Source organism: Macrosteles quadrilineatus, unplaced genomic scaffold (assembly GCF_028750875.1).
Source record: "Macrosteles quadrilineatus isolate MER2022 unplaced genomic scaffold, UCM_ALF_1.0 Scaffold_9__3_contigs__length_116548681, whole genome shotgun sequence".
NCBI classification, from domain to species: domain Eukaryota; kingdom Metazoa; phylum Arthropoda; class Insecta; order Hemiptera; family Cicadellidae; genus Macrosteles; species Macrosteles quadrilineatus.
In genome coordinates, this window is record NW_026542602.1 from 60,052,656 (window position 1) to 60,124,744 (window position 72,089).

The 72,089-nt window shown below is 34.3% G+C and overlaps 2 protein-coding genes across 2 annotated transcripts; both read left to right on the forward strand.

Moving 5' to 3' along the window:
• Window positions 1-19,325: 19,325 nt before the first annotated feature.
• LOC129003490 (uncharacterized) lies at window positions 19,326-20,462 on the forward strand. The gene has a single exon (XM_054431785.1). The coding sequence runs from the start codon at window positions 19,326-19,328 to the stop codon at window positions 20,460-20,462; it is 1,137 nt and encodes a 378-aa protein (XP_054287760.1).
• Window positions 20,463-22,243: 1,781 nt separating this feature from the next.
• LOC129003491 (uncharacterized protein F54H12.2-like) lies at window positions 22,244-23,566 on the forward strand. Its single transcript, XM_054431786.1, has one exon. The coding sequence runs from the start codon at window positions 22,244-22,246 to the stop codon at window positions 23,564-23,566; it is 1,323 nt and encodes a 440-aa protein (XP_054287761.1).
• Window positions 23,567-72,089: the final 48,523 nt, after the last annotated feature.

The following is a 72,089-nucleotide window of genomic DNA, read 5'->3' on the forward strand; positions in this document are numbered from 1 at the left end:
TGGAATGTTCAAATTAAATAAACGTACAATAATAATAATTATTAAGGCCTGAAGTTTAGGAAAAACAAAAATTGATCTCGGGAGCTATTTGCAATGGTTGTAATAAATGGTATAAAATTAAACATATTATCCTTCTTGTATTTAAGAATTTTTTTTAGGAAATGTATTTTGATACTTCTAACAAAACAATATTTCTAAGCTTACAATACTTACAACCAAACATAATTTAAATAAATAAATAAAAATGCCTTTATTTATCAAGCGTTTCGCAGTTGTTTCTTGTTGTGATGTTTGCCGACCAAATGACAATAAAAGGTTAAAATACCTGGTTGTTGCCTTGTGGTCCAAGTTGATCCACATGGATTACAAGGCAACAACCAGGTATTTTAACCTTTTATGTAATTTACAACCAAAGATTTTCACAATTGGAAAATTAAATAACCAGAATAGTTAAATTTTATATCGTGATAATATGTTATATTAATGAATGCTTCTGAATTGGAAAATACAGCAGTAAGACTGAAGCAGGAAGTTATATTGATGATACAAAGAGGATGTATAATCTGAAATAACAATAGTTAATCCACAAAGGGAAGCGGCAAGGCTTCTCAAATCCCTTCCCAGACGCTCAGCAATGCAAATGTCTTAGGACAAAGACATTTCTAACGGTCTAGGATCCCTTTATTATTTTATGTGACAAAAAGCTTTTGAAAAGTCAAATGCTTTATTAGTGGGAGATAATATTTGGTAAAGTTTCAAACACTGTTTTATTTTTATTAATTAACATAGTAAAAATACTATTAGTAATGGAAAATATTATTTAGTTAAAAATAACAACCCATAGCCAAATTTGTGCAACTAAAGTGATATGTACACATTAATAGAATAAGGCTCAACATTATTTAACATTTATCATAAAATGTATTATTTTTTATAGTAAAAATAAGACAAAAGGTAAATTTAATAACGTCTTCTAACTCTTGGATCATATGTTTGAAACGTACAACATGTACAAACAATCTCCTCTATTCATTGACAGTAGAAACAACCGACAAAGAGAAAAACAATGTCTATTAAGTAAACAAAGCAGGGTATAACTAACTAAACCGTTGTCTACCAACAAAAATGAACTTGTTAACAATGGGTCTTAATTAAGATGTAAGATAGACATTGTCTGTACAATAGTTATAAAAAAAGTTACTGTAGCAATGTTAAATAAAAAATATTTTACATATTATAATTAAAGTGAGTTGGTATATTTTGGTGAGTCGGTGGCTCAGTCGGTAGCTTCGTGGACTTCGGGCCCAAGGCAGCGATGTCGTGGGTTCGGATCCTGGTTACTGCCATTTTATCAGTACAGTTCACCTTTGTACTGTACTGGCTCACTCCTTGCTTTGCTGGATACGTTCCACGTACAGATCTGTAGTCTACGTGGACGGGCAAATGCAAGGTTAAAAGAGGCCGCCAACCTTAAAAAAAGTCGATTTAATTTATTAAATATTTTATTAAACCGACCTCGTCGATCCTTTTAAAGGTAGTATCACGAAATTTAAGTTTTAATTTGTATTGATTTACTGTAAAATTTATAATGTGTTACACTAATAAAGTAGTGAGGGGTTTTATAGGAACTAGGGCGGGGTTTGAGAAGTTCATTCAATTTAAACATTAAGGCAACACTACCAGAAATGTAACTTGGCTATCTGATACAAGTGCTTGAACTGGAAATGTTGTTAGCTTATAGCGACACTTACCTGGATGACAAACACAACTTAGAATACAAGTACAACTTGGCACTTACCCAGGCATGTGCAACTTGAGGTACAGTTTAACATGGAATTGCTGTTGAATATAGTTATTGTATTGAACTTATGTACGATAAACTTTGTAAAATGCGTACCAATACTTGTTTACCAATTTACATCTTCAACAGTTAGTTTCAAGTACAGCTAACACAGACATAGAGTTTCTTTCATCCAAAAGCCTTTTTTCTAGATTAGTAGACCAACAATTTGGGTTGAAATTTCAACAACCAACCCAAGGCAAAATGCAACGGGAAATATTTATTTTGCAGTCTGAATATTGCAATGAATAAAAAAATTGCTTTGAAACCTTAAGCAAAGCCTCCTTATTCTAGTGTTGAAGGGCTGCTGAAATAGTTTATTACTGTTACTCCTTGTAGGCTCTTGATGAATTGTTAAGTTTTGGTAATGATAACGATTAATTATTTATTTATAATATGTTTGATCAAAAATAGTCTACGCATGTTTTGCGCAATTTTGTGACATTAAATGCTGGAAGCGAAATGTTAAGGGTGACAAGTATGCCTGTCTACAGGATTCATTTATCACAAGTTTGCATTTGCTGGGCCTCTTTTGACACTTGTCACATAAGTTTGGCTTTAACTGGAATTTGTCGTGGTAGGAGCGCAAGATTTTAAAGGTCAACTGGTTTATCAAAGTAAGTGAACCACAATAATTTTGAATATTAAAATAAAGTTAGCCTAATTTTAATATCTTTTACTTAACCAGCATAACCTTTTATGGTATTTATTTTGTAATAGTTATAGGCCTACTACACTTCAAATGTATGGTTTCTTACTCCAATCCACATTTTGGTTGTTTAAAATTGTTATAAACACACAATGAATTATTATTAATGGATGTAGATTATAAAATATAAACAACTGTACCTTTTTGGGAGTGTTAAAGTCTAGAGAGACAGAGCCGTGTGATGATTGTGGTTTAAATGTTGTGTCGGTGAGTAAGAAGATTAAGTAAGTGCTCTTAACTTGACTTACAGAGAGTAGTGTTACTTTACACTTTAGTTCCGAAGTATTTTTTTGAGCTGTGAAAATGTCCACACTCTCGTGGTCATTCTAATAAGCTATGTGTACATAGTGAGATTTATGAAGTTATACCTAATTTTCATATGACCCAAATGAAATATAATACGAAAATTGATTCTAAAACCAAAGCATTTGAAATTTAAAAGATTGATTTTCGTAAAAATACTTTAAGTATGTCTACGAACCCATCATCGAAAGCTTAAAACACTGTCTCCTTAAAGACATTTTTAGTTCAGCAGAACAAAAACATACTATAACACTTACTTCTGCTGTTAGGAGTGTCGAATAAAATTGTGGTTTTCGTAATAATTAAAAATAATTTTTCGCCCAAACATACCGAAACATAATGATTTTATTTAACCCGGGGTTATTGATATATTTATTTTATCTACACTGTTGTTTTATGATTTATATCAAACGTGTTTAAAAACTTTTCTTTGAATTAAAATCACAAAAAAATTATACATTTGTTTATTAAAGCAAATGTTGCGTAGCGAGTAACAAATGTTTATTTAAATATTTAATATTCTCCACATATATAGTACTTTTTGCATGAAACTTGTCGAATCTTTATGATATGCGTTTTTTATATCATATCAGATATTAGTTGGATTAATAAGACCAGCTTTGTCATGTTTTTTGTCTTGAATATATACATTCAATGCACTTCTGCATTCTGAAACTTGTATTTCTATTAATAATTTCTAACTAAAACATATTCATCGATGATGTTGATAAAAAATATAGATCTAACCTAAAACAAATGAGGCCATAAGACTCATGAGTAAATAATACTGCATAAAATCATTAATATTCTGTTAGTTTATTTAAACTAATATTTACACTTTCAATTACACTGAATGTATGCAATGCAATATTGTTCAGTGTGAATATAATACAGTAAACACTATAGTTTGAGTATGATAATAACTAAGATAAAAATGATAAAATGACCGATTATGCATCATTATGTTTCAAAATGTTTATACGTTAAATAAAACATTTTGATATATTTGCAAAACTATTTTATATCTTAATGGTATTTGTCCTCAAAAGTTTTAAAGATGTAAAGCCAAAGTAAACGCAAATGATCCATTTACAAGATATAAATGAATTTGTTCAAATGAGACATATCAGCAGGGCTTACACTTTCTCTACATTTATAATAACATACAAAACCAGATTAAATGCTTAAAATTAATATCGCACAAGTACTCTGGTTTATACGTATTGTTTGAAGAATAGGTAGTAATTTTTCGCTGGTGTCAAACTAGAGCGGAAAAGCTATAACTAATTTACATTTCAATCAACTCTAGTCGCAAATTGGTGATACATTTTACAACAAACGGACAAGGGACTTAACTAAACTGCTGAGTTGAACATCAACCACAATTCTGTCATCAAATGTCAGTGACGTCACCAGCTGTCAGTTTGATACAGTTAGCGCAATTTGTAAATGACAAATGTATCTCGTGTCAGAAGGGCAGCAGATCCCTTCTGAAACTCATCGGTCATCATATTACAGTATATGTTACACTAGCAATACGTGGCTAGTTCAACTCAGCATACAGTAGTTTATGAAACATAGTGCCTTGTGCAAAGGTAAATAATATTTTGAAATCATAAAATCAAAAGTGAACGAGGATCTACAATAATTAGTCTATTTATTGTGGCTTGAGATGCGGCTTACTAAACTTAACCTGATTAAACTTGAGTATAATATAAAGTTTGGATAATATTTTACTAACCCTTACATTGAGAATAACTAGAGGTAGATAGAAAGAGTGAAAATGCATAAAAATTCAACCGTGTAGCACAGATCTTAGCCAAGAAAACTCCTATTTGCCGTATTAGTGGTCTCCGGAAACATCCCTTGGCAAAATTTAACTATAGACCTACTCCGTAATCGGTAATATATTTTAGCTCACAGTCCTTGCTCCCAGGCTAATAAATATATCTGAGACAATTACGAATACGTATAAATTATTTTAAACTTTTCAATTGCTTAATTTATTCCTACAAGTAAGAGAAGAAATACGAGATAAACCAAACACTACCTGTATAACATTTCAATTACCTTTTCATTTAAATTGCAAAACTGTAATACCAACCTGGGAAATGAAGCGAGAGATTTAAGTTCATAATGAAATTCAAGAGTTTGATACAGCTCAGTAAATACTTTCAGTAACTTTTAATTTGATTATATCAAATCACGTTATTAGAGATGAGATATCCTTTTCATCTATACGTTTCAAGAAAAACGACTCTAATAAAATATAATAATTTACGAAGTTTTATTAAACATTTTCACATTTTTTTTACGACACTTTAAAAGTTTTTCAAAATGAATATGAAGAAAAGTCAATCAATTGATGTCATTAGACACTACCATTTGTCATTACTATACATTTTCTGAATATATTTTAAATTATGTTTATGTTTGGGTACTTTTAAGTGCCTAATGTATTGGTTTTTATAAAGTACCTTGCATTTTAAAAATTGTAACATACTTTTTGCTAAAAACTGTAGATATATGTTAATTTAATTAAAAATGTAAATATAAACTAAAAATTCATAAAAAGTGGATTATGTAATTTCTGAGAGTGCAGAAAACGTTTTAAACATTACAAAAATAAATGAGACAGCAACGTACAATATCCCAAGTCAATGCAATAACTTTTTAAGGAGATTAAATTAACTTAACATGAGTGACCTTGATAAAATTTGGAACATGCTTGAATTATGCTAATAATTGGTTAGCACTGAAAGACATAAACCAAGTTAAATTTTGCAAGCTATTGCCTTTAAAACAAATAAATCATCAATTCCACTGTTATTCAGGAATAACTATTTAAAATATTTACTCATTTATGTTTGTATATTATATACTTTGACTTTGTATCTTCCCTTAGATTCAATTTCATAAAGTTCATTACCAAACAATGTATCTCAAAGGTTGTTGCTGTCCGGTGGCTACAGCCAATTAGTTGGCCGTTTGTGGCTTAACCATGTGCTAAACTAAGGGTTAACTTGTGTATTGTAGGCAAAGTAAAGCTTTCAGCTTATTTGAAGTAAAAATTTAACATTACATTACGTAAGCTTAATGGCAAGAAAGCGTTGCCCGTTATTGTTTATAACGAGATTTATAAACGAGGTAAATAGGTTCACTCATTCTAACAAAAACTTAAATACCAATAAAACTACATAAATTATCATATTATTATTCCTATTATACGTGGGCCTTTCTTAAAGCTATATTTTTTGGTAAATATATTTTCGTACTATAACAGTGTATAAGGATTGACAATGAAATATGACTATATTATTCATAGGTATATTGTTTATATTGTTTGTATCTAAAAAGAATATTTTCAAAGAAAGAATAAAACAATAATAACATTTTGATAACAATTTTAAAATCTAAGTATACATACTATTCTCTTAATTCTTGTTGTATTATTATAGAGTCTAAGAAATAAAATAAATCTCTGAGGAGAGATGGGTTTTGAATTTTTTACTGATAAGAATCTACACTCTTTATATATAAGCCAGCTGTGTATTCAATAGACAAATTAATAACTGATGTTGTTAAACACCTGCAATAAATCGACGGTTACACTACGTTTGATTACATAAAAATCAAATACTACATAAATATTCATTATGTATCAATCTTTTTTTACAATAAACTCTCATTACGCTCATTTCAAATCTGAAAAAAATATGTTTAAATACAAAAATTAAATATAAAAACTTAATGAAGAGGAATAGGCAAGTTTTAATTGGACAGAAAGTTGAATCAAAGCTTTGAAAAGTTACAGTGAAATATTTTGATTACGTCCAATTTAAACTTATTGAGACTGAGTGAATTTGGATGAATTTACGTTAGAATCGTGTCAAAGTAATCAAACTTATCTAATTCATAAAGTTTTATATTTTATACGTTTTTCAGAGAGGTAGAGTGATTATTTTTGTAATAATAGCTGTGTTGAACTTAGTGCATCTTTTGATTATCACGAATGTAAAGGGAAGGAAGGGGTTCTGCTTGACACTATCTTGTGCAGACGGGTCCATTGCGTTTATCCAATCTGAAATAGAATTATAATTAAGCTTTTTAAATGAATTTTCCGGTTTAGTTTATTTTGTTCATAATAAGGTCTCGTTACGTACGAATTTCGTTATGTCTTAGGTACTTAGTCAATTGGGACTGATACATACTCCGGATGAAAAACAAAACTTTGTGAAAACTAGTTTTGTTACTAGTTGTGGTGAAACATTATGTTTCTTGAAATAACAAAAGCCTGCTATGAAAAAATTAAATCTAAAGAGAGAAATTGTAATTGTTGAACTAAACTCAAAACTAAACTTATCTGTTAATAATTATTTTCAGATGTTCTTGTCTGTTGTGATAAATTATATTCCATTATAAATTATATCCCAAATTATATTTTAGTTTGTATTTATCTACAGATGGAGCAGGGGGTTTTGAACAAAGTAAAGAGATAATTAATTAACATACAGAATAACTTATAACAGGTTACGTACCTTGACGTCCACAATTCCTTAGTCGGTATTCGTTGACTATAGTTTCGACTACTGCGTAGTCATTATCAAAACGGAACGTTAAAATATTACATTCGTTGAATGTCGTCAAATCTTAATACATTGAACACACAGACAAACATAACACGAACACGGTAGACATTTAACATAATTGGCCGGCCGGCACACGTCACTGAACTGGTCGACGACGACTGACTATTTTTTGAAAATAAGAACATCAACATAAATAGTCAGTCGTCGTCGACCAGTTCAGTGACGTGTGCCGGCCGGCCAATTATGTTAAATGTCTACCGTGTTCGTGTTATGTTTGTCTGTGTGTTCAATGTATTAAGATTTGACGACATTCAACGAATGTAATATTTTAACGTTCCGTTTTGATAATGACTACGCAGTAGTCGAAACTATAGTCAACGAATACCGACTAAGGAATTGTGGACGTCAAGGTACGTAACCTGTTATAATTGATTACCAATTCCGGAAGGCTTCAACATGAATAAAAATACAGAATAACGTTTATAATACGGCTTAATGGTGCAGCTTAGCTTGGAAAGACTTTACTATCGCGTCAAGCCTTTTCCACTGATCCCAGTTGAAAGTGTCTGGATTAATATTTTTACACAAGATACCTGTTCATGAGAAGAACTGTGGGTTACAAATTCATCCCTTCCTTAATATAATTTTAAATATCCATATTAAAATGAACCAATGTTTAAATATACATATTAATTTATTGCTTTATATTATGAGTTTATCATAGAAAACACTAGGGATACAAATTATGCAAAATTACGATTATTAGAACAAAAATAAGATATAATTAAGTTTGTAGTAAGGTTTCACGACGATAACATTTATAATCATCATATACGAGCACTATCAATTATACCATTGACTATCTATAATTGGATACTTGGTAAAGGTTTGTGTATTCGACAGAACTTAGTGATTTAGATCAGCGCAATCTGTCGGTGGCTCACATCAACTACGACAATTTTGATAAAAATAAGCTACAAACTTAACATGGGGATGGAATGTTGCATTAATAGCCAAAGGTTATACTGAGTTATGTGATTACATTGACTCAATTGTAATCACATGAATAGTTTATTTGTATGATACTGCCTGACTTAAGTTAAAAGACTGTACAATCTTTACCCTTTAGCTACATAGAAATATTGGATCGTTGTCCTTTAAAGTGTTATTAAGCTCACTGACCAATAATAATAAAATAAAACATGCACCATGTATTTACTGCGACAAGAATTCAGTTTTCATGACAAATTTCAATAGTTTTAGATTTTTAAATTGTTAGGGAAATGAACCTATCCTAATAAAAGTAGTATAGATTTGTGCTTAATAAACATAAGTTTTTTTTAAAGCTGTTTTTTTCAGGTTTAATACGATAGATTTTAATAATTACTACTAATTGTGTATTTTATAAAATACAAAAAACATCTACTTTGTTATAATTAAAATTTAATTAGGTTAGACAGATAATTGCATTCCATTGAAAATTTGCATTCAAATGAACATTGTTATGGACATTAAAAACTCATTACGTTAGATATAGTCCCTATAATATTAATTTAAAAGCTGTCAATAACATAACTCTGTGATTCAGTAGACATCCAATACCAACTTATATCAACTTACATGTAATTTATGTGATCTAAAAAAATTCTCCTCTTAAAACTTTCTATGACCCACTATTTGATTTGTTGCTGAAGATTTTAAATTTGAATATCTTATATTAGTTTGAAATGGTGACACTACCATCTTGCAGTAAAATGCATTTGACTTATTAGTAAATGAAAAAAAAAGATTGTTTATAATGTTAAAAACCATTGATATTAAAATAAATGTACCTAGTAATTGTATAAAACCCTGATTTATCACAGACAAATACACGTTTCAAATGTGTTTTCCTTTGTTATCTGCAATAAGACCAGGACGATGCCGAGTAATTGGTAGAAAAGAACTTTGAAAAGAAAACTTTGAATCAAATTTCATATAAAAAAATATTTTAGTCACTTTTAGAATTGATTACTGTCGATTAGATAAGATTTTCAACCATAATTGAAAAATTGCACTAAACTATGGGTATATAAAATATTGTATCTATATAAAAATTAAGTCTTACACGACTAAATGCACACTTTGCAGATATACATTTTTAAGTTTACATTAAATCCAGTAGATAGGGCAGAGAGAATATAAATTATATAAAATAATGCAAGGCAGCTCTTTAATTAAATAATGAAATACTGGTCCACCAACAAAACGAAGCTTCAAGGAGGCTTGGAGACAATGGTTTAATTAGTCTTTTCTTCTACAGAAAATAATAATTTAACTCTTGATGTGTATTTATAATCTGGTAACCAAGCGTTTGTAGTAAATTGACACACTCCACAGATTACCATTTATCACTATTTATATATATTTATAGGGTAAGTAATAATGTATTTGACTCATACATTAGCGATTCTCATGTTACCCATATGAACTGGAACCGTAAGTTATTTTTCTTTTGAAACACTTTGATAAAACCAACTAAACCAAGTTTTAAACTTGTCTTCAACAAGCAGCTTAACTGTCAAGATACAACAGAGTATGTCTGTTATATATTGTATGTGGCATTTTCTTATACACCGGGATGCATTCATAGTAAAGAGCTTGTACATATCTGTGACTGGTGACGTATTATTTTAATAATGTAAAATTGCCTACAAGTATCGGTTAATCTGATTGTCTGTACCAAAATTCACGTAAAGAGTTGATAGAAAATCGTACAGAATTATTAAAGTTTTGTCAAACATAAACAAAACAAGTTAAACAAATATAGTGTAGTCGAATTTTTTAAGTAGAATTTATCGATAGACCATAATCGTACAGATATCTCACACCAAAAGTCAGTAAATTAATTTAGCAAAGGACTAAACCTTATACTAAATAGCCTTGTATACACTCAATAGGAAAATACCTAATATACCATTTAGTTATTCTCGTGGAATTAATAAACACAGTTTATAATATTTATTATTAAAATAAATATTTTTAGGAAACAAACCCTGGATTGGAAATGTTCACACTATGTACATGTTACAAAAAATAAATTAGCCTTGGTTATTAAATTATGATAGTAAATAGTAAAAAGGAAATAGTAAATGTTAACAAATGTTCAGTGAATGGGCCCCTTTAGACAGTGTTTGAAAAGTATCCTGTTCGAGTAAAAATAATTACACAAGTTAATGAAATAAATTAGGCTTAAAAGAAAAATTACTCTCGATAAGTATGGCTGGCATATTGTAACTAACTGTTACTTATATTATTAAAAAAAAAGTTTAAAACAAGATTATGTTTTGATTTAATCAACCAAATCAATTTTAAAACATATTTCAAATGATTTCAATTTGTTTTTGTTTTAAGGTAGTAAATTCACGTTGGAGAGATCCTTAGCTACGAAGAATCATATTGAGGTTTACATCTCAATCCGAGAGTTATCAAGCACCATCTTGACTTCATCTTATCCCGCATTCAAACCAGGAAATACATTACATTTCTATGAATAGGATATTACACAGTAATGTATCTTATCACGAGCTGAAACCAGCAAAACCAGTCTTGTGCCAAAGAGAGGAGCAACACTCTCAAACAAATTGCGAAACTCTATTTTACAATGAATTTATTAGTTACTGAAACCCAAATAAATAAATACGTTAAAATAATTTTTAACAGAACATTACTTAAAAAAAAACAAAGAAAAAATTGTTTCCAAGTTTTTTAAGTGGAAAGCACTATTTGATATCTATCTCTCCTCGTTCTCTCGAAATAATCGTTTTATTGTTTTATAATGAAACGAATTTATAAGTATCACGATGGATTTGGGATTTTGAAACAGGATTGATGGTTAAAAATGTGTCTATTTAATAAATATTTATAATATACATAGTAAATATATTTTTGTCATACTGCAGCAAAACATGCCGATTTAATACATGCGTTGTGGGCATGCGTTAACATGCCTTTTTTAGTCTAGGGAGTAAATGTCAGCTGTTGTAAATCTCAATTGCAAGCAATTGCATGAATCGATATTATTTATCGATTGCTTTCTGCGGTTAGGTTTTAGCATATTGTTGAATTATTGCCAATAGCTCGACAAAATATGGTATAATGTACAGTTACACAATCGTTATTAGACAAAATGATTGAATCACTTTAAAAGCTGCTAATTTACATTAGCAGAATTGAAAAAAATGCTGGAAGTAGCTTTGAAAGGTTATCTTTTCATAAAAAGTATCATCGTTTTCATGTTAGTTTGTTAATTAATGATGCAATATGACGAAAAATATGGTTCATCACACGGTTAAAAGTGTCTTTTTGCCCTATCGATGAAATAATACTATTCTAAGTGAAAATGAGGATTTTACTGAATCGCAAGTTTTCAAAGTTATAAAAAGTGGATAATTTACAAAAGCTATTAATCTTTTGCGAATGTCTTATTAAATGGTTTACACTAGAACCTTTAAAGTAAAAAGGTTTCAGGTACACAACAAATGCACTAAAATCGTTATTATGTATTCTAAAATGAAAACAGTAAAACTAGTTTTTCTGTTCTTAGAGCTAATTTGGTTTCTTATTTCCCTCTTGGAGCTTTTAGAGCTATTAGGAGCACTTACAGAACATCCTTTTACCGCTTCACTAAACAAAAACATTACGACCAAACCAACCTGACTGAATCTGTAGGTCATTTACTTTGATTGTATTCTTACTTTCTTCTAAAAACATTCTTCCACAACCTTTATTGAGATTTTTTTTAGCTGTTTAAAAACTTAAATTAAAATATGTCTTCTCATAAACTATTAATATGTTTATGAGAATACATGTTTATAGAATACATGTTGTATTCTACTCGTCTACGGAATATTTGAGTAGACAAAATGTTTCTAGCCATGTTTACTGTCAAACATGTAAGGAAGGATACTCTAGAAAGTAATAATTTATTAGTTTTTATTAAAATAAAGGGTTTTGATCCAAGAAAACAGTTGATACATAGTTGAACTTAGTTTTACACGCATTTAGACTTAAGTGCATGTATTTGCCATGGAAATTAAATCTGTTAAAAAATAAGTCAAATTCCTGAGGGATTCTTTTTTCTGAGGGAGGGAGTGCAATATATTGCTTCTTGATAAAGCTGCATCAAACCACACGTTTTACTTCTTATATAATTACTTTAGAATCGCTAATGACGTTTCTTAAAGTAATGAAGTTGGAGTAACATTTAACTTGTAGTCAAATAAAAATCATAGTAGGCCAACTAGCCTTACAGTAATTACAAAATTAAACATTTTGCATTGAATTTATTACGTAAGTAAGCAGTTAAATGTTTATTTAATCATATTAAACATAAACAAATTGTGACCGATTGGAATTTAATTTTGTAACGCAGCAATTGTATTTTTGCACAGATGTATTTCGTATAAGAAATAAACTTACTGAAAAATCTTATATTTATTACAATTAAAGAATGTATCATTAATGCATAACTATTTATTCCTTTAAATGGAAGTTTTGTCTTCAGAAAAGAATCCCGTGCACTCAAACAATTTTAAACTGAAATTGGTATTTATAAAATGATTTATAAATCTCCTAGGCATCATGTAAGTGAAATACTCATACCTCAGATATTTATATTTTGTGTTAAATAGACTTAAGTACAAACAACAGTGCCTGGAGGAATGGAGCTTGTTATATTTGTGTTGAATATGTTTAAGTAGCTTACGTAAACATGGGTTGCTTTCTAAGTTTATTGTTTATGTTCATATGTAGACTTATCATTTATGTGTAAAGGATGGTGTTTTTGTAGTATGTAGCAAATAGAGGGGTTTTTATTCCTAAAAAATGGTCTCTCTGCAGGCTCATTAAAACAAAATATTTGATATTAGTAACGTTAAATTTATATTGGAATCAGGTTTTATTGGAAAATCTTGTAGTTTGATAAAAAAACTTTAGATAATTTTAACTGATTTCCAAATAAGAGATGAGAGTTAAATAAAAGCTGCACTATAAAATTATTTTCGAGATGTATTGCAATTCTAAAAAATATCTTGTTAACTGTGTTATTATATTTATCTTTCAACTACTGGTTTCAATTCCACGAGTTGTATCTGTCTCAGTTTGTAAATAGGGTTTTCTGAAAAATTTACGATAAAAGAAGATACTTAAACTTTTCTCTAATAAAAAAAATCTGTAGTAAAACAAATACTGGCATTATTCCTAGTTTAAGGACAGTGTTATTTTGTAGTGTTACAATGTCGTTGTTTATATTATTTTATTTATAAATTTAGTCCACTTTTACCCATTACTATAACTCAAATAAAATAAAATACACTTAAAGAATAAATAAGTTGTTACTTATAAATAGTGATTTTTGTTATAAGTTTATACAAACACTTATGATTCATGCTTTCAACATTTTACATGTGTGGGAAGGAAGTAGAATTTGTGGTGATGAATAAGAGATAGCTAACCTGTGTAGTAGGTAAATAAACAAACTCGCTCTCATATTAAACTTCGAGCTTCAAACATATTTGCAGTCAGCGACCATATTGTCCTTGATAAACAAAGGTCTACATTGAATGGTATTTGCTGCCATGCTACTGCCAGGAAAACTCTGTTTGTTTGTTTGGAAATACTGAGTAAACAAAGGATACAAAACAAAGTGCACTTGATGTTAAGCTTTTAATATTAAATTACTTAAATGGTTTCCAAAATGTTTTACATTCTACACAGACCTTTTCTGCATCGACAGCAAAATGTTATCTTTCTTTTAAAATGCTTGCCTTTATTATTTAATCGTCCTGCTTCATCGAAATGGAAGAGTCATCAGTTCTGGAAATATACAGTATGAGTGTTTCCTTATCTATTATGAAAGTTTATTCAGTACATTTTAACTGTGTCTAGTATGAAATGGCTATGTTGGTTTTTAATAGCTATTCATACAATATATGTTGTGGGTTTTAATTTGAATGTCATATATGAAATTTAAAGAAGAAATTCTCTGGTAAAAACGTTGGCCAAGCACATAGTTATAAATTAATTAATGCGCTTAAGCAATTATGAACTAATAAAACTGGACTCTTGATCAATATACATTCTCATAAATGGCACTAAAGGAATGCTTTTGACTCTATGTAATGTCTTTATGGTAGGAATAAAGAGAATTTGGATGCTGTTGTAGTTAGCAAATTAATTATTTAAACAGTTGTGAGTAGTAGTCTTTGGGGGACTTAAAGAGGGGAGTAAGGGGAGCAACACCACCGCCTCCACCTCCACCACCCGCCTCCTGCGGCCACACCCCCCCCCCCTGCACCTCAACCCCCCCCCCTGCACCCCCCCCCTTCACCCCCCCCCCTTGCACATCCCCCCCCCCTTGCACCTCCCCCCCTCCACCTCCCCCCCCTGCACCTCCCCCTCCCCCCTGCACCTCCGACCCCCCCCCCCCGCCAGTGGTCATCCTGCACCTCCGGATGTGTGAGACCTCCCACGGAGAGAGGTGTAGTCAGCTGTCCCTTTGATGTTTCAATACAATGGAAAGCAATTATCAGCGGCGCTCCCTTTGATCCTAGAATACAAAGAAATCCACTTAACGGATGATTGACGGATCCATTATTTGAGTTTCTAAAAGCTTTTTCGAGACGTGGTCTCTTTCTTTAAGGTTTATTAGGCTAGGCGTCGGGGCGGCGGCGGCAAAGTCTGGCTCGGATTCTCAGAACTGTCAATTACGGATGATAAATAGTTCCATTAGTTGTTTACTAACAGCTTTTACAAGGCGCAATCTCTTTGTTAGAGCTTTATTAGACTTTATTAGGGGCTTTATTTATGCTCCTTTGTTAGAGCATTATGTGGTGGTGGCAACGTGTTTGTTGACAAAGCAACAGCTTTATTATCGACTTCCTAGAACCATCCAGGTCTCTATGGTGGATGCCTGACAGCACTTATAAGTCTGTTACTAGCCTGCAAACCGTCTACATCAGTATCTACTTCGCGATGGAGATCAGTGCTAGAGATATGATTAATCTATCACTGAATAAAGCTTGTATTGGCCGTAAACGTAAAGACATGCGACGTTTGCTATTGATTAACAGTGTGTTACAGAAAGCGAGAAAAGTGTTTTTAAATGAGGCATTCTTCGGTGGTCATAGTTCTAATAGCGAAGAAACATCATCCACGTAGCTAGGTGGTAATGTCAGCTTGTAATTACATCATCTTGTGATTACTAACATCAGAGTAGTTGTTGATTTATCCGCAGCAACACGCTACTGGTGGGGTCAATATCACAATACATCCGAAAATTCAGTTAGTTCTGCGAGTGCAGTGAGTACAGTCGTTACGTGAGCGGTTTGTGTTTATTAATATTATGTCTACGAGTATTGCCGATGCAGAAGAAACTATTCGTTTGATTATGGAAGAGATACATGCGATGGAAAATAACACAATTAGTACTTTTCCTATGAATCATGCAGAGGAGGAGCAGCAGCTGCAACAAAATGAGAAAAAGAAAATTATCAAGAAACCTGTGAAGACGACTAGTGATGTGAAATATGTACAAACCGATAGTGGCAGCGAAATTAAAAAAAGAGAACCTGAACAAGACGCACAACATACAGGATGGATAGTTAAATCGACAAATGATTCGCCGGTTATAATGTGGATAGACGAAGATTTTCAATACACCGTACAGAATCCCGCTAATCGAGGTCGAGTTTTATTGAAATTGCAATTATTTGACGAAGGAGTGCAAACACACAGTTCCGGCATATATTTGAATGAAAAGAAAGGAGATAAAATATACAACAGTGTGAATAATTTACTGACACAGTTAGAAAATTTATGGGTTGATCGTTTGACGGGAGTTCCAAAAATACACGGTGTGATACAGTCGATGATGCCACTACCCGCATGGCGTAGACCAATCGATTGCGCAATCGAAAACGGTGGAAGAATTAAACAAAGGAAGAAACGTTCTGTGGCGCCAGTGACTATGATGCAATCGAATGAGACAAAAAATAATGTTAACAATAGCGATGATTCCAAGAAGCCACGTGTTGACGCGCAGCTGCAGCCGAGGGGACGAAACAAAAAGAAACAACTACAAAAAACCGGTCTGTGCTAGAAACTTCTACAGGGGTGGATTCTGAGAAATATTGCGAAACACCTGCATTCTTCTCTCCACCACTGCGCTGTCGCTGCTGCAACAATTCATTCCTCGACCAACCACTGTGTGGATCGAACGTGTGTACAGTTTCGCTTGACTTTAACTTTTTTTAATAACACATTTATTATGTCGAAATGCGAGTCAGTCAGTGTCAATGGTAGTGGAAGTAGCAGCAGTGGTGTGATGAACTTGAAAAATGAACTCAACACCGTGCAAGTAAACACGCCGTACACGAAGATCGTCGATCTCCGTGAAGAGTGTTCTTATCGTATTGTGAAATTCGAACGAGTGACCACGCCGTACGGAGAGACTGTCATGGCCGTGCTGGAGGGACTAGCCGGCGATGAACACTACATGCGTGTCTACCTACCACGACGCTACAACGAGGCGATCACAGATCAACGCATTGACCAGTACAACAGGGGATTCGAAGATAGACTTAACCTCGTCAGAAGAAGCGCTCCACCTGGCAGTAAATATACTCCATTGGAGTTTGTTTGAAACAAATTTAAATTTTAATTTTTACAAAAACTACATTCGTGTACATAAAATATTTTTTATTTTATTAACCTCAAAACTAATGAAAATTGTAATTTTCTTAAAATGATATTGTAACTTTGATAGGTTTTGTAAGTCAATACGTATAGTCACGTTGAGAGCATAATCAATTCGTCTTTTATTTACACTCCTTATTCCCTATTGTTATAAATTAGTTTGTAGTGTTGTCAGTGTAGTCAGTCAATCAGTAGGTGAGATGGACTTGAGGTGGAAGCATCCATTTTCGGCCTTAGTAGCCGGCCCTTCAGGGTCTGGAAAATCACAATTTGTCATGCGTTTTATAGACCATGCTAATGAAATATGTGATACAGATTTTGCTAACATATATTGGCATCATCCTCATTCAAATGATAATGTGCAGCAGAACAGCAGTAACAGTGGCAGAGGCAGTATTGTCCAGTATAAAAACTCTCTGCCAGACATGAACGATTTCGATGGTAGTGTACCTAATTTGATCATAGTGGACGACATGATGCGTGAAACAAACGACAGTGTAGTGGATTTATTTACAAAAGGCTCACACCATAGGAACTTGAGTGTTTTCTTTATAACGCAGAATCTATTTCATCAGGGCCGAGGTCAGAGAGACATCTCATTGAATGCTCATTACATAGTGTGTTTTAAAAACCCCAGAGATCGGGCTCAGATAAAACATTTAGCCCGTCAAATTTATCCGGATAGTACAAAATTTATAGAGGAAGCATATGCGGATGCTACACGTGATCCGCATGCGTATCTATTAATAGACTTGAAACAGTCCACACCGGATGAGATGCGCATTCGTTCGACTATCTTTCCGGACGATCCGATTAATTATGTGTACCTGCCGAAAACAAGCAATGTCAGCGGTCACAATAAATAGAAAACGTCTATAGCGGATCAGTATCAGTCGTCATGTCGCAGTGTGTGAGGAAAGACGCAGCTCTACTGACGGCACTGGTGCACGCTACACCGAAGGAACGTAAAGCGCTGTTAAAAGTGTGTGACCTCAGTCGTATACGATCAGTGTGCGAGTGTGCATACAACCTGTTGCGTGGTAACGTATCGGTGTCCGATAAACGCAAAAGACAATTGAAAAAGTATAAATCAACTCTCAGGCGATTGGTGAAACGAGGTGAGAGTTGGGCCAAGAAACGCAAGTATCTAGTACAAAAAGGAGGTGGATTCCTACTACCAATACTGTTGAGCACCGTACTACAAGCCGTACTTCATAAATCCATTACGTAATAATACGGTAATAACACAATGATGGAGTACGCAAAGAAAATGGTTGTTGTACCGCAAGAGTTAATCGAACGGTTAAAAAACAGCGATATCAATACCACAAACAACAAAAGCAACGTGGATAATAGGAAAGCGTCATCATCGTCACGTCGATTCGGTGGTGACAGCAGTGATAGTATCGATAACGAAATGCATCGTATATTGATGGATAAAACTTTGAGCGATTATGAAAAATGGAAACAGTATCAACAGGTGCTGCAGAGATTTTTACATTTTGCCTCCGTCAATAGACAACCGATCAGTATACCGATCATGGAGACAGCATCGTCATCATCATCATCATCATTACTGCAAGCAGCAACAGCGTCGCCACCACCCGGTACAATGGAGGAGATTGTGGACACGTTTTCCAAATCGTACAAGCCGGACGTGCGTAATCTGTTACGATTTATCGTCCGCGAAGGTAGTGTGATAAATTGGGATAAGAACTTTGCGGTGTATGTGCGAAATGAAAAAATTCCCGATTCAAATATCGTGGACATATTACACTGCATAGTGAGAGTACGTATGGTGGATTACATGCCCGCCGGGTGGTACGAAGTCATGAACGCGTTACGCGACATGAATGTGCCCAAGGAGTATATCAACAATTCTACAGCATTACAGTATCTGGGTGCGGGATACAGATCGTTACGTGGTGACGCAACGTCAGCTGTAGCGAGTAGTTCGATCACATCATCGACTCCGAGAACACCTATGCGTGATCGTTTACGTTCGGCTTACAATCAGCAGCGTACGTTATCCCCTACGTCACCATTACCCTCGTTGGCGGCTCATCGAAGACAACGACTGCTTGATAGAGATCAATTACAATCGCCGTTGGACAGGTGGGAACCGTTTTCGCCGTAGTGCGGATAAATCATGAAACGAGTGTACTACAATCCCGAAGATCCTGCATCATACGGTGGTGTCACACGTCTATTACATGCGATACGCGAGAAGGAGGGGAAAGTTAAGAAGAAGAATAGGACAAAACGCCAAACAGTGCTGGACTGGTTACGGACACAAGACACTTACACGTTGCACAGACCGGTGCGTCAACGATTCGCCCGCAACCGTTACGTGGTATTCGGTCCTGACGAACTGTGGCAAGCGGATTTGAATGATATGCGCGGTCTGAGCTCGTTCAACGATGGAATCAACTATCTGCTGACAGTGATAGATGTGTTCAGTAAACGACTTTACGTGATAGCGTTGAAAACAAAAAGCGGCAAAGAAGTGGCCGACGCATTCGAGAAAATATTAAAAAACCCCTCTGTCACGGTACCGCGCTGTCTACAGACGGACAAGGGAACTGAGTTCACCGGCGTCAAGGTAAAACAGTTGTTCAGAAAATACGACGTTAGATATGTTACAACACAGAACCCTGACGTGAAAGCGGCGGTCGTGGAACGTGTGAACCGCACTTTGAAATCACGCATGTGGCGTTATCTTACGTATAAAAACACGTACCGTTACATCGATGTGCTACAACAACTGGTGAACGCCTACAATCACAGTGCGCACAGCAGTCTGGGTACTACTGCTGACGGCAGAGCCGTACGTCCGATTGATGTGAAAAAAGAAGATAAGAAACTCGTATATCGAGTGTGGCGACACATGTACAGTAGTGGCAGCGGCATCAAGACTAAATTACCTAAGCGTAGAAAGGCAAAATTTGTGGCGGGCGATACGGTACGTATTGCAAAAGAAAAAAATATTTTTGCCAAAGGATACGAGACGAATTGGAGTAAAGAAGTGTTCGTGGTGGACCGCGAGTACGGTCATCATCCGTTACCGTTGTACGTGTTGCACGATTTGAACGGGTCACCGTTGATTGGTCGTTTCTACGAAGAAGAATTGCAAAAAGTCACCGTGCCGCCAGACCGACTGTACGATATCGATAAAATATTGGACACTAAAGGCAGTGGCCGCAGTAAGCGTTATCTCGTCAAGTGGAAAGGTTACGGCGACGAGTTCAACTCTTGGATACCGGCGTCAGAAGTGAAACAATTATAAAGGACAACAACCGCGTATCAGTGACAATGAGTAAACATAATCAGTTCTATTTGACCTTGCCCAGTAACAGTTCAATGAATTACTATCCGAACAACACAGTGGCTGATTATATAACTCAACTACCTACGTCTATCCATCTGACGGATGGTGAATGGGAAGTGGCTCTAGTTGAAGCGCATTACCCCTGTTCATTTCTGACGGTGAGCGATGATGCGAAGATATTTATCTACCATGAAGATCGCAGCGCTATAGCCACTGGCGGTGCTGACAAAACCAATAAAGTCAAAGTGGACATTCTCAAAGTGGAGCCTGGCAACTATAGCGATATCACCGAGTTGATACAAGTGTTGAACGCCATGGAACGCTTGAGGTTTTACGCCACTTTCATGTACGATGAAAACACCAAAGTGGTGGAAATAGCGATTCGCAGTCACGTAGTACAAATGGAATTGAGCACCGGTCTCGCGCTGCAGTTGGGGTTCGATCCTGTCGAGACGGACATGAAGACCAACAAGAAAGCCAAACTGCCGGCCAACATACAAGCCGGACTGCCGGGTGACATGTATGTGTATTGTGATTTGGTGGAGCCTCAGTTGGTGGGTGACACGGTGGCACCGTTATTAAAGATCGTCAACATCGATACGACAAACTACATGTACGGCGCGCACAAGACCGTGCATTTCACCGATCCGCATTACGTGCCCGTCATCAAGAGCACATTTGAGAACGTGGAAATTGACTTAAGGGGCAGCACAGGCGATCATCTGCCATTCCACTTTGGGACTACGTGCATGAAACTACACCTGCGCAGATCGCTCACGCTGGCATAAATATACTAGCAGCAGCAACGTAAACGGCGTCGACTGCGAAAACGACGACGACAACTAAAACGACGACAACAGCGAATACGACGGCGAATTCGACGGCGAATACGACGGCGATTACGACGGCGAATACGACGGCAAATACGACGGCGAATACGACGGCGAATACGACGGCGACAACATCAACGAAGACGACAGCAACAGCATAAACATCAGTGGCAGCAACAGTAGGAGCAACAGCAGCAGCAGCAGCAGCAACAACCACGATGAATACGAACGATCCGTATTTGGCCTACTATCGGCGACAGTTACAACAGTCGGGTAACGGTGTATCGTCCGTGTACAGAGGTGCACCGTACCAGCGCGGTCATGGCATCGGCAGTTTCCTCAGTGGACTCATGCGGTCTGTAGTGCCGTTACTAAAGTCTGGTGCAACCGCCATGGGCAAAGAGGCTTTGCGTTCAGGTGTTGGTTTCCTCGGCGACATAGTGTCCGCTGGTGGTACACAACATCCGAGGTACGCGGCCGCCACACGCCTCAAAGAATTCACCGGCTCGTTGAAACGCAGAGCCGATGACAAATTGGAACGCGTATTGAGTGGAGGTGGTCGTGCCGTCACATATAAGAAAAGACGTGTCCATCGCGTCACACCGCAGTCGTTAGCGACACTTCTCAGAGTAAGGACGTCCACCGCTGCCACAACAAAACAGAGAAGGAGTAGGAAGAGTATGAAAAGACCTGTTATCAATAAGGGACAGAAAAAGCGTAAACCTACAACAAAAAGACTACCTCGACGTTCCGGCGCCAGCAGCAGCAAAGTTAAAAGCGTCAATAAGAAGAGTAGAAACAGGAGGAATAGATCTACTAAAAGAAGAGTAGCAAGAGGAATACCGTCGATAGACGATATATTCAATTAGACTATATTTTCCTACAACAAGAAGAAGAAAAGAAAAGAAAATGTCATTCATTCATCAGAAATCGTGTGAATGCGTTAAAACCGAATTGGATTTATTCTCTTTACCACCTACTCAGACTAGTATAGAGAACGGCAAATGGATTCAGTACAAGCCGATCTCGTCTTTGACAGACGATTCGCCGATAGAGTTTGTCATACCGGCTAACGGAGAAGAATACACGGACTTGACGCAATCTCTGTTGCACATCGAAGCGACAATAGTGAAAGATGACGGCACAAAAGTGGAAGAGGCGTTAGTCGAAGAGATGGGTCCTGTTAACAATTGGCTCCATTCGCTGTTCAGTCAAGTGGATCTGTACATCAATCACAAACTGGTGTCACCACAAAACAACACTTACGCTTATCGCGCCTATTTGGAAAATCTACTGAACTATGGCGGTAGCGCAAAAAAGTCACATCTCACCAGCACAATGTTCTACGAAGACATAGCCGACAAAATGGACGATTGCGAGGCAAACAACGCAGGACTAGTGAAACGACGCGACTTCGTTAAGAAGAGCACGTACATCGATATGGTGGGAAATTTACATCTAGATTTGTGCAATCAAGCCAAGTTTATGTTGAATGGTGTGGAAATGCGATTGCGTCTCGTCAGATCGAGAAACTCATTTGCCATAATGTCGAAAACAGCAACGAACTACAAGGTGCACATTCGAGAGGCCAATCTGTTTGTGCGTCGTTGTAACATCAATCCCGGCGTGTTGGTGGCGCACAGCAAGACGCTGGAAAGTGGTACGGCCAAGTATCCAATCACACGTGTGGACGTGAAATCCATCACGCTACCGAGTGGTATTCTGGGCAAGACATTGGACAGTGTGTTTCTCGGTCAGTTGCCGAAACGCATAATCGTGGGACTGGTGGATAATGTGGCGTTCAACGGTGATTTCAAGAAAAACCCGTTTAATTTTCAACACTTCAATTTGAACTATTTCGCTCTGTACATCGACGGTGAACAAGTGCCATGCAAGGCGTTGACACCGGCCTTCACGGGAGACTCGAAACTCTACGCACTCGCCTATCACACGCTGTTCACCGGCACCGGTATACAGTTCGCCGACAAGGGCAACGAGATTGGCAGATCGGCTTATCCGAACGGCTACTGTCTGATGGCGTTCGACCTGACGCCGGACATGTCGGCCGGCGAATCGAGTCACTGGAATCTGGTACGAAACGGCAATTTGCGCATCGAACTGCAATTCAAAGAAGCATTGGCCTCGTCCATCAACTGTATAGTGTACGCCGAAATGGACAATGTAATCGAAGTGGACCGACATCGCAACGTGTCCGTGGATTTCAGCGGCTAAATACAAGAACCAACCCCCACCGCATAGCTCAGTATCGCACTGACCTTTGATCGTGATGGATCGTTGTTACCTTCAAGCTCCGTCGCACCGACAGAAACAGCAGCAGCAGCAGCAGCAATGTAGGCACAGTGATTGCACAGCTGTGGTTTTGGACCTACAGTGTTTCAAGGACAACAACAACGATTTCATAGTGAAAGAAGCCAGTGTAGTTGACGTGTCGACTGGCACATTGTTATTACATCACATCGCACGTGCGCCGTTCGATCGTGACGCGTTGACTGCGGATAAACTCAGAGAGTCCTATTGGTTGACCAAACATTGTCACGGACTCGACTGGAATCGCGGTGACGTGTCATACTCCGTGTTGATCGATAAATTGCGCACTTGCCTCTCGCGTCGCAGCATCGTATATGTTAAGGGAGTGGAAAAGAAAGAATACATTATCAAGAATCTAATCACAGACGTGAACAACAAGTACAATAGATGGAGTGACAATATTACAACTGTGGTGGATTTGTGCGATATTGGCTGTGGTTCACTTGCTTCGATTGGCAATCTACTGTCCGCCAACGTGTTGCGATGTGGTCGACACAAAACCGTACAACACCGTTGCTCGCTCTCAAACTGTACTCTGTTACGTGGCTGGCTACTACTCACCGTCGAAGAGGCGAAAACGACACACTGCTGCCCATTGTACGATGATATATCGTCAACGACAGGAGGGCCGTCACCGTCACCATCACCACCACTGTCACTTATAACACAAGCATCGATGACAGTGACGACTACATCGATCAGTAGCAACGCCAGTCTCAATACTATTCCCGAAGAAGACGAAGAAGAAGAAGAAGACGTGACACAATGAACAGTACTGACATCAAAAGATATTTGTACCAATTACCAAGAGACAGAATCACGCACATCGGAGTGTACGCATCAGACCGTCTACCGACACGTATCGAGCCTTCGACGGCCATAGTGGTGAACACCATGCCACACACGGAGAGTGGTGAACATTGGGTAACCTTCTACATGGACAGTGACGCTACGCATATAGAATATTTCGACAGTTTCGGCCGTCAACCGTATCTGGCTGAATACCAACAGTTTTTAAGACGCAATTCACGTCGTTACATATCCAATAAATACCAACTCCAACGCTACGACACTTCCGTGTGCGGTCACTACTGTCTGACTTACCTGTACTGTCGCATAATGTACGACATGACGATGAATGATTTCATACAGCTGTTTGACGGTGATGCCACTTCCTTCGTCACACCCAGCAACGCTGTCAACAACGATGTTCTGGTTCGAAGACTCTTCGACATGTTTTACCACTGATTTTACTTACCTGTCTTTTATTTCTATTTGGATTGTATAAAAAGCTAATTTAAATTTGAATAAAAATAATAATATAGTTATCTAATGTACATTAGAATAAGTAAAGATTGGGAAAAAATAAAAACACAAGTGTATTTTGAAAACAATGTTGGTCTTTTTATTTTCCATCATGACTCTATATAAATCAAAACAAGAACAAGTGAGTGAATATATTTTCAAAATAGTTTCTGTACAATTCACAATTATGACCATAATATAAATAAGTATATATTGATTAATTTGTTTTTTTTTCAGTTTTACAATTACAGTAATGTTACAGTTGAAATAATTTGATTCTAAATTAAATATCACAGTTTAAAAAAGTTATCAAATATCACAGTTGAAAAACATTGACTTATTAAAAATTTGATTCCCTAAATAAATTACTATTTATTATTAATAAATATTTGGTATTTTGTTATACATTTTACTAGTATTTGTCCGTCAATTGTCTTTGCCATCACCACTACGACGACGATCCGAGGCTTATGCACCGCAAACACGCGCACTATGTTGATGTTATTGTTGAACTGCTTCAATCTACTTCTTCGATGTCAACGTCGTTATCGCCCGCATCCATTGTCGCTGACGGTGACGATACAATGTTGCGCCGACGGTGGCATCTACTGGCGTTCCCGTTGCAGTCTTCTGGAGCCGATAGCATTGCCCGGTGCGCTGGAATTCTATAGTGGCCCCACGGTAACGTATTGACACCGTCCTCTTCGATATAACGTTTGTCATCGTACGGCGCCATCGATCGTTTTGACACCACAACGGAGTATATTATGTGGTGCCGTGTCTGAAATCGATCGTTATCCGTGTATAAGACCCGCTGTTCTTGTAGACATCGTCTGTAATCGTCTACAGTCAGGCCTTTGGCCACTACGGCGCGATTCACCCCCTTGGCTCGTTTCACAGGTGGTGTATCGTCGCCGACACTGTCTTCGCTGCTACCGGTCCGCAGGAACATGAAGCAGTACAGTTTCGCCATCAGGCCGATGAATTCACTAATGATCACCCCGTTGGCTTCGTCCTTGAATTTCCCCAGGACCCGGGCGTTGGTCGGATCGTAGCAGATATGGTCCCGGGGATAGTTGCTGGTGTCGAAGTCGTCCAGGTGATTCACCATGTCCTCGTACACGTCTACGGTACGGATTAAATAGATCAGCCCGTCAGTGTCAATGTAGAGAAGTCTGAGCCGATCTATTCCATACCGCTCTTGCAGACGGTAGTGGAATCCGTACATCCACGTCTTACTGTGGTCCAGAATGCACATACCCGCGTACACCGGCTTGTCCAAGATGACGCGGACTTTATTCATGTGTAGTAGGGCCAAGTCTTTGTTGTACCACGTCCGGTCACTGAAATTAGACTTGGCCACGTACTTGGTGTACGTCTTCGGGTTTGTAGCCAATTTGATGTTGATATGTTTTCTTACATTCTGGAGGCTCATACCATAGACAGCGTTGACCATAAGCTTAAATAATTCTACCTCAAACTTGTTCTTGGCCTGCTGCCTTAGACTGGTATTCATCGCCACGTACGGTTGTAGCCACTTTCGCTGCTTGAAGCGCAGAACACGATGTATCCGACGCACACGCAATCCGTTGTCCATCGCCTGCTGAAGTGCTCGATAATGGATTACGTATGCGTCTTTATCAAACAGGGTGACCATTAGTTTTGCAGATTTGCCTACGCTGTATGTTCGGAGGACGTCATCCGTATATGGCAATTGGTCTCGAGGTGCTTTACGCAGTTCCGGACAGAACGGTAGGTCTCGGTGTTTGTCATGGAGTCGAGGGTCTCGTGGATACTCCAAATCCACCTCCAAGACGTAGCCTACATCTCCGTCTGTCGGTATGTCCTCGATGACCAAATCGTCTATTTCCTGACGCGACAGCCACTCGAAATCTTTGTACGGGAGCGACTGGGACATGGCCCATCCGTATAGGTTGTTAGCGTCGTAGTACATAATATAATCTCCATATTCGCTGTTATTACTATTGTTGTTGTTGATGTTATCTACGGCACTAACACTAGTCGCAGGTGCGAACCGACCGTCTCGGCTGACGCCATCTTCCAATCGCCTCTTGTTGTTGCTGCTCCTGCTACCACCTGCTGATGTTGAAGGATTGTTGACGGTGGTAGCTTTGGTATATTTATTATTGGCGACAGCGTGTCGGGTTGCGCACTGGGTCAAGCCGCCCCGGATCCCTTTCTCGAAGAACAGGTACATATCTACGTCCTGTAGGGTATCCAGGGTCACGTCAGTTTTAAAGAGCATCACGTCCCAAGCGTACGACGGTAAGGTCAACCAGTGGGCTGGATCGAGGTCGTAGTGTTCCAGACACTGGTCCCGAAAACCCTCGAAGACGTCCGCCAACAGCAACACGTCTGTTTTCAAATACAAGTCGGCGTAGTCTCCGAGGGTGTTGCAATTAAAATGTGACCATACGCGTCGGGCGTGAGCGTAATCCTCTTCTTTTACGTCCTCCTTGGGTAGGCTGTCTCTGAAGGATTCCGGTGGAGGTAACACGTTTTCGTCCAATACCGAGAGTGACGTTACGTACTCGTATGGGAAAACTCCTTTGCGATGTACAAGTGCAAAGTCAGCATCGTTAGGGAAAAATGATTTGGTGATTCGAAGATTTTCTATTGGCATTAGGGAAACTAAATTTGACAAGGCTCGGGACAAAAATCTATAAGAGTCTACAAATCGGAGTGTGAGTCGGTTGTGACGATTCGCACCGTCATGTACGAATCGTTTGCTAAAAGATATGTATTTTTCTTCTGTATTGGCGAGTACGTTTACGTCACCTCCGTCTATGGCCAGCTCCCTTACCACAAAATGAGCGTCGTAGTTACTCAAATTGTGGAAGTAGCAATGTATCGTGTCTTGCTCCTTGAATTTTAAATTGCAAGACCGATGAGCTGCACCTCGAAACGTGTAGGGGGGTGAGTGTTGGTGATCACGAACTTTCGGATCGTTTCGGCCGTCACCGTCATCGACGAATGGTTTCTTACAGATGTGACATCTGGTGGCGGCACGAAACTCCGCTTCTTGCTGCGCATCTAATCGTGGTTCGGTCCGGCGTGTTTTGTACAAAACATCTCCTATACGCCGGACGTCTTTCTTGATGGATTGCATGAAATGATGCGCAGCATTCTCACCCCTATACAGACGAAGTTCCGAAAACGTGTTACCGTGGTCCTCTTGATCGGTTCCTAACCTGTGGCTATCACGAACGTAGTAAGCGTACGCGTACGGTCTGTGAACCTTCCTTGTCCTGACATGTTCAGAATCCGGTCTATTGTTCTTGTGATGATGGTGATGTGGCTTTCCCCCTCGCTGTGTTGCTGGATCTTCATCCGGAGGGGGAACGGTTGGTGGATCTGTGAGAGGTCGGTTGTCTTCTCGATCGTATGGTACGAGCGCACACTCGAAGTCAGCATAGATAGTGAATCTTTGTCGCTGTGTACGCTCGTACCTATCAAATTTGATATGTTTCTTCGGAGCCAGATCGGTGCGCAATGGCGCGTGGTCTAAACAATACTTCTTGTGTTCTGCAAGTCGCTGCTCACCCCGTTTACCGTCGACTGTCGGTCTGTTGTCAAAATGAGCGAAACAGCGCTTGCAGACAAAGAGTCGTTCACGATGTCTGGTAATCTGACTCCGGACCACCCTCTCGAAGTCAGCAATGAATGCGTAATGAGTAGAATTGTCATCTGTCAGGTACAAGAGGTCGAAATGGTTATCGAGTTCTCGGTCTACTACACGGAGTGGATATACGATGTATTCATACTTTGTTGTAAATTGACCATCTCTCCGTGTAGTCCGGACCCGATCCAATCCGTACACGTTCACGCTTACACCAGCATTCCTCTTCTCGAATGTCGGGATCTGTTCAAGTTGTACAGGGAAAGTGATTTTTGTGAAATCTAAATTTATTCGCGCACGGAACTCAGGTGGAAAGTCCGTGGCGTCTAACTGACGATTAAACGAATTTTGAATGAATTTAGATAGAATAGCGTACATAAAACATTTTTGATCCCGATCATTCCGGACGTTGATCACGGCTCTTTTTGCGGCGACGCACTGGGGCAATGGAACGTATGAACTGCCTCCGAGAGGACGATAAACATTTATTCGGATTTCCATATCGATTATCCTCCCGAATGTCCAGCCCGAGCCCTTCATTTCACACGTCTCCTTTTCATCCACTAACTTCTGAAACAACTGACCGCACAGGTCTTCAATGTCAGTGGACCGGAAGACGGTGACGTTCTTGGTTTTGAAAGCGCGTCGACACGTTTGGTCGTGAACGTTGGTAAATTCACAGTCCAGCCACAGGTTAGTCTTGATGGCAGTCACGTGTTCTAATATGCGGTGCATAAGCGTAACTACCTGATCAAACAAAGTCGTCAGAAATTCCGGGATAGTAAGCCAAGAGGGCGCTTCGTTACGTAGGCGATACGTCTTCAGACGCCCAAGAAACGCCGTCTCGACTTCCTCAAAGTCATCTGGTGAAATGTTTGTCGGAATTTCTGACGGTTCATCATCATCATCATTGTCCCTAATACTACTACTACTACTACTACTACTAGTGTTTAAGTTGTTACCATCACCACCTCCATATTGAATACTATTATCGTTTGAGTTATTGTTGCTGACCGAAGGACCAGCAGATGGAGGTGGTGATGGTGGAGAATCCGCAGTGCCCCATATCCGCACTTTCTCAGCAACGCAGTGGAAGCGGGAATGTCTGTTCAAATGGTAATGCGTTTTGAATACTCTATCACACTTAGGACACTGGAATCTCCGTAGTGGTGATAATAATGATGATGATGATGTGGTCGCAATCACTACCGGACAATTGGTCTCCCTATGTCGATTCAGGTTAAATCTTCTTGTGAAGGAAAGACCACAGTCCGTACAATTGAAACTCACTGTTGGGTTACGTGGTGATGGCTGTGGGGGTGGGGATGTTGGCTGACGATGTTGATCCAAATGCTGCTGCTGCTGCTGCTGTTGCCACGGACGCCAGAGATGCTGCTGCTGCTGCTGTGGTGGCTGCTCCTGCTGCTGCGGTGGCTGCTCCTGCTGCTGCGGTGGCTGCTGCTGCTGCTGCGGCTGCTGTTGCTCTGCTGGTTCTGGCTGCGGCAATGTCGAAGCCGAAGTTGTCAGATCTATGATAAACAAATAAAAGAAAACAATTTGATTAGAATAAAATAAAAAGTTATACTTCTTGTAATTGATAATAAAAAAATATGACTTTAAAATTGTCATAATATTGAAATCTGACTTAAAAATTGTCTTAATATTGGAATATGTTTGATAAGTGAATGTAATAATTATTTATATTTATTTCCATTTGGTTCCATATTGATCTGGTCTCATCTTAATATGATGGTTCTGTCTTATATATTTTTTTTTTATTCACAATAATAAAAATTGCATTAAATTCGAACTTCTTTATTCTCCAATCAAGTTTTAATCTTGACGTATAAATTGTAAAAATAATATTTATATTACATACCAATATTATCCGGAATGGGTGGCGAGTTGTGGCCAACATCATCACCGTCGAAATTGACAGGCAACTCGTAGTCAAAATCCAATGATGGGCCAGCCGTCACGTTCTGCTCATGCATGGTAATGGTATCAGACCGTCTCTCTGCAAGCAAATGATAACTTTTGTCAAGGTGTCATAATTTATAAAATTTAATAAAATTGAATATGGATAGTAGCAATCTCTGAAAAAAATGTACAATCTGTTTTTCTTCTTCTTTTTCTTCAATGTGATCCGTTGTCAATTTTTACATTATTATTTATTCTCAACAAGTGATCTCTATTCCATTAAATTAAATTCCATTTAAATAAAAATGTTCTACTTCTTCATTATAATATAAGTATTTAAATTTTATTTTATACAGTAAATCAATTTTTTTTTCATCTACCTTGACTTGGAAATAACAAATAGTAAAGATTTTTTTTTTTATTCAATTTATAATTGTATAATAAACAAACCTTCCGCTAATTCAACGATTGGTTCCGTCGTCAAGCGATTATCATCGTTGTCATTGACGTCGAAGACCTCTTCGATCCTCAAGACGTCGTTGACTTTGTCGTTGTTCTCGTTGTCATCGTCGCTGTTATTCTCCGGCGTCTCAAACCGTCGAGAGTGAGTCTGCGGCGGAGAATGTGGCTGCGGCGACGACTGTGGTGGTGGCGGATGTGGAGCTCGGCCAGATCCGTGAGTCACCGCATAGTGTCGTTGGAGATTGCTCCGACGGGAAAACGAAACGCCGCACCAGTCGCAAGCGTATCTCACCATTCGCAGGTGGACCGTGCGCAAGTGGCGCGTGACGCTATCCCGCCGTGAGAATTCCCGATGACACACGGGACACACGGTCGGACCCAGTTCCGCCGCCGCTGGTGGTGGACCTCCGAATAAATATCCATCCATCTGCGACAATATCATGCTCACGTTAACCGATTGAATAAATTAAATAATCAGTTGGTAACCGTAAATACTGAACTAAAACCACGCGTGTGTAGTATGAAATATGACCTGAGATTGTCCTGAACTGTCATCACGTATTTAAATAAAAAATTCCAATTTCAAAAAATTAAAATAAAGTAAATACTTATCAATTAAAACTTTGAATAAGGCGAATCAATTTTTTTTATTTGTTCAATGTAGTGTACAGTTACAACTAAATTTTACTATTGTGTCAGATAGACTATACTAACGTTACACACTATGCTAATCTCACTCACATATCGGCTTGTATTTAATTAATCATAAAAAGAAACTCTCCATCTATACTAACATTGGCTACAACTCTTCGTTTGAACGATATATGTTAGAGACCCCTAAATGTAAATGAATGATAAAAAAAGAATTCATATATTTATGGTAAAATTTGAAAAACATTATTAGAAGAAACGTTTAAAAAATATATATATATATATATATATATATATGAAACTAATATGTTTAACTTAAAAATATTAAAAGTGTTGTACTCAATGTTTAAGTAGATATGTTAAAGACTCGTAAGAATAGTAAAAAAAAAATCTTTAAACGAAATAAATATAGATTTAAGGTTAAATGGATTAATAATGTTACATAATATATATAATCTCTGTAAACCTCGTATATTACATCTGTTAAAAGTTCAAAAAAAATTATAATAATACTATCACACACTTACTATATAAATATTATTTCGAGTACTTACGGCTTTTAATCACAATAATCCAATGTGCACAAACAGTGATGCAATAGTTGTAGCTGCTGCTCGAACACACAACCTATCACACTGAACACCAAACCATAACTGAGGGTCTGCTGTAGGGACGTGACGCACAAAGACGAATCTTCTACGTCGCAGTGTCAGGCACTGGCAGGTACGGTGTATTGGAATGGAAACTTCCAGGAATTTTAAACTAACAATAGAGAAATATCCAGTGGTAAACAACACGTGTTCCTTTGTAGGCATCTATCGACGGAACGTTCCAGGAGGTTATCCTTTGTAAGTGGACTAAACAAAGCTCTTTAGATGCTTGTCACGATTTGCTCACCTTCGTCAAATGTAATGGCCTTACTAAAAGCTTTTAGAAACTCAACTAATGGATCTGTCAATCACCCGTTAAGTGGATTTCTTTGTATCCTAGGATCAAAGGGAGCGCCGCCGTTTATTGCTTTCCATTGTATCGAAAGATCAAAGAGACTGCCGACTACACCTCTCTCCGTGGGAGGTCTAGCACATCCCAGGATGTGCCGGTGTATCGAAAGATCAAAGGGAGCGCGGCCGCCGTTAATTGTTTTCCATTGTATTGAAAGATCAAAGGGATAGCCGCCAGCACTTCGCTACGTGGGTGGTCTGGCACATCTCGGAGGTGCCAGATGGCAGGGAAGAGGAAAGGGGAGGTGCTGGATAGTGCTGGAAGGGGGGAGGATATGTGCAGGATTGAAGCAAATGAAACTATCGAATGAAACAACCGAATGAAAACAACCGAATGAAACAACCGAATGAAAACAATCGAATGAAAACAACCGAATGAAAACAACCGAATGAAAACAACCGAATGGAAACAATCGAATGGAAACAACCGAATGAAAACAATCGAATGAAAACAACCGAATGAAATATCGAATGAAACTATCGAATTTGTGTTGGGGGGGGGGGAGGTGCTAGGGGGGGGGGATGTGCAAGGGGAGGGGGATGTGCAAGGGGGGGGGGAGGTGCAAGGGTGGGGGGGAGAGGTGCAAGGGGGGGGGGGATGTGCAAGGGGAGGGGGATGTGCAAAGGGAGGGGGAGGTGCAAGGGGGGAGGTGCAAGGGGAGGGGGATGTGCAAGGGGAGGGGGAGGTGCAAGGGGGGGGGGATGTGCAAGGGGAGGGGGAGGTGCAAGGGGGGGGGGAGGTGCAAGGGGGGGGGATGTGCAAGGGGAGGGGGATGTGCAAGGGGAGGGGGAGGTGCAAGGGGGGAGGTGCAAGGGGAGGGGGAGGTGCAAGGGGAGGGGGAGGTGCAAGGGGGGAGGTGCAAGGGGAGGGGGAGGTGCAAGGGGAGGGGGATGTGCAAGGGGAGGGGGAGGTGCAAGGGGGGGGGAGGTGCAAGGGGGGGGGGGATGTGCAAGGGGAGGGGGATGTGCAAGGGGAGGGGGAGGTGCAAGGGGAGGGGGATGTGCAAGGGGGGGGGGAGGTGCAAGGGGGGGGGGGAGGTGCAAGGGGGGGGGATGTGCAAGGGGGGGATGTGCAAGGGGAGGGGGAGGTGCAAGGGGGGGAGGTGCAAGGGGGGGGGGGTGCAGGGGGGGGGTGAGGTGCAGGGGGGGGGGGGAGGTGTGGCCGCAGGAGGCGGGTGGTGGAGGTGGAGGCGGTGGTGTTGCTCCCCTTACTCCCCTCTTTAAGTCCCCCAAAGACTACTACTGTTGTGTTATTACTGTATGATATATAAATAGTAAAAGATATATTTGTCTGATATAATTTCGTTAACCTAAGGCTGTGTAAGTAAAAACAAAGTAGAACACCAATTCTAATTATGTTAATTCTACTGTACCAAACTTTATAAAGCCCTGAGACATTTCTTATGTTCCATTTTATTTGTATGTTAATTAATCATTCATTTTTTAGGATGAGTTTCATCCAATTTTGTACCCTATTTTTTTTAAACAGTCATTAATAAGAGAAATCCATCTCTATTACGAACAGTAGAGTTAATTCATTCATCAAAACCAAATGAACTATCAATTTGAGTATAACATATTATTTTTGCCATTCAATCAGTTTTACTGTTGATATATATGAAATACGACAGCAGTCTTTTGTCTCTTCACTCACATAATATTGCGACCAACTTTGACATATGGTAATAAATCTGAAGCGTAAAAGTGATGAATGTTGGTAACACTAGTGTGGCAGTCTACATTACGTTGCACCTCTGTTGCAGTAAAAAATACATTGAAAATCACAATTGTTCAGCCATGGTGAATTACTGCTAAGTTTGACGGCATTCAATCTCCTACACTAATTAGCAGCGTTTTTCGCTTCCAGTGGTGATAATAGGTTGTTAAAGTAACATAATATTTGCAAGTTGTATAAATACTCTGGGAATTGAACAAAAACTCTTATTATTTGGCCGGAAATATTTAATACATCTTGTACATTTTTCAATGAAAGAAGACTATTAGTCGGCCTAAATTTATAGTAATGCATTGTTTGATGTAAAAAGCATTTAAAATGAATTATTTTCAGTACAGACATGCCTTCATTATGGCGCATAATAGTCGACATGATCCGTAATCTTCACGCGACATTTTAGTATCCGCTTTTTGTTCGCCTAACCCAAGATTCGCCTATTGTGTCTGACGATGATTGGAGTCAGATTGGAGTCACCAATCAAAATCATTCACCACTTACCATCTTTTATATGTATTTACCGTATTGTAAACAGTTTAAGTGTAAATATATTATAACAAGTGTTGTTTGAAACTTTATTTACTTTCAGGTATTTATTGGGCAAATTTCACATGGATTCTACTTCCAGGTAAGAAATCATTCATAACATTTCTTATATTGCTATGAGACAAGTAAACACTCTTTACCTGTTCTTTTGTAGCAATGTTCAGCTAAAAAAAAATGAGTTTTTAGATTTATCTGTACTTAGTGTCTACAGTTGGTCCGTCTGTTTATGACTCCTGTATCTATAAAATAATATTACTAATGTTAATAGTTTAAAAGCATTTAAAATTCATTGAAAACATGCACTACACTTACATAGTGCTATCCTAAAATAATAAGCAAGTGAAACAGTTAAAATTGTGCACGTATGGCGAGGCTTTGGCCATGTATGAAGATGTCTTGAAACCTTCTAGTCCCCGGAATTCGTCACTACTGATCAGTTATTTGTCACAAATACATTATGTGTTTTCCTGTAACAGTGGTGTGTCCGTAAATAAATAAATAGATACGTCTACGCTGTTCAGTAATTTAGAGCAAAGCTTGTACTGCAAGTATTGCGTCGGGAGAATATCACGGCACACTCCCCTTTATCTGCATTTGTACACATTATCCAGTAAATAGTATGTACGCACCATTGGTATCATCTTTAAACTGCATTCACATAAAAAAAGATCATAGAATGCATTACGAATATCACTTCCACTTTTTCAAATATTACCACCATTTTCCAATATAACAGCTAACTTTAAAATTTGTATTACCTGGATTCTATGTAGTATATTTTTAGTAGAACAAATACCTTTTAAGTATTAGTTAGTTGCCATTCAACTTTTCTCCTAAAAATAACTCAAAACATGTCGTACAATAAATAAGTTAGAATCAATGCAGCATATATTATTTGTCGTCTTACACTTTATTCGGTTTTGCTGTATTGGTACGAGTGATGATGCAAAATTCATTGGAGCTTTATGAAACGTTTCGGACAAACAATTTAATGTTGGTTGGTTTAGCGGATCGTTTCAGCAAATGAAGGGGAAAATAGCTTTTTGTTGACAAGCAAATAGAAAGCGGACGCAATATTTTTTGTTGGCCAGTGAGTTATTTACGTTTGTGGTGAAGTTGCTTATTTTGGTCGATGTCATTACAACCACCAAATGCAATTACAATTTTGACAAACTTTATCAAAACCGTTATGATATTAAATGAGTTTTCAATTTGTGCTTGGTCAGACTTTAACATTCAATAAACGGAAATTTCTATCAAGTTTGGTTAGGTTTGTTTGAGTAGCTGGGTTGAAAAACATTTTCTTTTAATCAAAATAACTAAAAATTTAAGCAAAAATTATCCGAGTTGGAGGTCTTGAGGACAGTGGGAAAAATAGGCAAGGTCGCATAACATTAAGATAGGCAAGTTCATAACATAATACATAAATTGTTTATGTATTATTGCTTAAATCGCTGGAAAAGGCTTAACGTAATTGTAAAAAATTAAATTCTACTGGTATATCTGAAATATAATCAACTTTACCGGGGGATTCCAATATGGTTATGGTTTATTCTTGTGCAATAGTAAGTGTTGTGCAATAGTGCAATGATCAAGTCCTAATCTAAAGCTATTAAATTTCATTCACTAAGATATACATCCCCATATTTTAAGTGGGAATAATAATAATTCTGTCTTTATTTTATGAAGATGCATCAAGTACTTCATTTGGACTCTAAATCGTCCAACTTTTGTTCCGTTTTAATGGATGTATGCACACAGTTTTATGCAACTGAACGAAATTCAATTCAAACCAACTACTGTACATTTATAAATAAAAAGAAGAATTTCAATGAATCAAAAACATAACCAAGTCATAGTGACACTTTATTGAAGTATTTTGAAAACTCAGTACAACAATAAAAAATACTTGAGTAGCCTTACGAAAGTTTAGTGGCATACTAGGTCACAAATTCAGTATTGTAAATTCATAAACACAGATTATAATACGAAAATATTCACAACGTACTGCATGCTGTATCATAATGTAGTTGAAATTGTGGCCATAATAGCAAATGCATATTGATGTTGCATGTTGACCGCTCCTATACCGGACATGACTCCCTGTTGGTTGTAAATTTACATATTAACAAAAAAACTTCGTAGGCCCCTACATTTCGTCAACACCAATTTCAAATTTTAATAGTGAATTGTATATACCCGTAGTTTATTTTAGTATCACAAATAACATCAGTTTGACATATTACCAATATACTACATTAAATCTACTAGAATATAATATGCGTATAATGCTAACTAATAAAAATAATAAACATTTATAGCACTGTAGTTAGCTATTCACTGTTATCTTCCATTATTTACCTCACAACTGCCCATGGTAAAAATTGTATAAACTAAGGTTCTGGCATATTTTCGTAATACTACAACTAACTGTACTTTACTCTATCCTTGCGAAACATGGCAGCGAGGAAATTAGAAAGAGGTCTCCTAGCATTGAGGATTCATAATCTTAATTCTTATCGAGTTAAGCTATAAAATTGCATGTGATTTGAGGATAGAATATTCCTTATGATAGTGTTATACACACATGACTGATTTACATATAATTTATTTTTTGCATCCGATTTAAGATTGACAACTAAATCTATATAATTAATACGCTACACGAAATTTGTCGGTTGAACTCCTCCGCCATTTCTTAACCGATTTTATCCATTGACGTCTCATTGGAAAGAGCGTGTCGCGTAGATTTGCAAACTGACCTTACATTTTTGAAAAAGCCCCTTGGACTCTGCCCCAGTGGCTTTGAAAGTTCCCATGTTATTCTTATGAAGAATATAATTGTATACATTTTGATCAGCTGTATAATTTTATTGCTGTTATTTACTTTTCAAATCAATGAAACACATTGAGTACATTTATTTACTATTTGAGTTTGTGTAAACATAACCCCCAAGACGGATCGTGTTAGTATGGTTGTATCTTAAATTTGTATATTTATCGTTGTTTTGTTGCTATGATGGATTGTGTTAGCATGATTGTAACTTAAATTTGTGCATTTATCGTTGTTTTGTGTAGCTATAATTTGTTTATTATTTGTTGTTTATTTCTTTTAAATGTCTCCGACGCAACGAAACATAGACAGGAGGCGCAATCGTGATAACGACCGCAGCTAAAGAACAGTGGCGCGTAATAGGCTTAACTCCACAGTCTGAACCTGAACCTGGGCAACTTCAACTATTTGGTTACAAGTGTGCCCTAACACTACCCCAAAACGACTTTTCGTTCTCAATTGGCCCTCTATTAATGACCTGTGTTGCCTGTACATCGAGGCTTTTTGAGAAGGAGAGAACCGTCCGGAATGCTTTAGGTTTATCAATAACGAAGATAAACAGGGTCTGAGTTAAACAACGGTAATATTTGAGTTGACTCTTTTAAGCTCATTGTAAATATGACTGTCATTCAATCTGAAATAACTCCTGTAATACTTTGTAATTGCTCGAATTCGAGCAACATGTACACTAGTATTTGTTATTACTCGTATATAACAAAGTATCCTCTGTTAGGTGTTAGGGAATTGCTTTTCAGTAACGTTTCCATGACAACAGGTTTATTTATAGTGGGAGAACAGTATTTTTCCTGTAGTAAAAAAAATGGCTGTAAAGTCAGTCATTAAGATTCCTTTTGCACAAAAAAAGAAATTTTTTTAAATAACGATTAGGGCATTAATTAATTAGGGTATTTATTAATAAATTTAGGGTTTTAATTGATTTTAAAAGTTAAGCTTGGGGTGTATGATATATTTTGTGATTATAGACACAAACGTGAATACAACTTCTGCTTTGCCTACTTATGCGTTGTTTGTATACTTCTGATTTTAAGAACATTTTAATATAAATGTACATATACATTTATGTTAAAATGTTCTGTATTTTATTCGTATTTTAGTACAGTATAATATATACTGAACTAAAATCGAATAAACAACTTAGTTACCAGTATTTTGTACATGTTAATAGTTTTACATTGAAGGTACTCATATTATGTAGAATCTAAATAGAATTTTCTTTTTGAAAAAAGCTAACGACTAATTGAAATGTACAGTAATAGTATTTTAGTATCTTAGAGTCTTAGAGTGCCACAGTATATTAGAGTTTAGGTAAAACAATAAAAGGACGTTTTCTTTCCATTCTTCCAACAAAGAAGACAAATAAAACGTTAAGGGGCTTATCCCATTGACCAAGCTGATTCCAGTCCGACCCATTAATTACCGATCCATTAGGATTCCAGAATGTAGCCGCGGGAACAATCATTTCGCACATAGATGCTAGTTTGATAATATCTTTCTATATATATTTATTCCCAAACATAGATGAAACATAAAAAAGTTTAATAAAAATCCTTACGCTCGATGACATTGGTAAAAATGTTACTGTCAGCACAGTAGTATTTCATCATGAACATATGTTTTGATGATAACACTTTTTGCTATAATGGTAATAATATTCTACCACATGTGTTACTTCGTGAACAATATGCTAATGGAACAAAAAGTGAATGGCATGAACACGACCTCAGCCTTGTGTTTAGTGTTTGCTTCACTTTCTCTGTGTCTGTGACATTTTATTAAATTAGCAGAGGATGAAAATCAAAAACAATCTTTGGTTTACAATCTATAAATGTGTTTAATGATTAGAGTTGCAATGGTTGTGTTACTGTTTACGGGTGGATATTTTGCTTCACAAATTTTATTCGAACCTTTTAAAACAAGCAAGAAGGAAAAACATAATAGGATACGTTCCAATACTTAATAAAAAATATAATTTTCAGAAAAGAGTGCAATAAACATTCCACGTCAATAATAAAGTTTGGAAACAAGTGTTACAACGTTTAATCTATAAAAAAAGTTTTGTTATAATATATTAACGAAACTCGTCTCACATTTTCTCAAATATTTTTTGGTGTTCTCATTTAACATAGGAATCAAGTAATAGTTTGAAATGACTTCCATTAACGACAGGGAGGCGTTGGAATGACAACGTACATCTTCTCACAATATATTCAAATAACATTTGCATTATGAATGTTGTAAAAATACACACGTGAAGAAAAATAAACCACAGTTGTACCAATGGTGGTTAGTGCGCTTGACCTATTGACCTAGTGGTTGTGGATAAGCCCCACTAATCACTGATAGGTTCTAGCTATGTTTTAGTCTATAAACCCTTTCATTTGGTACGTTCCCTAAACTGCAGGTCTTTGTCAAATTTTCAAAAAAGTTTGATACAATTAAGGTTCATCAGTTTTCTAAGATTTTGTGTCTCAAATACATATTAAAACTGTCCTAACTAACTAAAAAACTATTGATAATTCTTGTTTTAATGTAATAAATGAATTTAAAACAATGTGCAAATACTTTGCTTATTAATAACTTGTAATCAATTTAAAGTTATTTTTTAAGTAAAGTCATAGCGGAAATTGTGCTAACGATTGAAAAGAACCAACATTGTTCTCATAAAGGTGTACATAACTTTCACACAGTAATCGCCCTAAGCTATATGAACGATGTTTGTCTCTAGGTTGTGTGTGTTAGGAACAACGGTGTTTGAACGGATATGTTTGCGAGGTATGCACAACGTTTGAGAGCTAGTAGCTAGAACTTTAGAGGCCGAGTCCAATGAGTTCAATACTTGTTTATGTTGGTTTGTGTTTTAAGATACATTTACAGTAAATGCGAAATGGTATAATAAGTAATTATTCGATGAATACGATATGGCTATTGTCATAAATTAAACATACTCCCTGCTGTCGTACATTGTCCTAGATTCTGTCTCGGTGCATCAATCAATAGCATTGCTCACTGTTATAGTAAATCTTACATGTAAGTTATAACAGTTACGAAATAGGACTTTACGTTGGGGTTGTTGTTAAAACAAGGTTTACATACGACCTTTTTTTGAAGTACCTGTTTCAGTTCAGTTCTTAGAATTGAAAAGTTTCTCATAACAGCATTGTTTACTTTCATAACAGTATAGTTTTTCATAACAACACGGGTAAAGTAGCAATGAGGTTAAAGGATTGAGAGAGAAGAAGTAAAATTGTAATGATTCGAACTTCAACTAATCAGTTGTTCAGGCCAATTTAATTGTTGAGTGGTACAATTAGTGTTTGGAACAATGTTTCGTTTCATCACTGTCAGTGACAATGAGAGGTTATAAACGAAACATAATCTCTCTTATAAGTTATGGGTAGTGATTTTTAGTAATTAAACCACGGTCGTCAAGCTCGTACCTTAAATTTTCTACTCGTGTTGTTAACACCATGTTTACGCAATTGTTGCGTAAACTAATATTATTGGATTATTGTCATTGATGTTTTTGAACGTTTGCATATAAATGTGCTTAAGATAGTGACATCATGTTGTCTTGTAGGAAATCCATATCAGACTAATATGCTTTTCGCTAGATTTGGAAGGGAATTTGTTAAAACCATCATTTCAATAGCTTGCATATTTTGTGCATTTACCAATCGATGAATCGTAGGCCTATAAAGTGTTTTAAATTCATAATAAATGACCCGCAAGCCACTGTTATCGCTTGGAATTTGAAATTCTTGTCGCTCTGCAACCTGTACGATAGCCTTGCGGGGCTTAAATTATATGTTTATTGTTTTCTAAGAACATCCTGATTACCGTAGGAAAGTTTAAAAAAAATTGGGTTGACCAAGTAATTGCTCAGAATTACCATACAATTTTATATTCGACCACTTTATATTCTTATAAAGTACTAAATATATAACTATCCAAAAGAGGCACATGGTTTGGTTTTTATGTAAAAACTTTGAAGCTTGAATAATCGTTGCTTACGAAAAACAAATTGATAGTGCTTAAACTTTATCAAGTACCTACCTATACAACAAATATCAAGAAAATATGTCCCTCAATGATTTGGATTTACATTTTTTAAGCTAAGGTTAACTAATTTTACTAACGGCTTAACTGAATAAAGGCTCATATTTCTGGTCCCGGAGAGACGTGAAAAAGGTTTGTACCGATCATAATCTTGCTGTTAATAGACTATATACAAGGAGTAGTGCAAATAATGCTGTTCTAATATTTTTATTATAAGCCTTGTATATAACAAATCTACAGAAGACAATGTTTGTGCATATGTAATGTATGCACATGTAATGGAGGTGTATGATTTTAAAATCGAACTAAAATATAATAACTAAACAACATGGAGTTATGAGGAAGGGCCTTAATTATGTTCAAAGTAGTTTCGGGTAATGTACACGTATCAGCTTAGCAAACTAACATGATTAAACAAACTAACAAGCTGCTGGACCTTTAAAAGTTTCACTCTCAACGTTTACAATCACGAATACTTGAGATGTTAACATTGCCTTGGCTAAATACTTAGTACAAGGTAGTTCATATCAAACACTTTCATTGACCTAAGAAAGAGTCTCTAGATGGTTTCCTATACCCAAGTCAGACGTGGTAATTTTTCAGGTAGAAAACATGATGTTGAGACTGAGGTTACGAGATGTAACAGAGTAGAAAAGTCTTGTCAAAGAATTTTGATATACGACAAAGTCCTATCTTAGTATACATAACCTCAACTTAGTAGTCTATGTTTATATGACCAATAATAAAACGTCTGTTTGAGTTGTATCTTGGATTACAAAACTTTATCGATACCAATATTTATTCGATTGCAGATTACTTTTTATAATCGGCCTTTGGATCCTTAAATAATCATAATACCCCTCACATAAAATACCATTGCTTCTTTGACATTACTTAATTTATTTTTGATAATTTAAACCAAAATTTTTTCAGATTTTCTTCGTCCGTTTCTAAGCAACTAGATAGCCTGAAAGTGTTAGGTTAATCTGTATATCTATACACTGAGGTGTTGTGAGATTGTTGATGGATAAAAAAATCTAATAGAGCTATTTTTTGATTTTTCTAGTGCAATTTATTTTTTGTATTGTTGGTAATTTAGTAACTGATTGGTTATAGTGCTCGCTTAGCAATTAGTGGGTGGCTGGATTAGCTGAGAGAAGTAAGGTATACCCTGGCTTCACCTGGTATCAATACGTCCAGGTTGTAGTTCACCAGGTCTAATTAATTACGTGTTCACAGTTTGTGGCTTTATCTTATAATTGTTTTAAATATTAACTTTCTAGAGACTCTTTTAGCACCCTGTATTAAAGGGCTGGGCTATTTGATAGCTAATTTCACTTTGTTGTTACCGGCATAGTCCTGCTATAAAGATCCAGATTTTTTGGGTTAATATTTTGACGTTTTGAGAGATAACCTTTTTTTTTGTATCTATGTTGGGAAATAACAGATTAATAATACAAAAAATAACAATAAAATGTGTAATAAAGTACTTGTTACTATCTGTGAGACTATATTACAGAATAATGCTCAAAGATACGTTGAAAGATAACAAAAAATAAATAAACCAATTTAACCTAGACCAACCTAGGCCTAGCTCACTTCCATTATTGATTCTATTTGAAATTTATAAAAATATATATTTTATTGACGATAAGGTCATGTTCAACTCTCAGAAAATGTAACAGGCTTTCGACCAACTAAAGAGCACCAGATTAAACACCTCTCTTATTCCTCCAACAGGTTTCAGAAAGCTGAAACCACTTGACATTTCACCCTTTCTATTGCGTTTCTATCAAATAAGTCTCCCGATAGCTTGAAAATAGCATCAAACAAAGTACCTTCAGTTAGTAACAAATGATGTGATTATGTAAAATAAAATAAAACTTTATGTAGGTAGTTCTACCACATATTGAATATAGGTTCAAAATTTTATCTTGGAAAATAGTCGGCTTAGTTGATACTGTGATGAACTACAAATTCATAACAGTGTGAACGTTAGGTTACGTTCTGGTGCCACCAATAAAATTGAGTAGTTGTTAAGTAGTTGTTTGTAATTTACCTCCTTACACCCTCTAGTACTTGCTAGTTTAAACTCATTCCTCCCTGGTCCAAATTAAAGGTCTCTATGTAGTCATTAACGTAAAAAAAAATAAACGAAAATTAAGGACGTAAGCGAATGCTTAATGTTGGGTTAAGTTTGAAATATGCTGTATTTTATGTAATGTTTATAATAAGGTTTTTAAATAATAAATTAACTGTAAAATATGGACAGCAACTTTAGCCCAATCACCGGTGATGTATTGTGGATGTTGGTAAGGTTAACATAGAACCAGTGTCACATGAGAGGGTTGTCCCAAATTAGTTACCCAATCTTCTCAGTAAACCACCCAATTTACCGTCAACATGGAGCCTTAGAAGGGTAGTAGCCTTCTGCTACCTGGTGTGGCAAACATCGTTTGGTATTTTAATGTTCATTCAATTGAATATAACGATTACATGTTTTAATAATACGTAAACTGTATCTTTATATTTGATAGCAAAACTTGAAGTACAAACGATTTTTCGGTCAGTAATATTTTGATAGCATAAGTGGAAAATCCTAATTAGCCTGGCCTTCGGAATAGTAGTCTCTCTGTAAATATACTATTAGCAAGTCTATAATAGAAGCTTTTTAACGAGTTATAATACGCTATTTTATATGTAATTTTATTCAGCCATCGATATATTATTTTGTGCAGGGTAAAGTATCGGTTAAAAAATTAATTTTCTAAACTATCGTGACTTTTGTAATAACAAGTAAGATAAGTTGTGTGAATCACTATGGTGTAGGTACTAACGTAAGTAAACTCCAGCTGTGATACTTGTAAAGTGGCAGCTATTTCAGAATTAACTGAAAAAAACCTTTCCAGCAACTTTTTTTCACTAAAATAACCAGGTAGAGTGGCTTAAACAAGTTAAGTTAATTAACACATCCTTCGTTAAAAGGTATTCTTAAACCCTTTTAACCTTTCAAACCCTCCGAGGCTTATGGTGACCTACATTCGACTTGATAAACATAATCTGCCTTCTTGAAATACTCGTTATTTAAAAATATTGAGCATAATTATTTACTGTAAAATTACAGTAAATTAGTTAATTATATTTTTATGACTGGGCTTGGCGATAGTTTACCTTTTAATCCTAATTTACAGTTTTTAAATGACATTATTATATAATGATTTATTTGAAAAATTATTTGAATACACATTCAATTTCTACGGGTCGGCTCTAGCCAGCATTCAATGGTAGGTTTAACTTCACATAACCTGCTATTATTAAAGTTCTTTTTTTCAGTGATATTTAATTAATACAATGCATTTCCTACTATAATTTACAGTATATTGTTTTTTTTCAGTTTAGAGTCGTCGAACGGTAGTAGTACAAGTGAGTTATTCTGTAAACTAATATTGTATTGAGAAGCGATCGAGAAGAAACGCATTTTGATTTGGTTTGATTTGATACAAGGACTAACACTGTATCTTACAGCAGTACACTTTGTCGGCAGCTAAATGAATACGATTTCTTCTGTACCTTTTCCTAACTCCAATATGAAAACAAATGGTGTAGGGACTCAAAAATAAACTGCTATAAGTAAAACAATCATTCTTGAATACCTTAAATCTAATCAAGCAATGGATTATTTATTTAAAGTTCAAAATAACCGATGGTTTTATAGTTTGGGTTTATATGTGAAATTCTAAAATTCGTATTTCAATTCAGGTTGAATTACCTATCTTAAATTTATTACACTTAAACGCCGCAAAATTTTTCATTACTAGAAGTCATTCAGTAGTCGAAAACGCGACCAAAAATATGTAATGTAAAGACTTTTCTATTTTCGACCCACGCTCTAAATAGAACATGTGATTGGAATTTCTTTCATTTGTTTTAATTTTCTGTCACCGGTTTTGTAACCTATAATACCAACGTAAATTATTATAAATTTTAAATTAACCTTTTGTGATAATTGTTTAGACTATTTTAGTTTATAAAGGAATTCGCATATCTACAGAAAAAAATATATTTCCAACAGTATGCGTAGATTTTCCCTGAGAAAAAAGATTTTCAAGAATCATGCTTATTACATTTTTGCCTATTAATTTATAGGATTTGACATACAATACTTCAAATATAAACCTGTTTCCAAATTAATATTATAGTCTTACGTAGTACTGTATTTAGAATTTTGATTTTATCGTGTATATCTTTGGTTTAAGAAAGATACAAGGAATTTAAAATGTAATCATTTCCTGCATTTTTAAAACTTTTAAATAATTTAAAGATCAAAATCGAAAATTAATTTTCTATATAACGTTGAACGATTTGTGTAAGTTTCTTTACCAATGTCAAATGTATGCAATGTTCTGTTTTGAGTAAGTTTTGAACCAGTAAGCCTGAAGTGTTCACTAAGGGACGGTTACATTTGCCGAGGTATCTTATATCAGTTTGTTACAGTCGAGTAACTTAGCTCTTAGCTTACTATGTGGGTACAATACCTTAAGTATGGTACAGATATATTACATAGGAGTATAAATTTTCTCCTAATGTAAAATTTTGATCATGACTCGAAGAAATACTATTCTTGGTTACTACTATACTATACTATACTATTGTGGTTGTTGCATGTGAAGGGGAATATAACGAATTTTAAATTTACTCCACCTGGCCTGCAAAGCAAAAGCACGTGAGTAACTTAGTACGATGGAGCGAACAATTGTAAACACGTTCCAGAATATTTATCTTTAAAAATCTCGGCGGTCTTTTTTTAAAGATGTCATTTACTTTACGTAATTTATATATAACTAGTGTACATGTTGCTCGAAATCGAGCGATTGTCACGTATCGTAATTACAGGAGTTAGTCTAAAGCTAATAACATTAATAACTTTCAAAGAATTTAAAAGACTTTACTTAATGTCTTTGTAACTAATGGATAAACTTACGCTGTTAATAACAGTTGGATACAATACACATTTTTTGTAATATTATAAAATGTTTCAGAAGCTGGTCTTGTTTTTATTTTCTTCTACATTAACGTTTCCTGACTCAAGAAATACACGTGTAATTTTGTTTTGGAAAATACAGTACTGCGTCAATTTAGTTTTTGTGTGTGTGAAATGTACCTAATTGGCCAGGCTCTTTTACCTTTTCCCATTATAATATGTTTGGGAGGGGGGGAGCAAAACGGATATATCTACCCACATCTCAAACAATTCAGACGAAAACAATACTTTCTCAATAACTATACTATGTATAGGGAGAGAAAGTACAAAAGCGTGTGCAATCAAAACTGAAAAAAACAACGTCGGTGTTTGAGTATGATATAGATAAGACTTTGTTTAAATTTTATCGGGTCAAAATACATTCAGTTACACAATCTAAGGAGAGTACAATCTAAGACACTAAAGAGTAAATTAAATTGTTGTTTTTTGCCAAAGGTCAAAGGTTTTTATTTAAATTAATTTAAATCCAATAGAATTTACTCTGTTTCAAGTAGGCTAAATTGAATTAGTTTAAGCATCCGTTTGATGGTCGTTGAAAGTTGGTTCAACATTGTTCAAACCTAAATTCTGTTACTAATGCATTTAACTATGATAACTATGACATATTTATCAACAATGCGCAAATATAAAAGGGAGTAGTAAATAAATGCCTTACCGTACGTAAAATTTATGAAAAAGTAACCACATTACCTGTACAAAGAATAAAACAATCTTTTTTTATTTTAAAATTCATATGCTGCGTGTGATTATGCTGTTTAGAAATTGCAAAATAAAGTTTCTAATATATTACAGGGCATTATTTAATAACTCATAACATTTGTAAGTGATGATGGAATTACAAATCTACTTTGGTTTCGTTTGTCAATTTCCAGTTAGCAAACAGATAGAACTTTTGTGATTTTTATTTTCAACGTCCTCTTGTACCCTGACGTTAGGAACAGCAGTAATCAGGGATTTTTTGTTCTCCACCGTGGTAGACTATTGTTCAGAAATCAACACATTTTAAGCTATGAACATTTGATATTCAATCAAAGCTATAATATTTTGTGATGCTTGTATTTTATGTTCGTTAGGTAAACCATTAAGAGCTAATGATAATTGGTCGTATACGCTCATAAGTTTGTGTTACCGATGAGTTTGTTAGGCTAAATTACGTCATGTTTTGATCTGTGAGGCTATACTGTATGAGGGTATAAGAGGTTATGTTAGGGCATTTAGTATCTTATTAAAATATTCTTTCACTATAAGTAATTTACTTGAAATAAAAAGTCGAATAAGAAGAAGAATTATTATCTAGGTTGGATAATAAATTAATAAAATAATACTCAAAATTTTTGATAAAGATAGATTGTTAAGATTTTATGCATGATTAAAGACTATCTCCTATTAATTAAAGCTTGGTGGTTTTATTTCAGGTTAGGTTAGCTTTGCTTTACAAATAATGTAAAATGATCGAAACTAATAGTATAATAATATGCTGGATGAAAATGAGCACAGTGGATTTGTACGAGAAACTAAAGATAAACATCTGGTATACGAACCACATAAAATAGGAACGTAATGTTACAGTGTATTTGTATCTGCATGTGATAGAGCCATTCAGCACAATAGGATTTTATGCAAATGATGAAATACATCCCTTAAAGGGATAAAGAGTCGTTAGCTTCCTTCCATTCATCTCGTCATAACGGTACTACAGAGTTATCGTCCTATATCTACTGTTACCCTTCATTTCCATACTACAAAATGTTCATTGCTGAGTATAGATCAGCTGAAATTAGATGATTGACAAAGGTTGTACATAAAAAAAAAAACACTTACCGAAATTTTAACTGATATAAAATATTAACAGAGGCACCATTTGTTTAGAAATATTTATTTTAAATTACCTTTTACGTTTAAAAAAAACCAATAGTTTTTAATGGTGAATATAACTCAGTATATAATACTCGCATATTGATTACTATGATCCTATATAATTTTCTCACCCTGTAGCAATTTCGTACACAACAACGCGTTTCTCCATTAGACACAAGCAACTCCAGATGTTGGACTGCAATTAGTTTGTACTCAATTAAATCACTGCCAATAACACCGTAATTGTATCGATGGTTTATTTTACTGCTTAGTAATTTATTTAATTTTCAAAACCTAACAGTTTTGTAATATGTTTCTAAATACTATTTCAATGTGATTTTATATCAATAATTTAACTAACTGTAATGTATACTATTTTAATTCATAACCATATAAAGCAATTTATTATCTAATGCTTATGCTTGGATGAAAATCTGTAAAATAAGAAAATTAAAAAATCTAGGTTGTTGTGTAAAATCCCAATTTGTATTTCTAGAGAATACGACAAACTTGTTTTTGGTACACCCACATTGGCACTGGTGTATACAAAACAACACAATACAAAACATCTATAACACTTTAAGCTCAAAATATGTTACAGTTAATGTAAGTTTATCACGTGATCTAGAGATGTTGATGCACAACTAAACAGTTAAACCAGCCACTCCCTGTGAGACATTCTGTTGGTAAACCTATTTTGTAGATTTTAACTTTATAAATCATCTTAATATATCAGATGGCACATTAAGATTTCCCAAACTATTTTGGCATTAATATCACTCATAAAAACCATAGGAACCATGGTAATTGTGAGAGTCATAATTTATTGCTGAAACATATTTGTTTCCCACCAGCTTAGCCACCACTTATAGAAACATGAAATAAAAGTAAAACAGATGATATGACCTGTTACACGTCATACAATCAAAATAATTGATTTTATATCTGCCATCTACTCATTTCGTTTCACAATTAAAATACTTTCATCTAAACTAATTGTAATGAAAGTTCTAAGATAACCAAGATATTATCAGTTAATATTTGGATGTGAAATGTATTGTTTGTTTGTCTAACTGACTGCCTAAAAAGGCGTTCTACCAAATATTACTATACTAGTGCAGTAATAGTTCAAATAAAAGTCTTAAATTTAATATTAATTTCAAATATTAGACCAAAAAGAGATAATATCTAGTTAGGTATTTAAACTGGGCACAGACGACAGATGTGACTGATCTTAAGTCTCCGAAAAGCCTATTTACTTCTCAAGGGAGTATAGGAATAGAACGGTTTTGTCTTTCGAAGAAATAAACTTGGAACATGAGATTAGTTGAAATCATGCAAAATTGACGAAATATTTTCAACAGATCAATGTTAATAAACAATTAGCCCTAATCTTTACTCTTAGGTAAAGTTTTAAAAGTAATGAAGTTTGTTAATCAACCGTTCCTGTAAAGACGGAGACAGAAGCCGTTTTTCTAGTAACCTTTTTTTGTAAGTATATCAATAGCTTTACGGTTAACAAGCAATTCTGTTAAAATCAATACTTGAAATGTACAAAAGTCTCAAGAAGTCAAGAAGAGAATTGCGAGAGTTAGGAATAACATAAAACTAGGCTTGAGCTGTCAGTTCGGATTACCGCCAACGAAGGCAGACTTATATTGACAGAATCAATCTAAGAACGTCAACCGCCTTTCGGGTCTGATGATGATTGGAGTGTTTTATTGAAATAGTTTACCGCTAACCACATTTTAGTTATGTACCGTCTTGTGGGTTAACAGTATTATGTTCCAAGTTTGGTAGTTGCATTTTCTATTTACTTTCCAAGAATCTAGACAGCAAGCTATTTTTTTCAAAGCACACTATGTTACTGGAGTAACTTTACAGAAATACGTTTAAGGAATGGAAACCTATTTAGATTACATTTGTATCCTGAAACAATCATAAAATATAAAGTATTCAAAAAGAAAATTTAAAGATAGCCACCATATTAGAAAAAATGGAGACCACTTTAGAAATAGTGAATGTATAAATTTAGTCATTCATTTGTTTTTGAAGCCTACTATTTTAAGGTATGTAAAGTTGAAACTAAGACAAGACAAACACTAGCAATATACTAATGTGTAACAAAATGATGAGAAATTATTTAACACAATCTTGTATACTGTTTATTCAGAGTTCTATTCGACAGTCTCAATCGCTTTTTTGTGTAAAAACTTACTAGACTGTTTGAAAAATTTAACTACTTTATCAGAGTAAAGTTTTTAATATGAGCTTTTTGTGATATGAAGTTATTATGATTAGAGTTATGAGTTCTTTTATAAGACTCACACCAAGATATAAATGGATATAAATAAATATAAGATATAAATATAAAATAGTAAAATCAGTAAAATAGTAACAAGTTTGCTTATTTACTCTCTAAAACTTTAGCAAAAAGGACAAAAGCGTAAGAAAGAAAATAAAATTCCAAGAGTAAGAACAACCGGTTGACTATATTTAATGACGGTCAGTGAAGCGTACAGCCACCATACTAGTCTCTCCTGCTACCTTTTATCATCCACTTTTTTACAGATTAATTTCCTTTTCGAATGAACTTTCACTATTGTTATCTTGATGTTGGGGTTTCAACTGACTTAAAGTCCATGTAGACTAATAAATAAATAGTTTTTAAGACTTTCAACCTGTAAAAAATAGAACGCAAAAAAGTATTTTAGAACAGATCTGATCAAAATTTATAATAGTTCACCCACTTTATAATGTGGTATAATTTATTTAAACATCAAAGTTGTTCATTTCAAATTAATGGAATTTACGACAGAAAGTTAGGAAACAAAGTTTAGCTATAACTGCATTTAGTTTCATGTTAGTCCTATCTGAATGAGTGATAGTCCTTTTCTCCCTGATTTAACATCGTGGCTTCAAATAAGGTAAGTAGTTTACCTGCAGAGAAATTGGATTTTGTAAAGGTCAAAATAAAATAAAAGTTTAACGAATAATGTTTAGTCAAAGGAAATTACTGCTCATCCTCTCTCTGAATGAACATAAAAAAATATTGATTATAGAGAGGAAGCTACATTTAAACAAAAAAGGCTGTACGCTCGAGGCTTATTGGGTGATCCTCTATTTGATGAAAGCTCTTTGCATGGTAAATGGTTGATTTCTTCATAATAACGGAGAAAGATTGGAAAATTTTAAAGTAAATTTAGTTTTTAAATAAGTATGTTTTAATGTGTGCTAGCATTTGAGTAAATATTACGTTGTGTAAAGGGATTGATTTACGTGCTTACGTTTTATTTTACAATATTGGCATGAGTTTAGCCTATGGTAAAATATATTATATTTTTGTAGCTTAACCTTATGTTTTGGATGGTTCTTAATGACTTAAGTCCAAATTGAAACGATAGAAAGGAAAGATCTTTTAACTTTACCGATACAGTACCAAAATACTTTTGTCCAAAAAATATCATCGACTATTTAAAGTGATCCTGAGTATCACAAGTCTAGTCATTTATGGACTGTCAATAAATTATAATTTACCGCATTTTTTACCTAAACAAGAGGTCGAAAACTCAACCAAACATAATTATGTAATGTACAGACTTCTCTATTTTCATCTCACGCTGTAAATATACCTAAACTTTATTGGAATTTCTTTAATTTGTTTTAATATTCTTTTTATGTTTTGTTGTTGCAGCATTTATGTTTCGTCTTTTATGTTTTATGTCTTTCGTCGTTTATGTTTCGTCACCAGCATGGAAACTCATAAGGCCCATGTCAATTTTTTAAAAACATAATTTTTATTTATTGTGCTAATTACTACGCTAAATAATTTTTAGTGTATTTAAATTTATAGAGGTATGCTACACATCTACAAGAAAATATCTTCCTAACAGTATGCGTAGATTTTTCCTACGATAAACGAGCTGAGAAAAAAGGTTTTCAAGAAACTTGCTTGCCTATTAATATTTAGATGCTGTCTTATTAGCTGAATTTACAAATAGCACGTGTTGTATTTCAACATTACATCGGATTTATTTCAAGTAAGAAATATTCCATCACGTCTACCGGATAAATCCATTTATTCCACAATAAGCTTTCCTTTAATTCATTTCAATCATTGACATTGAATTAAAATACCGTACAATTACTATAAATATAGATGTTGATAAAATGTTTAGTACCAGTTATCATCATGACAAACAAAATAAAATACATGGATATACACGCGTAGACAACTAACCTGTGTCAATGTATTGTAGCATGAAAATAACCGTACAATGACAGAGACAACATTGCTCCTTCCGTTTTACAGAAAATTAAATTCTGATCCTTAGATGCAAACTACACTATCTAATGTTTTGAGTCATAATTCATGTAATTTATTTGGCCGGGTTTACATTACATTGGCCGAGTCATAAACATACATTAAAACACAATTTGTCTTAAAAATACAATGGCTATAAAATAACGTTTAAGCTAAACAATATTTCGGTTATAAATTAAAACAAACAATGTAGCCTATCACAATTCGTAGAATAGCCTATATATTCAATATCTTCAACGTTTTTACGAGAATTGATAACAGTTATTACAACAGTCGGGTTGTAACCAGAAACTAACTCTGAGTGGTCCCTGAGGTGCAGGGATACTAGATACTTAGTGCATCAGTTTCAGGTATTGATAGTATTGAGAGACGCATTAGCGTGTTAAGGCCACGAGGTTTCGAACAATGCTGGTATAAACCAATGAGTGGCTTACAGCATGTATAAAACTGTGTTTTACTGATAATAAATTGTAATGCATTGTCAATATGATTATAAAAGGCAAATCTATTTTTGAATTTAAATAACTTCTTGATCAGCATCGGACAGTGATTGAATTACCTGAAAGTATCAAAATACGTCAAACCACTTACCATCTTTTACCGTATTTACCGTCTCGTAGGTAAACAGTAGTGTAAATATATTATTACAAGTGTTATTTAACGTATTTTTGTACTTTCAGACCTTTATATTTGTAATAAACATTTTAGTTTAGTCACACGTGTAATTTAGGTGCCAGACCTGTATGTTAAAATTAAGCCATGAGTTAATTCTGCTTCTGCTTCTAATATAAATAATTTGGTTCAGTTTTTAAAGCTGGTTTTAGAAACCGTTAAATATACCGAAATTACTCTTATCCTAATTTTTTAATGATTTATAAAGGTTTTTAACCATATAAGAAATATATTTTTGTTGAATATTAAAAAAAGAAAACAAGTAGGGCCATATATATTTTAGTTATCAAAAGATTATAAATGAACACTTATAGTCCAATTAATGATGTTTACATAATACATGTGCGAGTGTAACAACAGATGCATTCTATTCAAGCAAAGCTTGGCAACAGATTAAAAATATTTCTTACTCACAAACCAATATCTAATGAGATTGATGATTCCAGCGAAACTAAGTCTGGAGTAGAGCGTAAACTCAATGAACTGAGTTAAGATTGGTTACAAAATTTGCATGATTGAGCGGTGGTGGAACTGGTTTACATAAATTAGAAGGTCTCATGCATCCATCAAAGGTGACCAATGTATTAGTACAGTCAATCAAGTTTAGACACACTGTTGTAGTATTACCATGTTGTGGTACTAGTATAGTAGTTAAGTATCACAGTTTTGTGTTCACCTTAAAACTCTTACGAAACTATTGAACGATTTGTTTGTTAAGTGCTTGATTATTCTATGGTATTAGTTTGAAGTAGTTTAGCAACATTCTAAATATTCCCATACAAATGAAGGGAAACACTAAGTAAACGTTAAAAACACAATAGGACATACAATTACTCATTGTCATGAATTGATCGATAGAAAGATCTACACAAGTTTCAATCTAGAACCCCAACATAAAGAATGTGCACAGCAATGTTAGCAGGTAACGGCTTAACCTCGTAAAACCTTTGTAAGTTTTGAAGGATGTTTTACTGTCAACCTCAGTGTCTGTGTCTCTGTGAGTCAGCTAAATGAAATCATACTTTTGTCTTGAATATATATTAAAAACCAGTTTTGAAATAAAAGTGGTTAATTGGTGAACTTTTGTCAATTAATGAGTCAATTCGTTTCCACCAGCTTTTTTCACAAGCCAAATTAAAATGACGTTTAAGCATTTGTTTACTAGGGAAGGTGTAAACTAAGGCAACTTACATCTACTAACGTAATATCGAATATAAATTGACACTAAAACTGTTAATGTTTCCACATTAAGTAGCTTATTGTTCGTTCTACTTAAACAAACATTGATAAATCTAGTCCATATAGAGATGAGTGCAAATGTGTTGCCTTTAACAATGACTAGGCTACTCCAAAACTTTCATATGGTTTTAGCTATGTTTCAACCCCGACCAAGTGACCTAAGTCCTTTATCTAGAAAAAGTGAGTCGTCTTTCAGACCAGGATAGTAGTAGTAGTCCCCCTTTAAATAATAGGGTAGGATTATTTACTTTTAACACTTTATTGTATATGCATATTGCACTGAAATAGTTTATTAATTAGTTAGATGATGTACTATGCACTTAGTTTCATTCAAGACGTATCCTTTTCTCTATTAATGCATTACCGTATAAGTTAGTAAGAGATTCGGGTACTTTCCTGTTATAGGGAACATTCATTATCATCGATGACTTTTTTCGATACATCGATATTTTTGTTTTCCATCCGATATATTGATGGCAACAAATTGAAACATATCATCTGACAAGTACGATATAGGATACAGTAAATAAATATTTTTCAGTATCAACAAACAATAAACAAATATTATATTGAAATGAAACTGTTCTAAACTAACCTAACCAACCAAACTTGCTGTAACATTTCAAAATTCTGTTTGATAGCCTATTCCCCATATGCCTTTTCCGTTATCAAATGGAATTTTGAAACGGTAACTTAGCCTATACAGCAAGTTTGGTTAGTTATGTTAGGTTAGTTTAGAACAGTTTCATGTCCTAATCCAATATATAGGCTATTATTTTTGCCTAAACAAGGTTAGTTCTTAATTTGTAATTTAAATGCGTTTGAATATAATCAAACTGAAGGAATACCCATCTTGAAGTAAAACAAAAATATCGATATATCGAAAGCAAATCATCGATAATAAAGAATGTTCTTTAACAGGAAAGTACCGAGATTCGTTATTAATATTTTCAGGATCAGATTTAACAATAAATTAAGAAAACACATTTACATTTTTACAAGTTATTAAGCAAACTTTCACAAAAACCTACATATTTGCACCTTTTACTTGCATTAAGCAAACACAGGCTGTAAAGTTAATGCAAATAGCTTTCATGCTATCTCATTAAGGCGAGTGTCGTCATTAGAGGCTGGCGGGAATATGACTTACTTCCAAGTCTTGATTATAGTTTAAAACATCCTCACTGCATCAATCTGGGTAGTGAAGAAGACTCATAATCACCTAAGTCAAATTTATTTTAATTAAAGGGTTTTTACGTAGGGATTTAGCTTTTGCTAAATACAGCATGATAATAATATATTCTTAATTCCAACAATACATAAAACTAACACTTCCTGCTTCGAATATATTTATAAGTACTGCTTGTAAGTCGTCCCCAATATGATAAAATTCATTGTAAGTGCTTGAAAATCTTTTTTTTTTCAATACGTTTTTTAGCATTATCTCCAACGATCCAAGAAATAAGATAACTTTTAGGTCGTTTCTACGACTCCGTATAGTATCTGTAAAGTGAAATATACGAAGAGAAAACTAGGCCTACACTGATATTGGTTAGTTAAATTAAGAGTTTGAAGGAAGGTAAACGTCTGAGAAGGCTTTTCAAATGTATGATAAAAACTGTGAATAGCTGAACCCACTTCATGGAAGGAGGAATATACTTTTGGATGTTTTTGCTAAATGAATATCTCATCTGTGAGCAGCGGACGTTTTGATTGAGGTTAAATGTTTTAGTCCCGTCATTTGTGGTAATCATTCCGGTAAGTATATGTGTTGTCAAGTATACTGCTGTTATTATTTTATAATTGAGTGTGTATGCAGCGTCCTGTGTGTTTTTTTTGTTTAGATAAAAAATACCAAACATTAAGCTTTTAATTTTCAGCTGTAAACATGCTCAAATATTGCTTTGCTTGTTACTGTCTCAGTAGTATGTTAGTAGTATACTACTCATCTTACTAATATTATAAATGTGAAAGTTTGTGTGTTTGTTTGTTTGTTTGTTTGAAGTTCAATCACGCATAAACCACTTGACGGATTGGGCTGAAATTTGGCATGATGATAGCTTACATTCCTGATTAACATATAGGCATATTCTTATCTCAAAAATCCTATCGGTCTCCGCCCCAGTGGCTCTGTAATTCCCCATGTTAACCTTATGAGTATTCATATTTAAAGGGAATTAAAGAATTTAGTCAGCTGTTTCAACTGAAAAAAGTTGGTTCTATGATATGGAAAAGCATTAAAAAGTTATAAGATTTACCAACAGGATGCAGCACTATATTTTTTTTTGCATTTATGAAAACAGCTAATTTGAACTAAGCAGCAACAAAAAACTGTGATTCGCAATGAGAACTGTCAAAGTAGGATTGTTTACAGTTATGTTTACGTTTTTCATTTCATGAATAATTTATGAAATTTTGCGGATTGTTGTTAAATTATTTTTCTCTATTGTTTAGGTGAAGTGGTAGAACATTATGGCTATGGTAGATGTGTAATACTATAGAATACTGTAAATTTAAAAAAGCAAATTTTATCAAACTGTGTTCTCCCTTATTGCAAACGCAAAGCTTGAGTATAACTGCAATAAGCATTTTATACTTATATTCCAACCCCGTACGAAGGACGGGTACTCTTCTAGTATTTAGTAAAGAAGGAATAATCTGACTCACCACTGTTGTTTAGTATTTCGTTTTCAATGTCTTGTTAATTAGAATGGTTACAGATAACTTGAATCCGTCCTCAATCTATTGATGATTCATACTTGATTTTGATAAAATGTATAACGTGATTATAAAATAAGGGTAAAATCGATTGCCTGTCGTAAGTCATTTTAATATTTCGATCAGGGTAATGTTATTAGTTTTAGTAGAATAGGTTTAGTAATACTCTAAAGCAAAAAATTAAAATAATTTAATAAAGTGACAACATTAACATGTTCTTAATACATGTTGTGATGGAACTAAAATCAGCATTTTCGAATGTCCCCTTCATTTAATGGGGGTTTTAAACAGTAACACTGATAAAAAAAAATGTATATTGAAAAGAGTCCCACTCAGTCATATATTTTTATTTTTATTATATTCAATTCATGTTTACTAGTTCCAAATAATATGGCGGTGTTTATAAAAGTATTATGTGGTTTCTGTGAAGATCATATATTTCAGTAATTATAACGTATAAAATCCATCATTGTTAAAGTCGTACGACTATTCTTTATAAATGTAGAGCAGAGAATTTATCAGAAGAAGGATATAACCATTACCTTTTGATTTAAGACGCAATAAAGCGTTATCGAGGGGTTTGTTATTGCCACTGACACCCTTCATCCAAATGTTGATCTCATTTTTATCTGAAGTGCAGTTTAAGCTGTAGATCTAACTATATCATTGTAATAAACTATCATTATAGTAAAAGTCTTACGAAATAAAATCATACTTTGGTTTAATAGTAAACAAATTTATACAGTATTTTACAATAGGTATACTATTTTTTGATTTTACTAAAATTTAAAATTACTTTTACCTAACCTTTGGTTGTAGTTAAGTAAATTAAAAACAAAACCCCATTCAGGTAAGGGAAACTTTCTTTATATTAAAGAGTTCTTTTGCTCATTACAAACATTGACTTGAATCACTAATTTTGCATAATTTTTCAACTAACGAAATTTACCTTTATTATTGATTTACTTTAAATTTTCATAACAAATTATATTATGAAATTTAAAATGATCATACAAAATTAGACTCAATTATAATAGTTAAAGTAGAAAACAGTTTTTTTTTTTTATCTAGTAAGCATAATAATTATTTGAAGTAGGCAACTCAATGCTATTAAATATTACTAATTTTACAGAATCCTTTAGTGTAAATGCATTAAAATGTATAAAAATCCTATTTAATGTCAACTTACCGAAATATTCATTATACAAATAGTTTAAAGAATATTTAATGCGATTCAGCACGTGACGTGTTTATAGACTCTTTTTTTGCAATGATATTATTCTTTTAAATGCCAATATGTGCCAGATGTTTTCAGATTATTGTTGCATTATTACTTCCTTTCACTTACGTAATACTACGTAATTTACTTCCATTCTTTGAAATATAAACATAATAGCCTATTTAATTTTTTAAGCTACAAATAGGTATAAGAATATCAGTTTTGTTCTTCTGTTATTTTACATGTTTGACTCCAAACAGCTCACAATAATTTCAAAAGAAACAAATTGATAATCTCATAAAAAATAAAATGTTATTATTCTTATCAAGGTCAAGTGTTCCTTAAACTATGGCTTGAAAACATTAACTGATAACTATGGTTTTGTAAGAAACCTAATTATGTAAAGGGCGCTAATCTCCTAGATCATCATCATTAGTGGGATGTATGACCTTCTAAATATCACAATGTACTTTTCTCCGCTTTCAACCATCGTAATTATAGTAGTTATGTTATTGTTAAAAAGGTTTGGCATTTTGACATGTAATAATCATACATCTTTACTTTGGATTTGTGATAGCATGTTCTTACAATCAAGTATTTTGAAACAAAGGTTTAAGAGGTCGTTATGAGTGTTCAAGTGTTGTAGAATACTACTCTAAATCACAAAATAAATCTGTCAGGGAGTTTACCTTACAGTGAGTGAGCTATGTCTGTATTAATAACACAAAGAGCATATTCGAGGCTAAGATTTTTATTCATTCAATAGGACCCATTCATTTAAATATTTGATAGTATGTTTTTATATAATTTGGAATGTTCAGTAAGACACACCATTAATACCATGTATTTCATAATAAGCTTAACATTATTTTAGCATTGTTTTATTATTAGTAGTAATTAATTTTCGTAAATTAAGGTTGTCAATTAAGCATTAAACCTTACTAGCTAGTGTAGTTTTGGAATCCTATTCATAACGTTCGGGGCAAAAGTCTACTTTTGTTGAAGATAAAAATAAGTAAACAGTCACCATGTAAATAGTAGTACATAACTATAACAACGATGTTCCCTTTATTATACAGAGGTCTTGTCACGTGATATTTTGTTGCCATGACAACCAATGGCAGATTTAAAGGTCCAGGTTTTCATGTGAACACTGCAGGTGGAGAAGATTTGTCCTGTTTCAGCTTTATTTTCTAAAATATGATGTGTATATTAATATTACTACATACTACAGTGTACAACGTTTTTTAAAATACCTTTATTTCACTCACAGTTATAAAAAGAATTTTTTGAGTTGAATGGACGAGTTCCTGTTGGTTCTGTGAGGCTAGGATCATTGTTTGCCTCTTTTTAAAGCTTTTATAAAGTTTAAAGTATTTATTAATAACTTTATCGCTTGATGATAGCTAGACGTACATGAAAGCTAGAAATAGCTTTTATCATAACAAATGAGTACACAAGGTACAATACCAATCAGTAACATAGCGGTCAATTGTAAATATGTAGTCTTAAATATTGTTGTCCGTAGTGGAAAAATAAAAATAATATACTTGATGGGATAAAAGTATTTGCTTATTGCAAACTCAGTATAAATTTATCAGAATATATTTTTGCTGCAGTTGACTTTAAGTTATTCAATTTCATATTTTCAGAAAATAATGAAACTCCTTTCCCCTCGGTAACTATCCTTCAAATTACTTATACAATATCCTCGCAGTAATTCCGAGTAAGATTTAATACCAGGGAACCATCAAGTCGAATTTTCTATCGTCATTGCGTATCCTTCATAAATTTACTTTAGGTGCTTTGCCCTACTCAAGAATCCCTAAATGACCACAGGGTGGACTTTGTTACTAGGTATGAAGACTTTATAAAGAGTCCATACTTTGCAGTATATTAAACATTTTATAAAACAAACAAAAAATGTTCGTTCCTCTAGTACTATTGCCAAATATTAAAATATGATTTTTTAAACGTCACCCTATAAAATTTAGTTGGGTTTAAATAAATTTAAGCATAAAAAATGTTCCAAGGGGTATTAATTTTTTACTTGTTTTTTTTTTAATGACACTTAATTCTATTTTAGCACAGTAATTTACATTTTATAAAATTCTTATCAACAGTAAATCTTACTTGGTACATTGTGTTTAAAGTGTTTAAGTGCGTATGTGTGCGTATAATGCAAGGATAAAAAGCTACTGGTTGTAAGTTCAAACTGTCAACTAAATTAGATTGTGTTGTTGTTGTAAATATGGTAACAGATAACAAAAAATTCCATTTATAGCTTGGCATGGATACAAAAAGTATCCAGATAAACATTTAATGGTAATAAATCATTTTGATGGACAGAGTAGAATATCAGTTCATATACAAAAATAAATTTAAATCACATTCGACTTAATTTGAGTATACCTAGTTTGTAGCTAAATGTAAATGCAGAGCACAAATTAATCGTTAACTTATGCAAGCAATCAGAATTTGAATTTTAACTACAGAAGCAAATGGGTGGAACTAAGGTCCAAAGTTTCGCAATTATCAGAATACATTTGGTTAGAGGATAATCTACTGGTGGAGCGTACTGCAGTATACTTCACGTCGAATGTAATGCCATTTCGTTGACGAGCTTTAAAAATGAAGTAGTTACAAAACGTGCTATTGTTATAGAAAAGGTTGCAAGTTGGAGTACTTCCAAAAAGTCAAGTTCCTTTGATGCCCGGCCTTTATCTCGACGTTTTTCTTAAGTTGGCAATAGAAGTTAGTTTTTAAATCAAATGTAAACAAATGATGAGTCACGACTTTATCAATATAAATTGAAGAGTGGATTGGTATTTATTCTAGGCTACATTTTTTTCTTCACTGGTATTTTAACAGCTTTAACTCACTTTTAGTTTGAGGAGACCTTATTTATACTCCTAATCCCGGAATTTTTTATATTCCTTTAACCAAGTGGTTGTTAACTGTATTTAAAAATTTATTGTAGGACCCTACACAGATATAATCCATTATATTTTTCAATATACTTTTTCAAGATGGTCTTCCAATCCACATCTATTGTTAAATAACACATTTCTTGTCACATATTGGTGAAATTGTTTGTCCTACCTTGCAAGTATAAATAATTTTGTTAATTCGAATAAACAATCTAGAGTAGCATATGAATAGTGAACATCATATTAAGTCTCTGATATTAATTGTACAAAATGTATTTGATAAATACTTAAACAAACTAGGATGTGAATGATGTTTCCTAAACCCTAACTATTAGTGGAAGTATAAATGAGTAATATTTATTGGAAGAATGTTATTTAGAAATGTTGGTGAACGGTTAAAACCATTGCAGTGATAACACCAGGTTTTGTCAACGTCGTGTAGATAGCGGTAACATTGACTGTGTTATGTTGTTCGGTTATAGGGTTGGAACACATTAGATAACACAAGGATAAACACATTGGATCCCTTAGTGTAGTATATTAGATGTTATAGGGACCTCAGCACTGTAGGATTACATTACATTTGTTCCAGCTGAAGATTATTTAATATAGTCCCTGTCCGGCAAACATAAAGAACCTTTTGATGTTTAATATTTGACACCTATCTTCTTTTATTTTAATCTTTTTCTATTTGGTCAAATAATGATATGTTTGGACGGAACTATGGTCGACGCGCAGGCTCGCTGCCCATGTCGGCTTATTCCCTAAAAATATGTACGTTTTGTTAAACACAGATGTTATGTAAAGGTTAATTTATATTTGGGCGTACAATTTGTGTAAATACACTGTCAGCTTAAAGATATAATTCATTCATTCATTAATTATTTCTCGAATATCAAACGTTAACAAAATATTAAGAATTTAAATATTTATCGTTAATTAGGAATAATGTTTCACTATCATTTTATTAGTAAACAATTCTTAAGAACGTACTTCTTGTATCTGGAAGTGTAATCATATGTTCGGCAATCCATTTAACTCACTCACTTTTGATACGTACGATTATTGATAATGTGACAAAAAAACACAACCCGTTTTATAATTAAGTAGATTGATCGTAGGCCTATGTCACAAAAATTAATCAATAATGCCATTTAATAAATTATAATTTTAATCTAACTATGTAATAGTTTCTGCATTATTGTCAATTAAGTGGCTTTATAGTTTTGCAGATGGTAAGCTTTGAAAATATTTGTTTTCCCATCCTTTCCATCTTGAGTCGATTTTTAAAAATGTAATATTTTTGAAAACAAAAATCTGATTACATAGAATATACTGATACTCAAATTAGTTTTTTTCATATTTGCAAAGCGTTATGTTTTTGTGTGTTACTTATGGAAATAAAAATTTATTTAATACTTTTTACCTTAACTGATAAGTGAGGAGTGTATTTTCTGTGATATTTCTATGACTAAGTATAATTATAATAAAATAAATTACTATATTTAAAGCTTAGTACAATTCAAGCACACTGCTCTTTTAGTAAAAAAATCTAATATAAAATATTCAATGCAGTTTATGATGATATATTTAATGTAAGCCATGATCTGGTTTGGTTAAGTCAAGTTTGCAGGCTAGTTGATGGTAGTTTTAATCCTCCATTATTAATTCAGTACATAAACCTACCTAGCTTTGACGAGAAACGATTACAAAGTTCGTACAATAAAGTGCAGGGATACTGACCGATATTATCTTGCATGATGTAAAATTCATAAAGTTGTAGTTTTGAATAGATACAATATTTTTGCAGCTAAAAAGTGTATTATTATTAACTTAAATTAAATTGTATAAAATTTTTTAGGGATATTTTGTAATTCTTTTCTTGGTTTGATATAATTAGCAAACAATAATTATAAAATCAATAACAGTCTCTCAAATCCTAAAAACAATACTTTGACGAATCATTTTTACTGATGTATTCCAAACTTATGTCCGGACATTATTGACATAGGTGGAAGAGAGGATTTTTCATCCAATTTGCTTAAAGCAACAGAAAAGTGCTCTTGAAGGCTTTTCAAACAGAATGTTAAGTTGTGTTAGCAAACGCTTCTGTGATAATAACGTCTGGCAGTCAGATAACATAAGTTATGTACTTACAGTTAAACGTGATGGACAAAAAATGGTTTCTCTCTAGCTTTACCTTCGGCTAAAATTACTCAATATTTTTTTTCTGAATTTAGATTTTTCATTAGCAAAGTATTGTCTGAAGTAAGCTATTACAGACCTAACATGAATATTCCGTCAAAAGGCTTCCGACCAAGTTAAAGCTCTGAAACTAACAGACGAAATCTAAATTAATTAGTTCCAGCGAAAATAAATCTACGTGTTCCTCACTTGCATTCTAGTCTTAAAGGTTACGTGTTTATATTTTTTGCAAATAAAAGTTATAAACTTTATATTGAATAAAGTTAAGTTTGAAATCATAGTAGTATACTAACAGATTATAACAATCAATACATCAACAGATATTATTGTAGAAGAGCAGTTGAAACTGTTGAAAGTATGCAATCCCCGTTTCAAAGGAGATAAAACAAACACTAAATTCAAGGTAGTAGTTGGCATCAGGTCATTTACAAATTGGTTTTAATTTATTTTTGATACCTTCTACACGTTTGTGTGAATATTATTTGAATTATATATATTATATTATTATATTATATACAATATTATATATTATACAAATATTATACAATATTATATTATATACAAAAAACTGTTTCAATACAAATCATTACAAACAAAAGCCATCTTCTCTTCTTCGGATTTAACTAAACTGAATACAATAAAATATCTTCATTGATCTTGAACGTAATTCCAAATCTCGTAATGTATAAAATAATTCTTTTAAAAATATGTCATTTAATTCAATAATATAAAGTTTTGTATGTAAAACAGAGTAGAATGGTTCGGTTTAATTTCGTTGAGTAACGTCACCACAGACCAAGGCCCGATACATCAGACGCTGCAGCTGTTGAAAATTTGTTAGCTAAACCAACAGTTACACACTTGCAGTAATGCATGATTTAACCTTAGGAATAGTTTTCATCTTCAAAATGGATGGTTAAAAGGATTAAAAATTTTAGTTTTCAATAAATACAGTTTACGCCACACTACACTGTTTTAAAAAACTTCCCACGCAAGGATTTAGTCCAGAAAATAGCAGATTGTAGCCAGCTTTGGTGAATTGGGTTTTTATTACGTACTACTAATGAGTTTTTATCGGTCACCAAACAGCTGATTATATATTACAATTAGTTGTTACATATAAGCAAAAACATAACCTCTCACAGGGAGTAGTGATTGTTAGTAATATTCGGTGGGAATTTAAAAGGATTTCTACAGATTTGATATTGTTAAGTTATCTAAGAGTAGTATAGTATGGCGTAAAATATCGTACGTCACTCGTCCAAAATGTGTGCACCGGACTAGTAACGTAATATACTATTATCACGTTTTTTATACATACGTAAATTGTAATTCTAATCTGTATAGCGTTTTTACTGATTATGAAAAAAATAGGAATATGATATTGGTTCCATTATTTATTACTCTCAGTTAATAATGGAATGGCTAAATACTTTTTTGAACAAATATTTTATAATAGTAAGAAATAAAATCCAAACCAATAATGTTTTTATTAAATTAAAGTAACATGTATAAAGTGTACCAATTACTTTTCCTCTGAGAAAAGTTATACTTTAAGAGAGGCACAGACCCATCAGCTTTATGAGTGTTTTCTTTCATTTTGCGTTGAATGAGTTTCGGTAACTACTGGCTTACGTTTTTTTTATATTAATTACATGTTTGTACTATTTAATTAAAACTCAACAGTTAGCTCTTTCACACTAAAATGTTTTCCATCTCTTCCAACAGATGAATTTTTAACCACACTCATGTTGTAACCAAAAGAAAACATTATTCAGGGTGAATAAAAAGTCAAGACCCCCCCCCCCCTCTAATATCTTTCCAAGGAAATATACAGAGATATCCTTTTGGTGGTCGTGCAATCAACAGGAAGTTCCATTTTATGATTTTGAAATCAATTGTTGAGTGTCCCCCCAAAAGAGGGATTTGGGGGGCAACTCAAATATTTTAAATGTAAATAAATAATTTAAATAAATTAATTTAAATAATTTAAATTATTAATTTAAGAGTCACTAAATGGGGGTTTACATTTAAAAATTTTGAGTGCCCACCAAAAGGGGGGATTTGGGGGGCAACTAAACATTTTTCAATGTAATACCCCATCAAGTGACACATCATTTTGAAGTGTTTACATAAACTTAAAGAATGGTGAAAACTAGAGTTCGCTATCTCTTCTCTACCCAAAATGGTAGCCAATTTTATCTTTACGAACCAATATTTAGCATTGATTTTTCACAACATTTGACGAGCTACCATTTTGGACAGAGATGGGATAGAGACCTCTAGTTTTCACCATTCTTTAAGTTTTTAAAACCCCTTCAAAATGAGGTGTCACTTGATGGGGGTTCAAATTTTAAATATTTGAGTTGTCCCCCAAATCCCCCCTTTTGGGGGGACAATAAAAAATGTCAAAATTATAAAAAGAAACTTCCTTCTAAGATTGCACGACGACCAAAAGGATTTCTCTGTATATTTCCTTGGAAAAATGTTACAAGGGGAGTCTTGACTTTTTATTCACCCTGTATAAAGATTCATTTTAAATAGGTTACTTTTGTCAATGATTCTTACGTAATTGAGGTAGATAAATTACTCTTTAAAGTAGAGAAATATTATTGACCAATTGCATATATTTTGTCAGTAGTTCGTGCATTATAGTACAAATCCAATAACTGTTTTAAACATACGTAGTTTGAAATATATTAGGGTAGCCTCAGAAACGAGCTCCAAACACAGTTTAAGTTCGTAATTTAGGTATGGGTCCCCTCATTGATTGTTAAACATATTTTTAGAATTTTGTTCAAATCTACTGGAAATATACATTTCTTAGATTAAACTCTTAAAATCCATTTTCAGAATACATTTTTTCAAATAAAGTAGCCAATAACACTAATAGAGCGTTCGTCATTTATTGATGATTCTTACAACGTCCTTGGTTTATGACAGTTGTGAGCATAATCGATATCCTACATTGACCGATGTAACAATAGGCCAACCCACATTGCCAATCATGCACATTATCAACACGATCAGTGTAACAGTCCATCACTCGAAGTGGAATTTGGAAAGCTCGTTCGTAATTTTAGAATTGCAATTACAACACTCGGACAGACAACATGCGGTAAAGTTTATATTGGTACAACTGTAAATCGTTATGATTTGACATGTTCTTTTTTTGTGTTGTTAGGTGATTTCTATTTTGGTATAATTTATGTATTTGTAAATAATTTTCTAATTATATTATTTGTCACCTTTATTAATTTAGAACTTGTTTATTACTTGTTATCACAATAACTATGGTCTCAACCAAATAATGAAGTACTCAAATAAAACAATAAAAAATTACAAGCAAGGTAAAATTGTGTTTACTAAGTGTATAGAGGCTTTTTAAACATCACCGTATTGTTAAAATAATTGTGCTATTATTTAGTAAATTTCATACCTTCGATCAGTCACATTTTTAAAACCATTCGCTATAGAAACATCTGATTTCCGTTATACTATCCTGAAATATGAGATGTAATTGAGCTAGATCTATTGACTTGCGTCTAGGATCCTATATACTAGCCAGGAAAATCTACATACTCTGTACAACCTTAGTTGCATTCTGGAAGAATACTCAAATTCAGTTTCAAGAATTGAAAAGTTTATTTCAATGTATAATATTAATTTAATACACTATTGTGTACGAACTTTCGAATGAATGCAGGTCAACTTGTGTGTACGAAATAGCGTTTTACTTAGCGTGCTAATGGGCCGCCCCTCCTTCAACACACACACAGTTATGGACTAATGGTGTTCTTATCCTCTGAAAACATGAAATAAGTAAATCGGTCCCGGGCCTAGGTCTTACCAACTGACCTAAGATAATAGCTTATACCTAATGTTCGAAATCCCCTAAAATATAAAATATCGTTGTAAATATCGTTCAAAATTTCAATAGAGATTGGAAAGATTATTGTTCATTCTCTATTTGAGAAATGTTTTTGTTTTCTTTGAACAACTAATTAATTGTGAACACATGGAGCACATACATTGTGAACACATAAACGACAAAAATAAGACTAATGGGTTAGACATGTGGTCACGTACTTGCTAACTCCAGGATTGCTTTTCTGTTCAAATATTGCCTTTTATCGCATTTTTGTAGGATGCCTAAATGAAAATATAACTTTCTATTGTTAATTCAAGTAAATTGTTTTCTATATTCCTAGACTTAATTCTATAAAAGTAAAAGTTTCTTACGAAATTTGGAAACCCATTAAAAGCTACAAGTTATTGAACTAGTCTTAAACTTCAACATAACCCAGTATATGAAAAAATTAATTGCATAAATGCAATTATTAGTCAATGTTTCAAAAACTGTTACTTAAATTAATGACAATAAATTAAGCTATTTCCTAACATATATTTAAATCCTTTAGATTTTAACACAACAAAGCTAAACCGTTTATTGTAGAAATTACGATCCAATCACGCCACAGTTGAGCCTAATCACATGATGAACGAGACTAAAGGACACGTTTAATTACTTGGAAATTATTAATGCCTCATTAGGGGTCCACCAAACATGTTTTGAAAGCGGTAGTGTAAGCTATAAATTATTTTGAAAATAAACTACACCTTTGTTTTGAGGTGAAATATTATTTTCAATCAAACGTTTTGTCGGAAAAATATCATTATTTCCAGAAATAGTGTTATAAATTAAAAAAAAAATCCTGATTTCACAAAAATACAGTTTGATAGCCAAATGCTTAACCTAACCTAACCTAACCAGATTTTTCTTGGTCCGAGCATAATACCTATCTTAAGCCAATTGTAATTTGGAACATTACACAAGCTAACAATACTGGTAAGCTGTAGTGGTGGTACTGGAAAGATAACTCATGTCATTGCAGCCTTGGTGTCACAAAAAGTTTTATATACATTTAAAATCAATATACATTCCAGCCTATTTATTAATTACAATAATTTAAGAGAATGTGCGATCAAAGTTTTCACACTGTGTTCTTAGTAGGAATTAGTTCACATACTGCCTCATTAGCATGTAATTATTAAGTGAGGGATAAAGATCTGTTTACAATAATTTTATATATTTTTTCAACACTGTATGCATATATATTATAATCTAAAGATCTCTTATTTGGGATGAATAAGCAGCAATAACCTTATACTGTCTTATTGTATATTTTGAGTGATTTTAGTTTCATATACTAAACCAACTAAATTGATACATGATTTTTGAGAATATTTTCAAGTGCGCAATGCAAGGATACCAATATAGTTTCTAAATCAACATTCATAGACTGGTTGTAGCAGGAGAGTCGTGTCATGGTCCCAGGTGCTCCACCTTGATTGCATTCTGATCATTTGATTGGCTAGACCACACTTGGCCCCTCGCCAAGGGAATAGCTTTCAACGCAGCCACAGCAACGAAAACCTGTTACTGTACTGTCCTTGACAAAACTAGAAAATGCTAATGTACTAATATAGTCATTGTTTCTACTTTACATTATTTTATTATTCAATCAATCTATATATATTTTTTATACAGTTACACAAGCCTGACTGCGATTTAAATCTGAATAACACATCAGAATAAGTTAAGAATGAGATGATCAGTTTAGCGAGAACCATTCATTCAAAGCCCAATAATGGTCACCTAGGCACAGTCAAAAATGTATTTAGTTTTTTTAGAATTGAAAAGACTACCCCTGAGTACTATAACCACTCAGCTACCAAACTGTAGACTGTTATTAAAATTATTTCATTTATTGTTTGATATATATATTTTTCTGCTATTAAGAAGAACTTGTAACCTTAAATTATTGAGACTTGTGAAGGTCTCAATAATTACAGTAATGATTTGTATTTGTTATTATGTTGGCGGAGGCAGCTGTTTGAATAGAAATAATATTTGTTGCTAATATTATAGAGTACTGATGATGCACGATATGTACGTCCAACGATTTACTATATAGTTTGAACAATGTGCTGTATGACGAAAAATATAATCCACCACACGAGCAGAAACTCTTTTCGACCCTCACTTATTTTCCAACCTTGGCTTCGTCTCGATCGTAAAATTAAAATAGTCACTCTGACTACGCCAAAATAGGCCTTGGTGACACAATGTAATATTACTGAACATATTTTAATTTACTGCAGTTTTGAAAAAAAAAATAAAAATAAAAATAGTTAAAGAATAATGTTAGGTGAAATATTTATACTTACTCGACTGGTTTGGCGATTGAAAATTACCCAGTACCTAAATGTTTTGTCCAAGGTGAAAATATGTCCAATAATTTAATGCTTTTAATACTATACTCGAGATGGTGCTCGTGTTAAATGTTTAATCTTTTCTCTGGCTGGCTTACAAAATATGAAGAAAATTATGTTTCGTGGTTTCCAATGTTTTTTGGTGCTTCTCATTGAAAATATCGTTCCCATGATTTACACTTAGATTTAACTATCACCGCTCTGATTTATATAATGCGATAAATCAAACAAATTATTACCCCATTCGTAATTGAATAAGTAAATAATTAATAGTGTCAAACCCCTCTTCCATACAAATATTTACAAGTGCTACACAGCTACCGTTTACCCAAATTGACTTTTTACTGCTATAAATTTGTTTCCTTACTTAGTACAACCACTAGAAATTTGTTTATAGATTTTTACATTACACATGTCAAAGTTCACGACATAATACGTTGTTGAAACTTATTTTGATAACTGAACAAACAAACATTCACTGTAAGGTTATGACGAAATCATGGTTTTACTTTGTATCCTTTTGTGGCTCTTCAGGTGGCAAACCAAAATTGAGCTTGGTGTGTTGTGATTGCAGCCTCCTTTTGAACTGACGTTGAAAATGTCCTCAATCAGACACTGATTATATCCTATTGTCAACCATTGTAGAGGACGCTTTCATACTTCAGACATTGTAAGGGTTTCTCATGATAGAGAAGGTTCTCATTACATGTAATCTTATGTTTTTCTTGTATCTGTGAATCTCTTATCTGTTTTTGTTTTATTTTCCAGGTAACGTATCTACAGCTGAAGTTGAACTCCCTGAGCTTTCTGAGGTATTGATTTTCAAAAGCCGTCGGCTATTGGCTATAGTTAAACCCAGGATTCTCAGGCAAAATCCCCGCACTATAAATATTTGACCAGACACGACCCTGCTAATCAAATATCACTAGATAAGCCTTTTATAAAGTAGTTGGGGGTTGTAGGTCTAGTATATCATTCAAATTGACCCGATTTTCTATTAGTTTTGGTTAAGCTAGGGTGAGACCAGTTTAGTTACTTCAGATAATGTAACACATATAACACCAGGGTTTGGTATGTAAATTGGTGTTCACAAACAACAGATGTTACTGAAGCTTACGCTTATTGGTAGTTTGGATCAATAGGTAGATTCGTCTTTCAATAAGGATCTTTGGCGACTCAAGATTTTACATCTTTTACTCAATAAGCAAAGCAAACTACTTCATCCAATACAACAGGAAATGCATGATAATATATAATAGTATGATAACTTATAGTTTAAATTTCATAATAGCGTATTCGTATGCAATTGATGTGTAATGTTTTTGCCCGTCAAGAAGGTTTATCATTTACGGAAAACCATTAGCCCATATCGTCCATTTCATGTAATATAAAAAAATATTGTTACACAAAACACTTTTTTTAAATTTTACCAAATTCTTTATAAAAAATCTAAAATAATGCTTGAGAGAATATAACAATATTTTAGGTAGAATTGAGAGAAATGCAATGTTTAAAATAATACACAGCTAAGCTTAAGCTGACAGTTAGGATTGTCAACGAAGGCTGGCTTAAATAAACGGATTCGTTCGGAGAAACGGATGATTCCACGAATAATTTTATGTTGAATTTGTTTTATGTTTTAAGATAAAATGAGTAAAATTGTCTTTTGCTGAGTTTTACAATATTTTGCATTTACATGGCAGAAAACGATTCTAAATATTAGTAACAAAGCTTTTTAAAAATGTTAAAAGTGATACAAAAAATTGTTTTTAAATAATT

Coding starts and splice junctions, on each gene's coding strand:
- LOC129003490 (XM_054431785.1), top strand. CDS start 19,326: ATGAAACGAGTGTACTACAATCCCGAAGATCCTGCATCATACGGTGGT.
- LOC129003491 (XM_054431786.1), top strand. CDS start 22,244: ATGTCATTCATTCATCAGAAATCGTGTGAATGCGTTAAAACCGAATTG.